This window comes from Lathamus discolor, chromosome 1, assembly GCF_037157495.1.
Source record: "Lathamus discolor isolate bLatDis1 chromosome 1, bLatDis1.hap1, whole genome shotgun sequence".
Lineage (NCBI taxonomy): Eukaryota > Metazoa > Chordata > Aves > Psittaciformes > Psittacidae > Lathamus > Lathamus discolor.
The window spans coordinates 145,193,709-145,265,797 of record NC_088884.1 but is presented as its reverse complement, the minus strand read 5'-3'; the positions used below and the strand labels follow the sequence as shown (position 1 = coordinate 145,265,797).

General features: G+C 38.6%; 1 long non-coding RNA gene across 1 annotated transcript; it reads right to left on the bottom strand.

Moving 5' to 3' along the window:
* Window positions 1–14,608: 14,608 nt before the first annotated feature.
* LOC136007403 (uncharacterized) lies at window positions 14,609–63,112 on the bottom strand. The gene is made up of 4 exons (XR_010609685.1): window positions 63,067–63,112; window positions 31,382–31,478; window positions 16,468–16,641; window positions 14,609–14,890 (listed from the first exon to the last, which is right to left on the bottom strand). It is a non-coding gene; the product is annotated as an uncharacterized LOC136007403 (long non-coding RNA).
* Between the last annotated feature and the right edge of the window lie 8,977 nt (window positions 63,113–72,089).

Below are 72,089 nucleotides of genomic sequence, written 5' to 3'. Positions count from 1 at the left end.
CTTAGCTTGGAAACATCGCACATACAAATATATAATAATAAGTACTTGTCAGTTATTAACATTTAAATGGAAGATTTTAAAAAACAGTCACAAATTGGTGATGCCCTTATAGAAAGGAAAATGTAACTTTTGGATAATTTTGACAACAATATCATGTAACATACAGAGATTTATTATTGAGACCTACCATGCTACTGTGATAACAGTAAGCACAGGGAGCCTCATTTTGACCAGCAAACTACAGGAAGCATTAAGTCAAACCAGACAAAAGACAAAGCACAGTAATAGGATGATTAAAGTTTTATAAAAATGACCTAGCCATGAAAACTGTAAGAAAAAGGTTTTCTTTGTATAGAAAAAAGAAGACTGAAAGGGAGAATTTCCAATGCATGTGTCATGGAGCTAAAGGAACACCAGGACAGTGTGACACCATTAAGCTCAATTTATGTGTGAGCTAGCACTCCATTACAGAACACTGTTTTTTTGTTAATGGTGTCCTATAATTCTTTGTTTGCAGCTTATGGATTTTTGTGATGGCTACTTTACACTATGCCGGCACATAAACTCGTAGTATTTATTTCCTCACTGAGCACACATTTAATGCCCATAATAAAGGCCAATAAAATTCAAATGAAAAATTCCATACATATTACAAAGCATCTAATTACTGTAACATTTTGTCAGTTGCTCATTCATGCACACTTTGCTAATCTAACCATTTATCATGCCAATAACATCCAAGTTAGAATACTGAAAAACTAAAAGTATATGCTAAAGATACAAATTCAACAACTCCCCTCCTCCCAGAAAAATTCTTAGCATTTGAACAAATTTACAAATTAAAAAAAAACAACAACAAAAAAAAAAAACACAATAAAACAAAACAACAAACTGCTTGGGCCATTCAAGATACACCATGTCCCCATGTCCTACAGATTGCTGTTCAGTGCATCTCATGCTCTTTTTCAAACATATCGTCCATTTTCACGATCTACTCTTTTACTGGTTACACCTGAAATAACCCCTGTCCTTTAATTAACTTAAAAAATGTTCCAGAAAGTTTTGTTACAACTGTTTCTCTTGAACAATTGAAAGACTTAGGTTTTTTTTCAGCTAAGGCATGTAATATTTCTCAGTTTCCTGTTTTTGCTAGCTCCCTCCCCTACCCCTCCCCACTCCCCTTAAAATTTTGTAACCTCAAGATTGTATGGAAAACAAAAACTGGGACAAATTTTAGAGAATTTTTCTCACTTTATCTTCACAGCCTTTTTCCTCTTTTATGATATCTACTTAATTTTCAATCAGCCACTGTTTACCTTACCCATGGTGGTTTTGTCCAACAAGTATAGTTTCTCACATAAATGAAGAAGTAAGAGGGAAAAGAGATGAGAAAAGCTAAAAATAACATTTTCTAATCTAGTCTCTTTTTCAGTTACAAGATATACAAGTAATTAATGTCAGCTGGCATGTAATTACATCAGGCAGGCATAGTCCCCAGTCTATCTGAGGCTGAGTTGCAAGCAAGCTCTGTTAAAGGAAGTTTTTTCCTCTCTTCCTCAGGTAGGAATTAACTTACAGAAGCAGATGTTACTGCTTGTTTTGTTCTCTGATTTGGAGAAAAGCACTGACTTTATGCACTCTTGGAGATGATCAAAGGGACCAAAGATAATTTTGTAAAATTTAAAATAAGCTGAAGACCAAATTCCTCAAGATTAAAAAATTTCATATTGCAAATTTGTGTCATGATGGTCAGTTGTTGTTTCTCATACTCAATATATCAAGTTGAGAAAAAAACCACAAACTAATTAGGGTCTTTCTGTATTTAAGGTAGTTAAGTTTTCCAGATAACAAAACAATTAAAAGACTGGGTAACAACCTGTATATCACCAGCACCATGAAAGGTTTCAGAACAAGCTACTGTCAGAGAATCAGCTAGGTTGGAAAAGACCTTTAACATCACCAAGCCCAGCCATTTAGCCCAGGACCGTCAAGGCCACCACTAAACTATATCATTGAGGCCCTCATCTACACAGGTTTTGAACACTTCCAGGGACAGTGATTCCACCACTTTCCTGGGAAGCCTGTTCCAATGCCTGACCACCCTCTCTGTGAAGAAATTTTTCCTAATATCCAATCTAAACCCCCCCTGGTGCAGCTTGTGGCTGTTACCTCTTGTCCTATTGCTTGTTACCTGGCAGAGCAGATCAAACCCCACCTCACTACAACCTCCTTTCAGGTAGTTGTAGAGAGTGATAAGGTCCCTCCTGAGCCTTCTCCAGACTAAACAACCCCAGTTCCCTCAACTGTTTCTCATAAAACTTATTCTCCAGACCCTTCACCAGCTTTGTTGCTGTTTTCTGGACCTGCTCCGGCATCAATGTCTTTATTTTAGTGAGGAGCCCAGAACTGAACACAAGATTCAAGGTTCAGCCTCACCAGGCCCAGTACAGGAGAACGATTACTGCCCTGGCCCTGCTGGCTATACTGTTTCTGACACGGGCCAGGATGCAGTCGGTCTTCTTGGCTGCCCAGGCCCAAGCTGGCTCATGTTCAGCTCCATCAGTCAGCACCCCCAGGTTCTTCTCTGCCAAGCAGCTTTCCAGCCACTCTTCCCCAAGCCTGTAGTGTCGCACTGAGTTGTTGTGGCCCAAGTGCAAGACCCAGCACTTAGCTTTCTTAAACCTCATACCATTGGCCACAACCCAACAATCCAGCCTGTCCAGATTCCTCTGAAGAACCTTCCTGTTCTTCAGCAGATCAACACTCCAAGCCAACTTAGTGTCGTCTGCAAATTTACTGAGGGTGCACTTGATCCAATCATCCAGACCATCAGCGAAGATGTTAAATAACACCAAACCCTGAGAGACACTACTACTAACCAGTCACCAAGCAGATGTGATGCCATTTACCAACACTCTTTGGGCTCAGCCATCCAGCCAGTTTCCTACCCAGAGAAGAATCCACCTACCCAGGCCATGAGCAGATAATTTCTCCAGGAGAATGTTGTGAGAGACAGTGTAAAATGCTTTTCTAAGTCCAAAGAGACAATGTCCACAGCCTTCCCCTCATCAACCAGGCAGGCCACGTAATCATAGAAAGAGGTCTGGTTGGTTTGGCAGAATCTGCCCTTAATCAACCCATGCTGACTTGGCCTGATCCTTCCAGTTTCCACACATGCTTTATGATCTCACTTAGGATCATCTGCTCCATGACCTTCCCCAGCACTGAGCTCTAGGCCTGTCCTTTCCAGGGTCTTCTTTCCTGCCTTTTTTGTAGAGAGGTGTCACTTCAGTCAACCTCCAACCCTCTGTGAACTGCCCACTAGACCAGGACCTGCTGACAGATGATGCAGGGTGGCTTAGCAAGCTCCTCTGCCAGCTCCTTCGGCACTCTTGGGTGTAACCCATCCAGCCCCATAGACTTTTGTACATCTAAGTGGAGCAGAGGGTCACTAACTTCAGTCAGCTCCCCATCTCTGCCATCCAACTCAGGGAGCTGAGTATCTCGAGGATTGCTGGTGTGACTGTTAAAGACTGAGGCAAAGGCAGTATTAGGTACCTCAGCTTTTCCCTCATCCTCAGTCACTAGGTATCCCCTCATAGCCAGTAGAGGATGTAGGTTCTCCTTGGCCCTTCTTTTATTGCTAGTGTATTTGTAAAAGTACTTCTTCTTATCTTTTTTGGCAGTGGCCAGATTTGGTTCTATCTGTGCTTTCTCCTTTCTAACTTTCTGTCTACGTAACCTAACGACATCCTTGTATTTTTCACATTCTTCCACAGGTGACAAACAGATGATTTTTTTCCTGAGTTCAAGCAATATCTCCCTGTTGGGCCAGGCTGGCCTCTTCCCCGCTGATTTGATTTTTTGGCATATAGGGACTGCCTGCTACTGTGCCTTAAGGATTTCATTTCTGAAGAGCATCCAGTCTTCCTGGAGCACTTTGTCCAGTAATGTTTCCCAACGAATTCTGTTAATCAGCATCCTAAATAAGCCAAAGTCAGCCCTTCCAGTCTAAGGTGACGGTTTTGTTGACCTTCTTCCTGACTTCTCCAAAGACTGAAAATTCAGCCAGCCATTTCATGGTTGCTTTGCCCAAAATGGCCTCCAACCATCACATCATATCACCCACCAGTGCTCCTCTCTCTGTGAACAGCAAATCTAGCCTAGTTGGCTCACTAACCAGCTGTGTTAGGAAGTTATCTTCCACAGCCTCTAAGAACCTGCTTGATTGTTTCTCCTCTTCTGTGTTGTACTTCCAGCAGACATCATCTGGTAGGTTGAAACCCCACAAGAGAACAAGGCAAGCAATCATGTAACTTCTCCCAGTTGTTTGAAGAGCATTCCATCTGTAGCTTCATCCTGGCTAGGTGATTTATAACAGACTCCTACCAGGGTATCAGCTTGGTTAACCTTCCCTCTGATCTTCATCCACAAACATTCAGCTTTCTCACTCACAACACTGAGTTCAAGGCAGTCACTGCACTCCCTGACATGCAACACAAGCCCACCACCATTTTTTCCTTCCAAATCCTTTCTGAAGAGCTTGTAAGCCATCCACTGCAGCCCTCCAATCATTCAAATCATTCCACCATGTTTCTGTGATGGCGATTATGTCATGATTTCCCTTCTGCACAACGGCTTCCAGCTCTTCCTGCTTGTTGCTCATGCTGTAGGCATTGGCATAAATGCATTTAAGCTGCCCTGTGGATCTGGACTCCAAAACCAGCTTGCTACCTAGTAGCTCATTTTTAGAGAGGCTGGCATTATTCTTTTCTCCCTTCCAACTTAGTTTAAACCCCTCTCTATAAGCCTTGCTAGCTCCTGGGTTAGAATGCTTTCCCCATTTTGGGACCGGTGTAACCCATCATTAGCAGACCTGGTGCCGTATAAATCAACCCATGGTCAAAAATTCCAAAATTCTGTCACTGATACCAGTCACAGAGCCAGTGAGATTTTTCTGATATAAACCTTGTCATTGTTTGTTGCTGGCGGGAGGGAAGAGAATGCTGCTCGGGCTTCCAAACCCTGAACCAGTTGCCCCAAAGACCTGAAGTCCTTCTAGAGGCTTCTTGAAGATATTTCCTCATTGCTCACCTGAAAAACTCATAAAGGACAGTAGTCACAGGGCTGTACCAGAGGAGTGAGTTTTCTGGGGATGTCCCTCACCCTGGCCCCAGGGAGACAGCAGTCTGCCCTGTGAGTCAGGTCAGATGGACACACGGGGCACTCTGTTCCCCTTAGGGTGGAGTCACCAACGTCAGTCAGTCTTTTTTTTTCTATCTGAAAGAATCAAGCACTCAAACCCGGAGAAACACACAATTACTGGGCTTGTGCCTGCCATCTCATCTCATATCCTCATCTCTGATAAAGCCTGAGACAATGCAGTGTCCTTGGGTTTATCCCACAATATCAGCTCTGCTTTTCCTGCTGCCCAGGGATCGGCTTCACTAGCTACCTCCTGATTCTGAAGCACAAAGCAGGCTGGCATCATTCACTGATAGTGATATCAGCAGCTGCCCAGAACAGCACATAATCTTCACTAGTCATTTTGGAATTACCATAATTTGATTAGTCAAAACAACAATATTTTGCTATATGGCCCAACCCTTTACAGTTTTGTATGCTGTGCACTGGACTGTGGGGAGTCTCCTGACCTGGATGATAGAATCATAGAATAGTTAGGGTTGGAAAGGACCTCAAGATCATCTAGTTCCAACCCCCTGCCATGAGCAGGAACACCTCACACTAAACCATGTCACCCAGGGCACTGTCCAACCTGGCCTTGAACACCACCAGGGATGGAGCATTCACAACTTCCCTGGACAGCCCATTCCAGTGCCTCACCACCCTCACAGTAAAGAACTTCTTCCTTATATCCAGTCTAAACTTCCCCTGTTTAAGTTTTAACCCATTACCCCTTGTCCTATCACTACAGTCCCTAATGAAGAGTCCCTCCCCAGCAACCCTGTAGCCCCCCTTCAGATAATGGAAGGCTGCTATGAGGTCTCCACATAGCCTTCTCTTCTCCAGGATGAACAGCCCCAACTTCCTCAGCCTGTCTTCATATGGGAGGTGCTCCAGTCCCCTCATCATCCTCGTGGCCCTCCTCTGGACTTGTTCCAACAGTTTCATGTCCTTTTTATGTTGAAGACACCAGAACCGTACACAACCCTCCAGTTGAGGTCTCATAAAGGCAGAGTAGAGGGGCAGGATCACCTCTTTCGAGCTGCTGGTCATGCTCCTTTTGATGCAGCCCAGGATACGGTTGGCTTTCTGGGCTGCGAGCGCACACCGAAGCCGGCTCATGTTCATTTTCTCATCGACCAGCACCCCCAAGTCCTTCTCTGCAGGGCTGCTCTGAATCTCTTTTCTGAATCTCTTACAACCTGTAGCTGTGCCTGGGATTGCTCCCACCCAGGTGTAGGACCTTGCACTTGTCATGGTTGAACTTCATAAGGTTGTCATCAGCCCACCTCACAAGCGTGTCAAGGTCCCTCTGGATGGCATCCCTTCCCTCCAGCATATCAACCGAACCACACAGCTTGGTGTCATCAAACTTGCTGAGGGCGCACTCAATCCCACTGTCCATGTGGCCGAGAACGATGTTGAATGAGACCAGTCCCAACACTGATCCCTGAGGGACACCACTCATTACTGGTCTCCAGCCGGACATTGAGCCATTCACCACCTGTCCTTGCTTCCACCTTTTATAAGCCTCTTTTTTCCTTTGAATTTTCCTAAGCAGCTCCTTATGACTTATCCTAATCTTGTTCCCTTTGCTGAAGTACCAGGGCCTCAAATCTGTTGTAAAGGGGTGCTTGGGAAGGTGCCATGAGCTGGGGGGTAATGCACCATCTACTCCAAAGGGTAATCCACTTCCAGCCTCCCCTGTCTTCTAGATCCCCTCCAGCTGCCTGATGTCAATAAGGTAGTGGATACTTAAGTTCTTTTGGTTCAGGTGGCTGGCTTGCTTCTTTCAGAGATGGTAGAATGCAGGTCCACCAATCTCCTCCTCAGATTCCCTTATGCTCCTTAGCCATTCCACATCTTCCTATAGCTCTACCACAACACAGAGCAAATCATCAACCTGCTGACATCTTACACAGCCACCATTTAACATCACTTACAGGCTCTGGCACTCACTACAGCCAGATGCCGTGACAGCTATGTGTTTATAAGGGACTTCTGTCTGGGTTGCCATGTCCTTCCTGGCCAGTAAAGAGGGCTTAGTTTGCTTTCAGCAGAGTGGATGCCATTGCATAGCACTGTCTCCATGACCACGGGCTGAGCTCACCTCTGCAGCCTGCCGAGATACTGGGCCCTGCCATGGGAACTGCTGTGTTCCCTCCTGCACTGCCTCTATGAGTCAGTGGCTCGGTCAGCAGCAGTGCTGGCCTCTGTGTCGGCCTCTGTGCCAGGCTTGGCAAGGCCTTGGGGCTCCATTGGTGGCTCTGGCAATTCGGGATCAAGAGGCCAGGACACTGCGATTTCCCCACGCTCCCGTGCTAGGGGGTCCTCTCTGGAGCTACTCACCTTGGCGACTGTCCATAGAGCAGGAATGAATACACCTGATCTGCGCAACATACCCTGGAGTTCAGCACAATCCCCCATTCATGAAGTGCGATTTTGGCTGAGACAGTGGTGCTTGGCCCTGCTGGAGCACAGACCCCATGTGGTCTTACAGGCCTGGCTGGTGAGCCCTGCCTTACTGCCCCTGGGAAGACACTAAAGCTCCCAGCCCCGGGAATCTGCTGGCCCCTGTTGTGACGTGAAGCGTGGAGAAGATAGTAATGATCAGAGTTCTCATGAGAACCATAGACCCAGAATGTGGAATGACTGACCAAGCAGTATAAGTGAAGCTAAAATCATCTGACTTTATTCTGGTGTGTTAGATAGGAAATGCAGTTATTATACTTACTGTGTTTGTCAGATACACAAATTTGAGGTGTGTTCTTGAGTGTCCATTTTTTCCTTTCTTCAAGGACTCCAGTGACACTACATGGCAGCAGACTTCTTTGCCCTAACAGTTCTTTATTGTCTCCCTGTCAGTCTGTATTGATTTAGACCTGAGACAATGGGACAAAGGAATCTCTGGTGATAGAAAACACATATGAATTATTTCCCTCTAAGTACAGAACTTTCCTATGTTGTGAAAAGGGTGATAAAGGAATCCATTAAAACACAATGGTGGAAGGTGAAGGAACTCCATGAGGGTGCAATTGTTGGGGTGGTTTATTAGAAACTGCTTGGTTTCAATATCAAGGAAGTCTCTGGAAATCACTTAAAAATAATAATATTGTGCAAAACAGAGATTCTCAAATCCTTTGAGGAGTTTGGGAAAATATTTCTTGATGATTTCAACTCAAGAGTAGCCATCGTCCTATATAGTCCTGAAGGTTATAATCTCTAAATTCTCTAACCCTATTAGCAAGCAAAGATAGTTCATTTGGTTGCCCAACGCATTCATACATACATGTGCATACATATGTGTGTGTATATGTGCGCGTGTGCGTGTGTGCATGAAAGTGTGTATCTATGAATATGTATATATAAAACCCATGTATTTTTGGTAAATACATACATATACACATATATGTATATGTAACCTATTTTTGTGGTAGTTAGGACTTAAAACATGGATGACACATCATGGTTGACTTGGATCAGCACATAATACCTTTGGCTGGAATAACAAAGGGAAAATGTTCTAAAGGATGTGACTTCAATTAGTTTTTGGGATCAGGCTTTTTGTTAAAAAATAATATTTATTTTAATATGTCTTCATCATTTCCTTCTTCTGTGCTTGATAAGAGAAAACAACAACACATTTTGTCATGTTTCTTTCTCTGTCATGCTTTCATTTGAAATGTTAAGTTCTTCAGGTACAAGCTGTAAGATACATTTAAGAATGTCAAAGAGATAGACACATCTTCCAAAATGCAAAAAAAAAGACAGGACTGCTGGTTTTTAACATTCGAAGAGTCAGAACATCTAAACCAATATGAGACAGAACATAGATAACCATCTTACAAGCAGCAGACCCACTAGGTGGAAAGTAAAAATGTACTTAGTATCTTTATAAAGCATTCTTTAGGCAACCCAGGACTGTGGGTTTTTTTAAGTTTTTGTTCCAGAGTCACATGAAATGTCTATTTTTGTATGACTGAAAATAAAATAAAGAAATACAGAGTTAAAATTTCAGTCGCCATTTAAGCTCACGTGGCAGCCATTTTGATAGTCTGAAGTCCCTTTAAAGTTCCAATTTGACAGAAATAAACTATATAAAATTCCTCTAAGTAATAGTTGGATTAGATGTTTCTTTGGCCTAATTGAATGAATTTAATTTAATTTTCAAGGACTTTTAACTTCTGTCCCAAATGAGAACTTAAAAAAACGCTGCTATAGTGGAACAGCCCGGAAAGAGATGAGACATATTTCAGTTTATCAGGAAAGCGGTACAAGTGGGGCATTTAAATATACAGCTTTATAGGCCTACTGGAACTAATTGGCTATAATGTTTCTTAGCTGTATTTGAAATTTAACTAATTGGTAAATTAGAGCTGCAAAGAGCCATACCCCAGAGATTTAAACTGCAGCACGAGCTTCCTTTTCTTTATCCATTAGGTTAATAGCTCACTTGCTTCACTCATGTCTGTCGCTTGTGTTTATCTATTTCCATGAAGAACTGGAGCGAAGAACTTTTGCTGTTCACTATCAAAATTAGACACTCTTCTGAATCCAAGGTGCAGCAGTCAGTTGAATTTGACTCAGAAGCAGCAGTGATGGACACTGAAAACTTGGTTTGTGATAAGAAATAGATGTAAAATATGATCCAAGCTTAGAGATTCAGAATTAGGAACTCTCTGAATTTTCACTGTAATATTTTCAGTTTTCATTTGCCATACATTTTTTAAATGTGTTTAAAATGAATGAATTTACTCCTTCTGTTTCCTTTTAGGAGTGTAAATTGTTCATAGTGAGACATGTGCTTCCTAAGAATTCCAGTCATTCTGGTCATAGATTTTAGGTCAAAAAATTCTGAAGAATAACATAATTAACTTGTAACAAGCAAGAGAAATGTTGCCCTTACTGAAAAAGTCTGATTTATTCTAAGATGTTAAGGACTTTTTCCGCTAACATTGTAAGGGAAGCGGTTTCTCCTTAAGTGTGAGTAATCTTACATGTCTGAAATCTCTGCCATAGATTTTTATGTCTTAAGTGGTGATGGTTTCTGTCCAAGTGACAAAGATTATGTTTCCTGATTACAGCAAAATTGTTATGAAAGGTAATTAAGAAACAGCTCTGCACTGAGAGGGCCAAAAGTATATGTCCGATTTTTCACCCTTAGATAAACTATTTTATAATGCTTTAATATATTAATGTTTCATCACTAACATTTCATTGTACAGAACTCAGATAATATAGCTGCAGGATTCTGAAAATCTGGCTTTCCTTGTTTTCATCTTGATGTTGCTACATCCCGTGTATACCTAGTGTACTCCAGATGTTTCCCTTTGGTTGTGCATCTACTAGTCTGTATGATAATCTCTGGGTTGGGTTTTTGGTTTGGGGTTTGGGTTGGTGGTTTTTTTCCTCCTACAAAAAAAAGGATTGACTTGAAGTGTTCACAATGAAGATGGCAACTTATGTAGCAAAGCAATAAAGTAAATCAATTCATTTGACAGACATATCAAATAGCACTACTACAGATTTTTTTTTTTTTTTTCTAAGGATGGTAATTGGACAGCTCACAGCCATAATTTAATTCTTCTGATCAAAGAAAATCTGTCAAATAAGAGTCAGAGTTAACAGCACTAAGCAGTATTCTGACTACTCATACAAATGACAATTAGCAGCTGAAACAGCAGCACAAGCAAATGATCAATAACTATAATTCCCCAGTTGCCCAGACTTACTGTAGAATACTGCTGCACTCACAGAAATCCATTACTGCTAGTGGAGTTATGCTAAGGATAGTAGAATCCTGAATATATTGCATTGCTCTGTATTGATGGAGGACAGATGGGAATTAGTATCTGTACCAGTAACCTTCTGTAGATTAAATGATATCTCAGTGATATGCTGAATTACTACTTCATTGTTAACCAAAGTGGAAGCTGAATTTACCTACTAGTTTCAATTGGAAGTTCTGTAGTCTTTTGAACATGTCATAGGACCTTTTTTGAGGTTGTGTGCCTTCTCAGGTTGAATCCTAGAAGAAAATGTGTTTTCAGCAACACGTACTATCTTCTATATTAGTGTAATATTATTATATTAATATTTTTACTATTATATCTTGTACACATTGAATAAAAATAACTTAAAAGTATTTTCATACAGTAAAGTCATATTAAAAAAGCACAGGATCGTATAATCGGTATCTCTGCTTAAAATTATACCAATATTCATGCAATGAGTTTAATTCTAGAATTTCATACTAAAAATATTAGCTGAAATGCTACTACATCATATTTTTCTACAAAAGCTGACTTTGAGATTAATTTAAGTAGCAGTAATACAATCTGAATTCATTGCATGTTAACACATCCATTGAAACCTTTGAAGAGACTGGTGTCACAACTTATCCGTTACACAAGTAAGTTTAGAAGCAAGCACTGTCGTGGATACTGAGTTTGTATTAAAGATTTTGTCTTAGAACTGGTATTATGTCTTCAGAACTATTTCAGCTTTGGAGGGAAAACAAACAATATTTACTCAAAATCAAGGTTGCCACTACATTTCAAGAAACAAGGAACCATAGTACAAGGCTCAAAAGTGAAACCAGCGCAACTCTGTGCCTTGATGTCATTATTTAGCCCTGAAGAAATCACCATCAAAAAGTTGAATGAATATGAAACAAGGAATACATGATGAAAGCAATTTCAACATGCACGTGAAATGCAACAGTTTTAAATCCAGATGAATTCTACTGAATATTCTACACTCTTAACTGCTAGAAAACATCTTTATTGATTAAAGGGGATGAACAGTATGAGTAAAGACACTGTACTGTCTGAACTACAGAAGTAGACCACATAGACTGGGACTTGAGGAAATGTAACAACTGGGACTTGATGTATTAAAGGTCAATGAGAATGATTAAAATACTGAAAAATATTCCTTATGATGCAGACTTCAAAACTTCAATGTATTTAGCTTGACAAGAAAATATCATGACTTTGGAGTTTAAGGCATTATTTTATTATTGTTTACAAGGTCTCAATTCTTTCCTTGAGATACCTGAGGATTTGCTAAAGATCTACACAATGCTGACAGATACATTAAAGGACTTTTCAGGTGACTGTGCCCTCTGAAATAACTCTGTGCCATGGACTGTACTCTATAGGGAATACATAAAGCATCTTGAAGGTAAGTAGAAGGCTATACCCAGGCAACTGAGTAATTTACTTACCGTCTAGGAGAATGAACTGGAATAATAGATTATTCAAAACCACTTACAATGGCACAGTGAGGTCCAATAGCTAGGAAAAAACAGGAACAGGGCACAAAACATTCAGAGATAACTTTAGAGGTAGCCAAGTGGTTGTGGGTTAATTTTACTATAAGAAACGTCTTAATAAGGCAGACTTTATGAAAGATATAATGTTAGTTCAAACCCAGCAACTACATTTGAAAAACAATGCTATGATACCAGAATGGAGGCTGTCAGATTATGTGACAGTAATCTCTACTGGATACAAAATGTACTGATTAGTCCAGCAAGGTCTGTGATCTGTGAGGGCTCCATTCTCAGTTCCTCCTGAAATGCCAATATGTTTTAAGTGAAAAGGCTGCATGCTAATGGATAACATGTATTTGATATGAAATGTAGACAAACTAAACATGAAACTCTGAGCTGCTCAGAAAACAAAATTATGATGTTAAAAAAACATCATAACAAACACTGATTCTGACTTAAAATTAAGAATACACATTATAACTTTTCCTGGATGTTTTTTTAAATAAAACATTTTTTTTCTTTTAAATGTTATATATTCCTCACATTGAGTGGCATCTTCTATTAAAACAGAATCCTGAATATGTTATATACATTAATCAAATTATTAAGAAGTATTATTGACTGTGTCTAACAGGACTTTTAATACAAAACATTATGTACCTGAGAAATTGCTTTGATCATTTTCAGACTTAAAATTTCAAAGGCTACAGCTAAAACTTGCAGCACTTAAACTCTATCTATCTAGTTCATTGCCAATCCTAGAGCCCCAGGCTTCAAATATTCCTGCCAGTAAAAGACAGAAGAGAGCTTGATATTTATCTGCAAATATGAGGTGTGAGTTTTAAGGATATCTAGGAATGGGAAAAAATAGCAATAAGGCTATTGTAATGGATAGTCTTGTCAAAATAATTAACAAGGCAAATCATCATCTATGAAACTTGGCAGTTTTCAAGGCACTAACATAAGTTCTTGGCACATCACATTTTCATATTCTCCTGTTTGTAAGGAAATTAATGTCTAAATAATATGGCATCTTGTCAGGAGATATTGTTGGAATGATTTAAAATGAAAGTGAGAAGTAGAAAATATGTTTGGCAAGTTAAGAATGAAGTTAAAACCAATTGGAAATCTCATGGGAGTGTTGAAGGTGAATATTCACCAGTGAGCAGAAAATGGCTAGAAAAAATTTTATAATGTTTGACAATTTTATAGGTAACCATTCTCTGCTAGTTCAGAAAAATCTAAAGGTAAACTTCCTGTACTTGCTGATGTAAATAAAGGACATCACATCAGGCAAATTAAAATGAGTTAAATTCAACAGGAGTTTCAAATCAAACTGACTTGAAATCAAAGTGAGTTTAAATCAAAATGTGTTATCAATGAACTGAAATTTTGTCATAGAAATAGAATGAAAACACTGGAGCAAACTGATGAAACTTGGCAAGTTTCATTGATATAAATGTTCTCTGCTAAGATCTGTGCTAAAGCTGACAATAACTCTTTGTATTGTGCTTTTGTTGTGAAAAGACAGTCATACCATATGAGCAGTAATAGGAATGATTGCCATCTATTTTGGTTGTAGTAGAAGTACAAAATGACTGTTAGATGTTTACTAGCAAATTAGTGTACTTTTATTAATGTATTATTTGGAGTGTATAAAACACCATTTATGTATACCAGAAAAGTGCAAAATTGCACGTGTACATGCTCCTAAAAGTCAGGAGCATTTTTATCCATGTGTAACTCGGGTAGGCTCTTTAGGCTTTTCTCAGATAAATATAACCACATGAGTGAAGTCCATATTTACTATATTATTTTCTTGACTGCCTGTGGAAAGGAATTAGAATTAATGAAATCATGAATTGTTGATTTCATCTTTTTCTGTGTGGTGAGGGAGGAGATACCATTAGTAGAAGCTGAAACATGAGCAAAATCAATGAACATTCTCAGTATCTCATACACTTGTGGGTTTTCCTAGTAATGTAGAGATTGTCTGCATAATGAGAAATCCAATTTGAGGCCCTCTAATTCAGTGTAGAAACTGGTTTAAGCCATGTCAGAGTCAAATCCCAGCTGTGACAAAGATATTTTATCACTACCAAAGAAGAACACAATAATTCGTACAAAACGGTGCTTTATTGTGCTCTGTGCAGCTTCCAGGTCTATTTCAGATCTTGTAAATTCCTACCTATACAGTCTATATCTCTCAGCTGTAAGTTATAGAAATCTTCTATGCTTCCTCTTGACATCCATCACTAATTGGCTCTGGTTTTATTATAGTATATGTGTACAAAAGAAACGTTGTTAGAAATACAGATCTGCGCTCCTGATAGGCCGGATTCAGCATTTATGCTAGAGATGATTTGATCTTCTTTGGTGATGAAATGCAGAACAATTTCCAGGCTAAGAAGCTGGCATTATACTTGCTTCCTACAAAGAGAAAAACAAAAAAAGAAACTGCACACTGAGTAATCCACTTCTGTATGTTTTCTACTTATTGAAGCTCTGGGCTCTAGATAAAAACAAAGTAATAACGTAACAAGCATCTCAATACTAGAAATTAGTACCTACAATTACAAGCATGATCCTGCATAACTGTAGACATACATGATCCTCATCTTTGGTGAATTAGCCACTAGAGATAGTGTTACAGAACCACGACAATGGAATTTGCTGCAAGTTTTATATTATGGCTTTAAAATACAGAAACTTGCTGAAACTTCACTGAAATATGGCTTGGAATTACTATCAAAGCTGTAGTGTCTGCCAAAAACTAATTAAAAAGCAATCTTGAGTAAACTGGATTTAAAAAGATGTAGACATGGAAGTCAAGTTAATTATCTCATCCATTTGTGATTTTAAAGGTACAGTAACATCTTACATAAAATATTATTTTGCAAAAACATTGATAACTGTAGAGTGTATATTGTATCAAGCCAGGTCAGAATGAGACCCACTGTGGTGAATGCACAATGAATGGGTGTCCTGGGTTTACCAGTAGCTATTTTGCTCCTTCTTAGTAACTGGTGCAAGCTCTGTGTTTTGACTTCCAGGCTGGGCAAAGAGCTGATAACACCGATTGTTTTTAATGGTTGTTAAATGATGCTTATTCTGGCCAAGGACTTTGTGAGTCTCATGCTCTGCTGGGGACGAGGGGAGGATGGGAAGAAGCAGTGACAGGACACCTGACCGAAACTAGCCAAAGAGGTATTCCATACCACAGCATGTCATGCCCAGGGAGGTAACTGGGAGTTACCTGGAAGGGCACGCTCTCTCTTCGGGACTCTCTCTCTTCGGTGGGGTCGAACTCGTTCGGCGGTGGTATCGTATTCTCTTCTCTTGTTATTTTCTCTTATCAATATTATCATTGGTGATAGCAGTAGTGATTTGTGTTATACCTTAGTTACTGGGCTGTTCTTAGCTCAACCCGTGGGAGTTACATTCTCTCGATTCTCCTCCCCATCCCTCTGGGAGCAGGGAGAGTAGGCGGGGGGGGGGGTTGGTGGTGGCTGAACGAGCTTTTGTGGTTGGGTTTAAACCACGACAATGGAGGAAAACTCACAGAATTTTTTTTTTTTTTATTTAGTACATCCTTGTGCCATACAACTTTTAAGGCTGCCTCTGTGTTCATTATTGTGTAGAGACTGTCCCCTTTCTGTGCCCTTATGCTCTCAGATAATATGGAAAATTGTCAGGGTGGAAATAGGGAGATGTGGAATATATAGAATAAGAAGCTTATATCTGAATCCAGTCTCAGATATGGTGACTTGTCTGTATCTCATAAAGGGGAAATCAGTATACAACTCTTTCTGTGCCTTAGGGTTTTGTATAGTGCAGTATGTTAGGAATTCTGCATTAGCCCCCCAAAGAGTTATTGGAAAATAATCTCCCTGACTTTATCTATTATTTACTTGTTCATGCATCAATTTTAAGTTGCTTCTTTGTTCTTCACCATTAGGCTGTATACCAGTGTCATTGGCAAAAAAAAAAAAAATTCTTCTAACTACCTTGAAGAAAGCTGTCCTCTTGGCTCAATTGGAAAATAAGAATTCTTCAGAATGTAAGGAAATTCTGCTGCTTCAGTCTGCAGGTCGGCTCCTTTTATGGAACACTACTTGATAGTGTAGCTGTAGGCTCAGTTTAGTGAACTAAACACATTCCTGTGTGTGGTTAATTTTCCCCTTGAAAGTAGAAATAGAGAGGAAAAAAGAGCATGTGACTGTAGCACCATTTTAGTTTAGTTTATTGCAAAATCACTGTACAGGTATTATACCTACTCATTGGATACTAAAGCTTTATAGTGAATTGTAAAGAGATAATTTTATCCTTTGAAAATATATTGCTTATTAAATTCAGTAAATTGTGAATTATATCATAGAAGAAACAAACATATCTACCAGCCCCTTGTATCATAAGGCTTCAGCAATTTTAATAATATAAATGCCATTAAAATTCAGTTTTACTTGTGAAATAAATACGTTATTTAAATTTTTGGAGCATATGATTCTAACTATTTTTATAGTAAGTGTTTATTTTAATATTTCTTGAGCAGACAGGATAATTAATTTTCGTTTCTCAGAGCTTTATGAATTTTGCGTAATGCTACTGAAGTCAAAACAGTGTAAAATTATGTTGGGTCAGAATCAAAGTATAATAGTCACATCGAAGCCAGCAAATAACTAAGCCAATATGACGGTTGTATGAACTTTTACACATGCTTTAGGGAATCTTTTTCGTCTCATTGTCTTCCTCAAAAATATGAGCATGCACAACAACCGTGGGAGTGCATGCACAACAAATACACAAGTGATTAAGAGAGCAAATAAGCAAGCAAGCTGTCAAACTAACCATTGTTCATTCTTGTGTTTTAAACTTATTTTAAAAAGAGTCAGATTCCTTAAAAAGACTCTAAAAAAGTTGCTCTTCCTTCTGCCCAGTGACATTTTATTATAGACACACTGCAGTAGAAAATGCAGCCTTTTCAGCAAAAGCTAGAACATTGTCAGCCACAGAGATAAAACATTAAATTTACTTTGACATCAATAATGAGCTTCTGGCAAAATTGTGTCTTCTCCTTGCGGCTGTCTTTGGAAATCACTCATCTCAAAAAGAGCAATGTGCATTATATCCAGATTCTGACCAGATTCTACAGATTAATAAATCAATTTTAAGTTTGTTGTGTTCTGTTTCCTGTCTGTAGCTGTGACTGAGAATTAAATTATACTGCCGTGGATTGCAGCGGAAGTGGGATTGCTCACTGGGACCATTTATTTCTTACATATGCAAGTGGTTTTACTTAATCTTTGAATTAATGGTCTCAGAAGATTGTTATAATTTTCAAAGAATGTGGATATTAATCCCACCTTATATTTTCATTTATAACTGTCAAACCTGATCCAGGACAAATGCTTTGACAAAGCACTGTTTTTATGAAACAAAGTAATAGCTAACCGAGATGCTCGTCTAGCCCAAATAAGATACTGTACCCAAATGCTTAACACTGCAAGAAAAAAATGAAAGAAACAAATCTGGAGGAGTCATGATGCTTCCCAGGTTTTCCTGTTAGTGCTGAGAAGTGTGTGACTGAATGTACTACACCCCCACCCTTGACAAGTATAGAATACTGTCATCTAGAAAACTTTTTTTCTTTTATTGTGTACTTGCAGTAATTGTACCTTTTTTTCTCCACCTCAAGACTGTTAGTAGGTTACATCTGAGGAAAATATCTTACCAATAACAGCAACTTTGACCTAAATAAGCCTTGCAGTTCTGGTTTTCTTTTACAGGCATTGAGCAAAGGCCTGAGGAAAGAGTTCTTGTGCCTGGCTGGTAAATGAAAGTGTTATTGAAACAAGGAGCATCTTCATATGAAGACCCCAAAAGCTGCAGGAACTTGAAGCAATATGCTTTACATGGTTATAAATTCTAGCCTGTTTATAGTATGAAATCCCACCACAAATGAATGTTCAGGTTCTGGTACAATCTACCTATCTATCCATCTGTCTGTGTCAAAATGAGATGTGCTCCACATCTTGGACAGAATGTACTATGTTGCTACAGGTATTTAAGCTATTTCCTAAAGTCACAAACATGACCTTAAGTATCTGCTCAACGTAGTATGGAAGAATAGGTCTGTCTTTAAAAAATGTGTAGCCTTGCATCATAAAGTAAATATACATGTTTATGATTAGGTATGTTAATATTCCTTAATAAATTAGGATTAGGAGAAAAGGAACAAATTACCTTTATTAGAAAATATAGGTATTTATGTTTCAGCTAAATCTTAAGGCTTCTGAAGTGGTAAAAACCAAGCCAAATTAAGCTACTTGTTTAGTTGCTGATGCTCTGCATGTGCTCTTCGTTTATTTAATTTCTACTTCATTATTTACGAAATTTGATTCCAAATTAGTTAGTTAGAAATAGTGTCTACATGAATGAGTTTGCCTGATAATATGCCACAGAAAAATATGCTTGAAATCAAACCACCTGAAGAAGAAACTGGTTATGCAGTCATAAATTTTGGTCTTGAAATTTTGGTCCCCTTTACCTGGGAGGATATACTATAGCGAACGTAACAGATACTTAACTATTTACCAGATACTTGGTAGGCCACAAAAGAAAACAATCCTTTTCTTCCCCCGAGGAACAAAGTCTTTAAAATATACACAGTGACATAAATGTGTGCAGTGACATTTTTAAAATACGTAGTCTATCGTTAAGAATACAGATGCTGAATCAAGCATTACAAAGTCCCGAATGCTTCTTTTCCACAATTAGCATTAGTGTTTGATTTTTATTTTTTTTTTGTCACCTAAATGATTCATGATGGAGAATGGTTTTAGGATATAAATAATAATTTTCTCTGATATTTTAGCATGGAGATGAGAATAAACTACCAAAAGTGTCTCTGAGATATAAAAGCTTCAGTCAAATAAAAATGTGCTGGTGTGGTATAGAATGTAGCACCTCCGCATGGGAATTAAGTAATCAGCTACCCAAGATGCTTGTGAAACCCCAAGTTAGTATCGTTTTCTTTTTTTTTTTTCCACTTCTGGTCCTACACATACCTCAAGTTAAAATCATAGCCATAGTTTCAGGTCACATAAGCATGGATGTTTTGGCTTAACTCTTAAAAACTGGAACTGAGTCTCATCATTATTGGGGTTTCTTTTTAATGCAAAGGTTCAGAAGCTTTAATCCTGCCCTCAGCGGGCCACAGTCAGGATTTCAATTGAGTGCACAGGATAAAATCTGTTAAGTGTCTAGAACATTTTTTCGACTTTCCATTTTTTTTTAGGATTGAGATAGCTTCTGCTTGTTGGAAGCCTCAGCTGAACCAACCCAAGGCTTGGGCACACTGGATTTTCTTATGTGTGTCTTTGTCAGACACTTACGCTATGTCACTGAACTTGTGTATTATTTTTGACCCTAATGTATTATTATGATGCTTTAGCCAACAATTTTCATGCTAACAAAGAGAAATGAGTAGCCTTAAATTGTTCTAAGTATTGATGTCATTTCATCAACCAGTCATACTAATGAGGTCTTTTTAAAATAAAAAGTCTTCTGAAAGGTCACCTATGTTTATATTTTAAAGTGGAAACTCAGAGCAATATTAAAGTGTTCAGAGTTCTCAGAATTGTATGACTAGTTTTACTACAGTGCATGACAAAAATGCTGACAGGGAACCCTCAGGCCACCTGCTAGGCATAGCAGAATTCACTATGTGCCATATTAAGGGCTGAATGACAAGGGTGACACTGAGTTGCTCAATAAAATAGATCTTTCACATCCTGCAAGAAATGAAACCTTAGTGTTTCAGGACAAGCATTTATAAACACCCAAGAGAGCTCTGCAATATTTATATTTTTTAAATGGGATTTCAGTATTCTATCTCCTTCAGCCCCCAGCTGGGAAAAAGAAGAGTAAGGAGAACTGAGTGAAATGCAAGAATTCAAGCAGCATTGAGGTATTTGGAGTTTTTTCATTCTACATTTATAGTCATGCTACATGTCATATATACGACATTTTGATATTATCTAAGCTCTGCATTTGAATGAAGCAGCAGCTGCTTGTTGGACTGCAATATTCCTATTGCAAAGAACTGTTGCTTCACATTAGGAAAAAAAAAGCATCTGCAAGCATCTTTTGATTTCATTTTAGATTGTACAAAAACTATGAAACTCACAAATCTGACCCTGAACTCTGATTTCTCAGCCTGACTACCAGGTCATTATTCTTTTGCCCTTGCAGAGAGACTGTTTTCACGAAGCTGAGGTTTGCAGACTGAACTAAGAGTTGACCTTTCTATCAAAGTTAATAGTGAGTAATTCAGAATCTAGCCCAAATTACACTAATGTATGTAGATCCATGAAGTAATGCTTATGTAATCATTGATGTAATAACACCAAATGATATTGTTAATATTCTTTTGAAAGTTGTGACTATTATCTAAAGCCAGTCAAATTAAATTAAACGTTAGAAACAATTGCTTTTTAACCCTAATACAAGTGGAAGAACATACAACATGATGGGATTATAGTGAGAGAAGGTGGCTACAAGAAAGAAGCTCTGATTCTTCAAGACTCATTTCTCCAGAGATGCTATTTAGCTAAATAATTACTGATTTCTTCTGTTATATTGTAATACAACAAATTGGCAGAAGAGTATGGAGCATTTTGCTACTTAATATCTTCATTTTCTGTTTAACCAAATCAATTTCTGGTGTGTCAGCAAATAAAACATGAAATAAAATTTACAGCTGGGAAAGAAGATGATATGCCACATGGTGGTGTCTGATGGACAATTAGAAAGCAAACTATCATGAGGGATAGGCAATACATATATACACAAGGTTCACCTTTCCTGAAACAGGAACATTTAACATTCATTGTCAACAGTATCCTTACCTAAGGGATATAGCTCAAAGTTCAAGTGTGTAAATTCTCATGGAAGAAAACATTTTCAATAGATAAAAGACACAAAATGATAATGCAAATGTTGTGTTTCCTCTAATGTATTCAAAATCAAACAGTCCATAGTATGATATGTTTTAGGTTAATTAGTTTAATCTATTTTTTAACTAAGCTGATGTTTCCATGCCAACAAATGGTTTTCAAATCATGGAAATCTCAGTGATGTAGTGTAAAAGTAAAAAAATAATTGCCTAAAACATTACTTTGTTTTAATTCTTTTAAAAAATATGTGAAATGCCACACTTGTAGCTCAAGTTCAGCTAATGGCCCCAGCTCCATTTCTGTGAGGTTATTATTTAGCTAAACTGTGCTCATACATCAAGATTGATTGTACCACAGTACCAACTTTTCTAAAATTCCATCTTTAAATAGGCATATGCTAGAAATTAGATACTCACTACCAGCAGGTACTGCTCATAGGTCTACAGCACTGCAGAAAACTTTTTTTTATTCAGGTTGATTACCACAAGATTTTTTCACAGATTAGGATCAAATGTTGTATTAGCAGTTATAAGCAAAGCTGCAGTGTGATAGAGAAGGCAGCCTGGGAGGAAAATACTGAAATCTTAAACAGATTATAGGGATATTCAGACTAATTCAGTTGTAAAATCTGGTATATGAGCTGTGCAAACAGTATGCAACTAACACGGCCAATATGAAATAGATTTAAGAGTATAAAAATAGTTTATCAGTTGAAATAAAGGACCCCTATGATTTCTTTGGGGAAAAATACTTCCACATAGGTAGAGACTGTGACACTGGTGGCTGCCACAACAACTTTCCATCCTGCTGACAAGTGGTATGTTCCTTCCTTTTCCCTTTCCCTTTCCTGTTCCCCTTTCCCACCCCCTTCCCATTCCCCTTCTCCTTCTTCTCCTTTTCCTCTGTGTTTATATTCATTACTTAAATTCTTTGTTGTTCCTGCTAAAAAAATGGTGCTGATATTTTTTATCTGACCTCCAAGCACTGTGAAAACTCTGTTATGTTTGGAAACTATCCATGAGAACAGAAGCTTCAGATAATGCAAATGACATTAAGCAGTTATTAAAGGAAATAATAAAACAGCCTTGACAGAGCTGGAGCCAGAGGATCCGTTCTGCCAGGCCTGTGTCTCAGATCTCTAGGCTTTTTTGTTCACTATTTTTTCTCTCCTCCTAATCCCTTAAGTCTTGAAATGTATCCCAGGATGGCACAATTCAGCAGAACGAGGGGGGAAGGCACCATGAGTAGACTAGTCTTCAAAGGTATGAGAAAAATGGGTTAAAATTCTCTAAAGCTGATGTTTGTACAGGATCCAGGTTTCTTACTTCTTGGTTTACTGGTCTAAACACTGAGCTGATAAATAAAAAGACAAAGGCACATCAACCAACAGTATTAAAAGAGAAACTCTTCTCATTTTACAAAAGGAAGGGGTTACACATCTAACCTGAGAAGAGGAATTCAGACTAGAAATCCAATTCTGACAGTAACCTCTTCTTATATTTCAGAATTAAGTTTATAGACCATGAAAGGTATAGGGTTTCAGGTCCATTCTGCTTTCTTATTTTCTACTGACTTATTCAAGATGGAGTTTGTTGCAAATCCCCACTGTGCCACTTCAAACTTCCATGTAATATATTGGGCTCTTCAGCATATCTTACACGATATTCTGCACAATTTCTAACACCGCCATGTCAACATCTTTGTAGATCTACTTCTGGAATTTAGAATTTCTTAATACCAACACAATCAATGCATCTAAATCTGGCCTTCTGTGTACAGAATAAGCACACCAAAAGTAACAGCTTTTCTATTTTCTGAATTAATTTATTAAGGCCTCTTAAATTATATATCAAATTAAATCTTTATGTTATAGAGACTTATTCCAGTTTTGGCAGCTTTTCTTTTTTATTTTTCCTTTTTTTATTCAGAAATTAATAAACACTTCTCCCGATGCCTGTGTCATACTCTGTTTCTGGCTGCTTCAATTAAGTAGACAATCATTACCATGTTTAAAGTCTGACTTCTCCAACAAATCTGATTAAAATGAGTATGACACTGAATATACCTCTTTTGCCACTGATTTAAAAGTTACAGCATAATTATGCCAGATTGCTAGAACTCAGCTATTTAAGAATAGAACATTAATGCTTACAGGGTGTGTTACAAATTGTCTTAATTTTTTGTTAGGTTCTTCCCATCAAACTACATCTTCCTAAGAAGATATAAAAACAGGATCTTCAAAAATAATTTAAAGAACTAAAGCATTCAAATTACTGACCCTTTCTACCAAGTAAACGCAAACTGCAAAATGGTGAGAGGTTCCAAGAATATTCTGTAGATGACAAATAATCCATATGTTGTTGTGGCGACCAGAATGAATAAAAACTTATTTTTATACTAGAAATTGAAATAATTCCTGTCAGTTAGTAAAACTAATTATTTTTAATTAGTAATACATCTTGAAAAATTGGAAATTTCCAAACATAAGCACTGTTAGATTTATACAAAAAATTAAGAATCAGGATAAATAGCAAATATGAATTCTTTGTATTCATAACAAGAATCAAAATTATAAGCAACTTATTTCTCATTAGAAAAAAAATTAGTCTGAGTTATCATATTTGCTATTTTAGCAAATCCCACACTAAAAACATAAGCTCAAAGCTTGAACTAGTACTGCAGGATGCTGGAATAAAAATAATAATTTGGGGGGGGGGGTTGTTAGGGGTGTTGCAAAATTTTTTAGAACTATTGGAAAAATAGTTCTTGGAATATTTATTGGAAAAATAATAACTTTTTGAGCAGGTGAGATTAGTTGGAAAATCTGTAACGATAACTAGTACACTAAATGGTTTCTGAAGTATTGAAGTAAGGACTTCATTAAGTGGCACCAAGATTGCAAATTCAACTTGCTATTTCCGCTTAGGAATGTAAGATTAGGATTTATTTCCGTCTGAAGGAAGAAGAATGTTAAAATTAGCATAAGATCCATTACAATGAAGAAGAAAAATTGTAATGGTCTAGTAGATGTTTTAATTAAAACTGGGCTAACCCTGGGAGACTGGAAATGTCAACTGCAGTTGGCCATGTCAAGCCACAAATGTGAGCAGTCCAGTGACAAAAAAGATGATAATTGAGGGAAGCAGAAAGGAAGAACTACAAATCACCACACATTAATGGCCATGAAACTTAGAAGAAATGGAAACAGCAGTTGTGCTGAACTGAGACAGCCACTTATATTGGCACTAAGCAGTAGCTTCTGTCAGTGCCGAACCACTTTAATGCAGGGTTTTCTGTAAAATATGATTGTGAAAGTAGTGCATATTTGCCAATGTGTAATTTGAACAGCCTCATCTCAGCTCCTATTTGTCTGTTTTTCTGTGCACACAATGAAAATACATATTAAATTTTTTCCCTTCACTCCCTTTTGTGGAGAGATTGGTGCCTGAAATTCAGCTTCACCAAGTTCATTTTCTGCAAGTAATACTATCAAATGTGTACCATTCTTCAGCAGAAAAAACGTTATTCAAAGTTCTCTGTAGGTTTATGAAACATATTATTTATGCCGTAACATTATTGTTTACACCATCTTCAGAGTAAAATATAAGGAAGGCAGCTGCTGAAAGCCAAAATGTTATCTTGTAAACACAGCATTTATCTACACTATCTTTTGAACACCACTTACTTACTGAAAAATGGAGTGTGTGGCAACTAAATATAATATATTACCTAGGAGTGTGCTAGAAGATAGACTGTTTCCCTGAAATTTTTAAGTTCTTTGCAAATACATTATTCCATTGTGTTGCTCTAGGTTTGACAAGTCCTCTTGTACATTAACTACACTTTGAAAAGTTTGTGGTTTGGCCAGAAACATAATCCTGACTCCAGGAGCACATCAAGTACTACATAAGAGTTAACAAAAACCCAAAGTCAGTGATAAGAAAATGTAAATAACTGTTTTCTGGCACTGCTTGAAGCATTGACTGAAATGCAACTCTAAATCTCCTGGAATAATATTGCGGAGTTTATTTAGTAAAAGTTTCATAGGTGGGTGCATAAAAGCAATGTAGTGCTGTGTAATTTGTTATGTGTGGAATATTCCTTTATTCCTCTGTATTTGAGCCAGTATGACAAAAAAATACTCCTAATCTCTCACCCCAAATTAAGATGGAGAAAAAAGTTTCCTGCTAAAATACACAGACAGACAGACATGTAGAATCTCTTATAAGTGACCCAAAGAATCATCTTCAGAATTAAATTTTCATTTAGTTTACTTGTTTTCTACTTAGCCTAATTTACTGTTAATCATTGAAGTATCTGAAAATCTTCCAGCAAAACACTGAGCCAGATGACTAATATAATCCACCTGTTGGTTTTTTTTTTCCTCATTTTAGCTTCTGAAGCACTATACAGAATTGACTGATTTAGTTTTAGGGGGCTTTAATTACTACTGTTAATTTAATAAGTATGCTAGAGGGGGACAGATAAGAGGCAAGTTCCTTGCCCTTGGAGTAAAAAATAGTGATAACTGTGCTAGCATTTAGTTTCTGGTGTTTCTTCTGCTGTGTTTTCCACAGGTTTGTCCCAGGAGTGTTTGACAAGTTTTCTGAAGTGTTTGAATGTGTAAACTAGGCATTTTACTGATGACTAAATATTTCCTTTATGTGTTCTGCCAGGTTATGAATAAGCCTCTTATATTCCTTTTACATCTATGTTCAATAAATACTTTGTGCAGATATTTCATTTACTGGGATTTATCAAAAGAGTTTATCCCAACTTTAGCTGCTGTTATATGTATATGTATATATACAGGTTATGGTTAACTGCACAGCTTTTTACTATTAAATGACAACTCACTATATTGTGCTTGATTTTCAAAACTTGTTGAAGTACTAATTCAATTGGAACAACAGTAATAGTAATGACCAGTTTTCTGCTCCACATCATTCTTTTCCTACAGAGGTCAGATATGCATCCCTTGTTTTTCAGACTTCGACGTCAGACATGCATTGCTACTGCATTTGATTTCCACCTCTGCAGTGGAACTACAATTTTCCACCCCACAGTCTAGCTATTTGGAAAATTAGCTTCCTCATTCCTCCTGAAAGTCGTCTTTGGGTAGATACAGAGTGATCCTTGCTGAATCACAAAATGTGTGTAGAAGTAGGTAGAAGGACAGGGCTGGAGCTGGCACTATCTGATGCATAAAACAAAAACTTAAGTGAGCACAACCAAGCATGCTGCACTCTAGGAGGATCAACTATTTTTCTCTATAAGGGAGTAAGATAAAAAAAAAAAAAAAAAAAAAAAAGCTTGGATTTTCATACTGGCCTTTGGAATAAATATACAATCTAATGCCTGAATAAGCCCAAATAACTCTCATGCAGGTGCAAGTTAGGTGCCTGAGACAAGATTTATCTTGTAGTGTTTCTGATAATCTTGACTTCTTCATATTGGAGGGTTAAAGTTATAATCCAGTTGTCTTATTTTTGCTATATGATTTTAACAGTAATTTTGCTTACAATTTAGGCTCACCACCACTATGTATGCACAGTGTGAAATAACTTCTAGACTGGTAGCAAGTATGTTCTCATTTATTACCAATCCTCTTTTACCTTCAACTCAGTTTAAAATCAACGTTTTAATTTTTTTTTCTCATTTTAATTCAAATTGCTTTTCCATGCTGCATTAAGTGACCAGAATTATATCACAGGACATGTTAGTTTGAATTGTAGATACTATATGAACATATTTAAATGACAGACTCTTAATGTTATGATGATATTTTACACCAAGTAAAGTGTGTTTAAATTTATTAAATTTAGAGCAAGTGCAAATCAGGCAACAACGGATAATCACTTTATTCTTGTAGTAGTAATTGCTTCAGGCAGACGGAATTATTTAAGTCACTGATGAAATGCAATGACAGAGGATCTCAGCACTGTACCTGCAGTGTCTAAGTGTCCTGGTTTGAGCAGCAGCAGTCAGTTTTCTCCTTCTTAGGAGCTAGTACAGTGCTGTGTTTTGATCTTTTGGCCTGGGAACAGTGCTGATAACGCCGATGTTTTCAGTTGCTGCTCGAATGTTTGGTCTGGCCAAGGACTTTCTGAGCCTCATGCTCTGCCAGGGAGGAGGGGAGGCCGGGAGGAAGCAGAGACAGGACACCTGACCCAAACTAGCCAAAGAGGTATTCCATACCACAGCACATCATGCCCAGGATGTAACTTGGAGGGACCCGGAAGGGTTGGGACTGCAGGGTTGGAGGAGGTATCGGTCGGTGCTTGGCTGGGGGGAGTGGGGTGAGTTATTGGTCGGCTGGTGTTGAGGTGTTGTATTCTTTCCTCTTGTTATTTCCTTTAGCACTATTATTATTGGTGGTAGCAGCAGTGATTTGTGTTATACCTTAGTTACTGGGCTGTTCTTATCTCAACCCGTGGGAGTTGCATTCTTTTTGATTCTCCTCTCCGTCCCTCCAGAAGCAGGGGGAGGGCAAGAAGGGGGGGAGTGAGTGGACGAGGTTTGTGGTTGGGTTTAAACCACGACACTAAGAAAACTCAAAGTGTAAGTGAAGAAATTTTAAAGGATTTTTATTCCAGCATACTCACAATAGCAGCACCTTGTGTTTTTTCTTTTTTTCCCCTTCAATAATAAAACCTAAATAAAATCTCTGGTCTGAATACTCAGAAGTTATTACTCATGATTTCCTACACCTCATTTTTGGGTCAGCTCAGGACAGTTGCCAAGCACCAGCTTTTCAAACCATCTGAGTGTGGCAGTTAGCTGCTTAAGCACAAGTAACTAGTGCAACTTGAGATGCTCAAGATCCATCAGGCCTTTGTTTGTCACCTTAGGAAGGTATGGTTATCCAGTAGGCCTGATGTCATAATTACTCGCCTCATTTCACATGCCCTAGAGCATATCAGGTAGTCTATAATTGGGTAGTTGAATTCCACACTGTGTCCACCAGTTGAAAGCTAGTCTCTTTTACCATGACCCAAATTGAGACCACAAAAATCAGGCCACAGAATGACAATTTAAAATCTTCCAAAATTAGTTCTGCTGTTGCTGTAATGGGGAAAATGATTTACAGGCAAAGCACACCCCAGGACTAATGGGCTAACTGTGTCTAAAATGAGGACAAAAAAACCCAGAACTGATTTGCTACCTAGAGAAAAGTAGAAACTGGGCAATTTCTAGTGTCATCTAAAGCCATTGTACTCCATAGAAGTACCATCAAGAAACTATAACCTGGATAGTGGTATATCTTCAAACTCAGGAAAAATTGGTAAGGGTTACAATCCATACCTGATGACACCTGCAGAAGAGAAAAGAAGAAACACCTGGTGTAAAGAGAAAGAAAAGGAAGTGAGAAAGAGAAATGAGACATACCTAATTTATATTGCTATTCTAGATATATACTAATATTGTGAGTAGTCCTTGTGTATTTCTAATGTGCAATAAGATCATAACCAAGGACGTGATGGTAGCTGACTTCTACTACTTCTTAAAAAATTAGAATCTGGATACTTACTACCTTTACAATGTTATTAGATTTATGCAATATTTTCATGAAACATTATTAATAAGAAATTTATTCTAAAGTCTTATGTAAAATTGGCAAAGCAATATGGGGTTTGTTTTTTCATTTTTTAATAATGTTTCTAAATGGAAGAAAGTAGGAAAGATGGTTTGGTCAAAATAAAATGGAAAGAATGGTATTTCTAATTGCATGGAAATGAACACCAGACAACAGCAGTACAACCATAGCCAGGACTATTCATAGAAACATGGAATCATAGAATGGTTTGGGCTGGAAAGGACCTTAAGACCATTTAGTTCCAGCCCACCCTGCCATGAGCAGGGTCACCTCACCCTAAACCATGTCACCCAAGACTCCATTGAACCTGGCCTTGAACACTGCCAGGGATGGAGCATTTGCTGCTTCTTTAGGCAACCTGTTCCAGTGCCTCACCAGTTTCACTAGAAAGAACTTCTTCCTTATATCTAGCCTAAATCACCTATGTTTAAGTTTAAACCCTGTCATAGTTTAAGCTCAGCCGGTAACTCAGGAGTACGCAGCCATTCACTCCCCCCAACTTTTCCCTCACCTTCCAGGCGGGATGGGGAGGAGAATAGAAAGAACGTAAACCCCATGGGTTGAGATAAGAACAGTCCAATAACTAAAGTATAATACAAAACTACTACTGCTAATAATAATGATAAGGAAAATAACAAGGGGAGAGAATAGAAAACTAAAAAGGGAAAGGCAGAAAACAATAAACACAAGCGATGCACAATATAATTGCTCACCACCAGCCAACCGATACCGAGCCCAGCCTGAGCACCTATCTGCCCTTACAAGTAACTCCTCCCAGTTTATATACTGGGCATGACGTGCTGTGCTGTGGAATACCCCTTCAGCTAGTTTGGGTCAGGTGTCCTGTTTCTGCTTCCTCCCAGCTTTTTGTTCCCCTCCTCACTGGCAGAGCATTGGTCAGGGTAAAGCACTACTTAGTAACAGCTAAAACGTTGGTGTGTTTTAGACTAAAGCACATCGGTATGGCAGACTAAAGCCACAGCACTCTACCAGCTACTAGGAAGAAGAAAAAAATAACTGTGGATCTTATCCCTTTCCTCCAGCGTAACAACCAAACCACACACTTAGTGTCATTGGCAAACTTGCTGAGGGCACACTCAATCCCACAAGATGTTGAACAGGATCAGTCCCAACAGTGATCCCTGAGGGACACCACTCATTACTGTTTTCCAACTGGACACTGAGCCATTGACCACAACTCTCTCCAGCCGGACATCCAGCCAATTATTTATCCTCTGAGTGATCCGTTCAGCAAATTGATGTCTCTACAGTTTAGAGGCAAGGATGCTGTGCAGGACAGTGTTGAATGCTTTGCACAAGTCCAGGTAGATGTCATCAGCTGCTTTAACCCCATCCATCAGTTCTGTAGCCCCATCATAGAAGGCCACCAAATTGGTCAGGCAGGATTTCCCCTTAGTGAAGCCATGCTGGATGTCACCAAGCACCTTGTTGTTTTTCATGTGCCTTAGCATGACTTCCAGGAGAATCAGCTCCACAATCCTTCGAGGCACAGAGGTGAGACTGACTATGGTATAAAGATCGGTTCAGTTTCTTTCCACTTTTGATTGTACCTTTGTTAGATTATTTGTCATACAGCAATACCTTCCTGAAATCATCAAGCAACAAAATGAGGCTAAAATCACATCTATCATTTTCTGACTTAAAAGGCACACTCTGGTATGACCTCAGAAAGCATAAAACTGCAGGATTTGAAATCTTTGTAGCACATTTGGGACTGGAAAACAGAAGGTCATAGTTATCTTGGAGAACAAACTATAGCTGGCTTTAGATACAAGAAAACCAAAGAAATTGGAGCTATAAGACTAGCAAGACCATTGTTGGCTTATACTGACAATCTAATTTTAAAAGAAAAATATTTTTGAGACAATATTCACCGAGAGGCGGGGAGGGAAGAGGTCTATGCATGGACATCCAGCCCCAGTGTGGGCAACACTTAGAAGCCAGGATACTAGCCTGAACTCAAAAATGTTAAGTACTAAGATGTTGTTTACCTGGGTCTATACCAAATGTCTAAATGGGACTGGAGTGACATGAGCCTTGTCAAATTACCTGTGAGTGCCATAGGATAGAAATCTTACACAAGAAACTTTATAATAGACATTGCTATCCACCCACTACACCCATCCTTTTTAGTAAATAGATTTCAGATTATGAGTGACGCGGTTCTTTTCTTGCTGTAACCCTAAACTAAGCCCCACCTGACATACCTATGCACTCACAGCCATTTTGCAGCTGTCTCATCTTCCTGTTAAGTCTAGTTTGCATGTCACAGTACCTGAGCTAACTCGTCTGTGCCTATATTAGGACTTTACATGTATATCACATTAGTCACAAAAAAAGACTTACGGATACATATAATCTTGACTGAAGCTCCAGATTTTCTTAGCAATAGGTTTCTGTACGTTCTTGCTTTGCAGAGTAGTGGCTGGTGAATCACTGTAAGCTGGGTAGATAAAAGAAATAAGAACAGTTTCCTGATTTCAGCAGCAGCAGAGAATGCAAACAATCTTCTAGAAAATGCTGAAAAAACCTCCCTGTAAACTGCAGACATGGATTAATAGACATCAATATATACTTAAAATATATTTTCAAATATGTAGCACATTAAAAAAAGGAAAAAACATAGCATGGGGAAAATTTATGTTTTTTATATAAATCAAAGTTTGAGAATTTCTTACCAAAGTGAAGAAAACCTTTGCGAGATCACAGTAGCTTTTTTCAGGCACAAGCAAAAATGTCAATAGAGTTTCAGAGATTCTTAGCCTCAGCATTCTGCAGTGTGCCCACCAGTGTCTTTTGAATTTTGAAAACTTAGTCTCCTCTGTGCTTTCAGTTTTGTCACTGTCTTCTACCACAGCAGCTTATTTGATGAAGGAAACACTTACTGACTTTTACATATATGCTTTCACACCTAAATATATACTTACATTTTTGTTTAAGTTTTTCTGTTCTGCAATAAATTAAGAAGGGCAACAATTCCACAGTTTGTTTAAGTCTGATAAAAGTTGTTTATGATTTTAGAACCTGACTAAAAATATTTAAATATAATGTCTATTTACTTAACTCTTATAACTGTTAAAAAAAGACCAGATCATTTGCCTGTTGAATTAGTATGACACTAATAACAATGCAAACTATTGTGCCTGATGTGTTCAAATTGGGGTGTGCATATCTGATGTGTTCAGATTGGGTTTGCATTTCATTTTAGAGGCAAAAGTTTAGACTGATGAACAATGTAATTGCATCACTCTTGGGCCTTGGCACTGGAGTCTCTTATAATTGTAGCATAATGAAATAATGAAGAGACTTTTTTTTTCTTATTTTTAATTTAGAAAGGCTTGGGGATAGGAATAGTTGAAAACAGAGAATACCAATTAGCTTCTCCATTCCCCTCTGCTCTTCTGCCCTGTCTTCCCGAGTCCCTTTCCGTTTTAGAACTACCTACTTGAGAATTACAGTCAATGTATTTTTGTGATAATAGGAGTCTTTGAATAAGAAACAAAATGCATCACATGTGGGACATTCATTTGATCATGCTATACACAAAGATGGAATTGAAGAGAGAAATTCATTCCAGATTTCAGTATTTTGAAATTTTTCATTTTAAATTTCAAAAGCAGCAATTACATGATGCTGTTTGATGTAGTCCAAAACTGCTGTTTCATATGTAGCACATCTGATAGTTATTGAAAATTCTAGAAAAAAAATTCTAACCATCATAATTTAAATATTGTCTTATTCCTACTTTCTCAAGAGATTTTAAAACAGGTCTAGAAGGGTCTATTAAAATGCATTTAAGCCCAGTACACTTTGCAGGTGTCCAGTATAATGAACATTTTAAATGGGTATGCTCTAAGGTTAATTTGTTCTGTAAAATTGCCCAGACCCCTCTAGAGTATTCATTAGTAGAATAAAACAGAGACCTAATCCAGATAGATGCTAAAGGATTATCATTATTGCTGTAAGAATGACTTTGATAAAATTCTAATTGGTATTGCCGCATGGGGACTGAACAAATGAAGCAGATTATGATAAATACTAGGTTTCAGACCTATCTTAACTAAATTCTGAGACTGGGATAAAATAAAGTGATCAAATTCATCTGAAAACAGATAAGCACTTCAATTTATTCCAGAATTTCTTTGGGTGGCATGAAAGATAAAATTATACTCAACTGCAGATAATTACATCAAATGTCAGCACAATACAATTAGAGCTAAAAGACCATTGCAGCAGTTATTTTGCTCTTAACAGCATCTTCATAGCAAACAGTCTTTTGTCTCATTAGTGCAGGACTGACAGATTTAAACCTGTAGTTATACACATTAATCCATAATAATATCAAATATGATCATTATATTTTCTCTCTGCATTATATATAAAAGATAAATTTTCTGCTGGACCACTTAAATACAAGAGAGAATCTACATTATCTAAATAAAATTAAAATAAACCATCTTATTTTGAATTTAGAACTGTAACTGCAAAAATTCCTGTGTCATGACACCACACTTCCTATGCCAATAAAACATACTGTGAGTTAAGTAGTCATTGTATAGGTCCATCAAACTGAAATTTTAATTCTTTGGTTGCCATTATAGTTCCTGCCCGTATCAAAAATTCTGAATTGGTATGTTTTCATGTGAGTGAATATAAAATTATCATCCATACTTGGTCTTCTTTCAACTATACCACTGGAAGAATAGTTCTATTCGACACAAGTTATGGTAGCAGAACTTTTATTTTGATTACTACAGGTCAGTGGTCACTGCAAAAAGATGACTTCTTTCTATGCTGTGGTAGAATGCCATTATTCTGGATATATTCATGTGCAAAGTCAAATTATTACTTAGATTGTTTATGACACCTTAAAGATTTTTTTAATTATAAGTACATATATTAAAGCTATCTACATAAAGTTAGATGTCATATATAGTTGTGCTGAATGTGTATCTGTGTAATTTTACCCTTTTTCAAATAATCTAAAGTAAGTAAATGACATATGCATGTGGACACATTTGTAGTACCTGTGTTTATATCTGCAGTATATATGTATATTAGTAAATATGACAAAAAAATCACACATAAAGAAATTTAAGAAATCTTTCATTAACTAATTTTTTAAAAATCCCTGAATCAGTATTTCTTACTGAACTGGGGTTTTCTCAGTCTAAGATTTAAATTTGCATCCATCTATACCCACGAAAAGTTATTCAGAATGCCAGTGGAACATAAGAATAACAGTCAGGAAGTAACCATACAAACTATGTAGACTTTAAAGTTAATAAGAGCCTACAATTCAGGAAAAAGAAAGAATTAAAAGTCTGTCTTTATATTACTTTTTAAAAAAATGTTGAGGCTGGTTAGTGAAAATATCTTTATGCATTTTCAGCAGTCTTTGAGCAAATGTGATATCTATATTCTTTCATTACATTGTTTACTTAGAATCACTGAAGGTTATTGCTGAGCATAGGCTGAATAAAAGGATGTCATATAATTCAGAAATTATTTTGTTATGGATCTGATTTGTTTCTTTAAGCAAGTTCTCAGATTTAATTATTTTAAAATAAGTGTTCCTATGACTTCATTTTATTACTCACATTCATCTGTTCCTTTACACTGTATTGGAAAATATTGACAATATGATCTATTCAGGAGTTTTTTCTCATGAGTATTTCCTAATGATGTCAATAAGGTTTTATCCTATAATATATGTCATCAGTAGACAGCATTGAGACCACAACCACTTTTACCACAGCCTCCTGCAACATGTTTATAAGAGACAGTTCTAGTTTACATTTTTAGTCAATGATGAATTATATAGATTTCATGTATATATATTTCTTGCTCCTTTCTACTCTATCACACTTTTAAATGCAGACTTATACAGCTTGAGTGTTTTTTTTTATCATGAGGTATGCTGTTAAGGAGAGCTGCTGCTATTGTAAATTATCCATGTGTGTCATAAGAGTATTTCAAATAGCTCTATTGTACCTGTCTGATCAAGTGTGCACAACCAATATATTATAGCACCAGTCACAAACAAGACTGAGATGTTCTGTATCATCTGTTGACCAGGTCAGAAACAAGTAATGAACAAAACCTCCATATATCCTTTGAAAGAAAAGTTTTAGGGAGAGTGGTACTATTTTAATTTTGTATAGCAGAAGTTTTTCTATTTTTTCAATTATATCAACTTGTGCAATAAAAAAGTCTCCCTTCCTCACTCCTCTCCTCATTTTCTCTTAAGGCTACCATTATATACATGCCTATGTCTATTAATTTTTCTAAATCTACTTTTATAGTTTCCAAGACCTGTAGTAACCCACTTCTGAAGAACGTGGAAGCCTCAGAAACATATTGGTTTTGCTTTCAGTTCTGGAACAGAACAGCTACAGGTTATGCAGAGAAGTGATTCAGAGCAGCCCTGCCAAGAGTGCTTGTTGATAAGAAACTGAACATGAGCTGGCAGTGTGCGCTCACAGCCCAGAAAGCCAACCGTATCCTGGGCCGCATCAAAAGGAGCGTGACCAGCAGGTTGAAGGAGGTGATCCTGCCCCTCTACTCCATTCTCGTGAGACCTCACTTGGAGTATTGTGTGCAGTTCTGGTGTCCTCAACATAAAAAAGTACATGCAGCTGATGGAACAGGTCCAGAAGAGGGCCACGAGATGCTGAAGCACCTCCCATATGAAGACAGGCTGAGAAAATTCGGGCTGTTCAGTCTGGAGAAGAGAAGGCTGCGTGTAGACCTCATAGCAGCTTTCCAAAATCTGAAGAGGGCCTAAAGGATGCCAGAGAGGGACTCTTTATCAGGACTGTAATGACAGTACAAGGAGTAATGGGTTCAAACTTAAACAGGTTAGATATAATGAAGAAATTCTTCACTATAAGGGTGGTGAAGCACTGGAATGGGCTGCCCAGGGAAGTTGTGAATGCTCCATCCCTGGCAGTGTTCAAGGCCAGGGTGGACAGAGCCTTGGGTGACATGGTCTAGTTCCAGCTCCATGGCAAGAGGTTGAAACTAGATGATCTTAAACTGACTATTAGTAAACTAAATATTCTATGATTCTATGATTAAAATAACATACTGGTGTATTTAACAGAATACGTTTCTTTCTTACTGGATAAGTCCCAGTTGTGGAACAAAGAAAAAAGCATTTCCAGAATTCTTGATTAAACAGGAACTTGTTCAGCTTAACTGGAAGCTTTTCAAACTATTTTAGATTATATTTAACTGATTAATTGAAATTGACCTAAATGTATTAGCAAAAATTAGAAGCTAAACAATCTTGTTACTGGAACACAGATAAGTGAAAAGCAATATACAGTTTGATTTTATCAGTCGTTTGAATGAGTTCAGTCAGTGTGCTGGTGATTTAAATTAATTCTTTTTGAACAGTTACACAAAGTTTTCTGTTGTAAAAAAAAAAAAAATCAGTGAAAGAATAACGTAACATAGTGGAACTGAGACTGCTGAAATACAATTCTCAAGCTGATTTCTGTCAGTTTAGGATGATACAGAATGAGAGATAGAGGAGTGAAAAATGAAGGACTTCTGATTGAAACAAAAAGCAGACCTCTGTAATTTTGCAATTTATTTTCTTACTAGAAAAACATTCCTAAGACCCTATAGATAAGACATTTTGAATGCTCTCATTATAGTGCTGTTACCTACCATGGAAGATTCATCTCAATTTGCTGTTACAATGTCTTAAGTTACTCTACTGTTAAGCGCTACAGATGTCTCTTGTTCCACATCCTTGCAATTTCATCCATGCTGCATTCTTGTAGCACAAATGTTCACTGGAAAATTGCTAGCTCCTGTCTTACCACACAATCTGATTTAAACTAGTGTCTACTCTTTTACTTCCTCTAATCACAAATCATCATAGATTTTCACAAACTCTATCTTTTCAGCTCCCATATCCTTCCAAACATTTTTCCAGTCTTATCTACCTACCTTCATACTTTTTGTTGTTTTCTGTTGTCTCCTATACCCAGAGCTATAATTGAGTTAGATGCTTTAATCAATGTATTAAATAATGTTTCTATCAAATTTAGGTTCAACATTAAAGACATGATTAGGTCTGAGCAGTCAAACATTTTTTACTGACACAGCTAGTAACTAAATATTAGTATATTTATGGTAACTAAATAGTAACTAAAAATTTTGTTCCCAAGAGAGACTTTCAAATTAAATCCCATTTAAGTCCATATTTGAATTACTGGACATTAAAAGTTTGTTGATTTAAGATTATTTAGTTTGCACTCACAAACACTAAGAGCAAAGAAAATACAGGAAAAAGGAGAATAGCAAACTGTTGGAAAAATACAGGCAGAAACGTTTGTTAATTAATTTTCCCATTCAGCACCATACTGGTGCTGAATATACACTATGCTGGTATACACTAATGGTAGTGCCTAAGGGCATTATCATACAGATTTTGTATAGAAAGTGTATGTACACTAGGGCATGTTTGTTATCCACCAGGTAACTGCAAATATACATGTTGCATCAATATGCCCTATAAGTCAACATTTAGTTCAGCACATTAGTACATCATACTGTTACAAAGCCATTTGCATTAGCTGAGTATTTACTACAGGATAAAGTTCAAATAATTGATTTTGACATAGACAGCACTAAGTGATCTGTGAACTTCAGGGCTGAAATACTTTTATTTCTACTACCATTTTGTGACCATTAATATGAGTAATGCATTTTCTTTTATTTTGCATAAATATTTCCTTTTTTGGATCATTGTATGTACTCAGTCTGGGAGTTCTTTCAAACAAACTGCTAACCTATCCGGTTTTAACTGTTTAAAGGAATAACTTTGAAAATGAAATAATTTCTGAAATTACCTGTACTAAGAAAAACATATTCAAGGCCAGGTGCAGCCCAAGTGTGATTTAGAAGAGGGGAGCCTTCTCATTGTGGGGATTACTGTCTATACTGACTGTCAAAACCAGACTTGGATGAAATGGAGGGCTGCTGTAACAGAGGAGCAGCATGGCTGTTGAGCAGAGTTGCAGCCAAAATCTCACTTCCATTTCTCACATAATCCAGCGACAACAGCAAGAAAATGGGAGAGGAGCTAATGGTAAACCTAAAGGCCTCTTTATTCTTTTATCCCCTGAGTGCATCCAGATTATCTATCCTAATTTGATTTGTTAACGCTACACATCCAATATGAAACCTCTGAATTCTCAGTCTTCAGAATATTCATTCATGAATAATGTACGTAAGAGGGAAATACACAATCATATATGGGATGTGTGGATAGACAAAGTTAGATGAACAGGAGAAAAAAAACCCTTAGTGAGTACCTATGAACAGATTAAATATTAGGGTATTGCATAAATGGTAATGAGGACAATGGATCTAAGTCTTACACTTCAGAGCAGCTGGAAAAGAATAAGGGAAGGGAAGTGAAAACCAGAAAATACTAAACTGTGTCTCATGCTTTTCAGGACCACCAGGCAGCTGAATTTTCAAGTTTATCAGTGGAAGCAGGAAAATAGGTACACTGATAAGAGAATCTTTCTGAACATTCTCTATTTGGGCAACTATTCTTCAATGATATGCAGAGTTTACCCAATTATTTCTGATCATGGCTGCACACAAAATTTTCCTGCTTCCTCTCAAAATGCCTAACATTTACTAAGTATTGCAAAGGTTTTAGAAAAATAAAAATATTAAAAATCATGTGACAGAACAGTGCCCATAGTGCCAGGAGCCATTTAGATTCTACAGTATGTCACTCAGGTCCTACCAGAGTACTCTGGTGAGGCATAAAATTAATTCACATTCAGTATAATCTGTAATGTGTAATATGAAAACTATTTGCAAAATCCCTTGTTTTCATTTATTCAAGGATTATCAGTGCAACAAAGGTTCTTTTAAAGTTCTTTACTGATAAACAGCTAATGTGTTCAGATGTTAATTACTCTGTTTCTACTTGAGATTAAATGCCAAAAAGATGACCATTAACCACTGAAAATATTTGATTGGCAATTACTCCTTACTTTATGAAGGCTATTGCAGCAAACCAATGTATGGTTCACCAGTGAAATAGGTTATGAACCAAAGTCAGACTGGAAATCTTAAATGTAACTGCAGCCCTTGAAGAAGTAATAAACTGCATATGAAACCCAGGCATCCAACACGAACGAAGGCCCTCTGAAAAGTCAGGTCAAAGCCTGGTCAGTATCAAACTTAAAGGTTAATTTTCAAAATGCACAACTAACAATTTTAATCTTTCCCCACCCTCTTTCTTACACATTAGAAGTATTGTTTCAGATAGATATTCAGCTGATTTTTTAAAGTATATCAATTTCTGGGGCAAATGAGAAATTTGAAGTTGAGTTTTATCTCACAGTCTGTGTATTTGCAATGGTGCAGATCTGTTTATTATTGTCAGTATAAGTCTCAGTTTAGTAACCTTTGGTATGTGTTGCAAATATGTAGTGTAATTTGCAGACAGCTACAACATTGTGTAATGTGCCATAAAGAAACAAAAATATACAATTAATGATTTACTATGTATTTCAACATGAGAAAATGCAGAAAACATCCATCTTTTTCTCATTGAAGCCAAAGAAATATTTCTATTCCCTGATTTTTTTGCAGTCTTTTGCTTTTTGGTTCAGAAAATACATTTTTAGTCTGCATGATATAACTATCAGTTAGGTGTATGCAATCCAAATTGCAAGAAATGGAGAAAGTATGAGAAGTTTTTCCCACTTTCTCTGAAAGAATAAAGTTGTCTATTTACAGTAACTATTAGTTGAATGTGGACAAGTTAACCGGAAACTAGTTTAAATAATGTACTTAAAAATAATGTACTTAAAAGTCTAAAAAAGTTTAGTTACCCTCTCAAAGTTCTGATAAATTTCAACATTTTTATTGTATCAATAAGGAATTATTTCCTCCCTTCCAAATAGGGAATCCTATTCTCATAAAGGCTGATGACACACTCAAGTCTCAGCTCACCAAACCCATGAAAACTTATTCACTACTGAAAGGAAGATAGAAGTTTTTAGTCCTTATTTACAATAGCATAAGAGAGATTTCCAAAACAAGGATATTAATCTGATGATCTTAACACAGTTCCACTGTTAAATATGGAAGCGCTACGCAATTTCACGTATTTTTGAATGCTTTAGCTATACCTATTAAACAAGAGAGGCTAATTTTGTTGTTTTGCTTCAGCAAAAGCTTGCTTTATTTTTGTTTCTGCATTGTATCCTGCTCAAGCACAATTGCATAGGCGGACGGGAAGAATATAAATTCCTGAAACCGTGAAACAAACAGGACCAAGGGACTTTTATGATCGGACACAGGATATGTGGCTGTCATGTTTGACCAAGCCAACATCTAATCTGGAAGTAACAGAACAAGTTATATTATAAGAGCTTTAGGCACATGCATGGGGTTAAGTAAGTCAAAAGTTCATATCAAAGAAGACTACTAGCCTTTATTAACTAGCTCTTAAAAGACCCTCCTGAATACGTGCAGAAGAAAGAATGAAGATTGCATCAGCCATCGGGGGGCGGGATTCGTCTTCCTGAAAGTCCTATGAGTATGTAAAAGGCTTGACTATAAGAAATTTTGACTCTGTACTCACAAGTGTGCATACGGGATGTGAAGGCATGCACCCAGAGCTGTAAATAAACCTTTCTTCTGTTGACTTTGTCCCCAGTTAATTTTTTTGAAAGGTGAGTGTGTTTCTCACACTGTAGAATGGCATAAACAACATTCTCAGACTTACACCTCTTCTTCCTTCTACCACTGTCTCAAACAACATGCACTACCGACTAAAATAACAGCTTTCAAAGAATCTCATTTTTATCATGCAAGGAGTACCAGAAAGAGATAAATACTAAACAGTTTGGTGGAGAGTGTTAATTGAAGCCAAAAGCAAATAGAGATTATTGTTTGGGGTTTTTTTAAAGTCTGAAAGAGAAATGTGTTTAGTGGAAAAAGGTTGTAAATCAGTTTCTTTTCACATGCTGACAGGAAATACCAGAAGAAATGGTGACTAGATTGATGAGTATTTGGGAACTTCAGACAGTAAGTTCCTTACTTTTGCCCAACCGTCATCATAATCTAACCTTTTTCAAAGGTGTGTTTCCTTGGAGCAGAAATTCTTAATCATATCGCTTTAAAAGAAATAAAATTAGACCAGATCAAATGATAGCAAACACACTGTTCTGAATAGTAAGTATAAACTCTCATACAATGGAAGGAAAGCGAAGTATCCGGATGGATGATATCTCTTTGTCTTGAATTCATTCACTAGCTATCTTCCTGGCATTACTTGCCCTTACATGGTTTTATTCAACTAATTAATCTTGCTATGAATCTTATGTTGCCCATATCATCATACGATCATCACAGAATGGTTTATGTTGGAAGGGACCTTCAAGATCATCTAGTTCCAATCCCCCTGCCATTGCCAGGGTCATTTTCCACTAGACCAGGTTGCCCAAAGCCCCATTCAACCTGTCCCTGAACACTTCTAGGGATGGGGCATCCACAACTTCTTGGAGAAACATGTTCCAGTGTCTCACCACTGTCACAGTTGAGAGAGACTGATCTGAAATCAGACTCCACTGTTCATTGTCTCAGAGATTGGTATGAGAAGCTGAGATGGGACTCCACTGACCATTGTCTCAGAGATGGGTGTGAAGAGCTGAGATAAGACTCTTCCATCCACTGCTGGGAGTAAGGAGTAAGAAGCTGAAATGCGACTCCACCTTCCATTACCTCAAGGATTGGTGTGAGGAATTACTACCCACTATCCCAAGAATTGCTGCAGACACCTGTGTGTGTGCAGACACACACATGCAAGTGAAGAGCTGGCTGCAAGACCAGGAAAACTGGTCCAGCAGGAACATCTAATACATGACATGAAGAGCAGAGGCACTCCCCCCAACTCATTATAAAGTGGGCAAAGGCAATCACCAAGGCACATCACCAGGGAGCCATTGCCATGAAGATGACTACAGAATGACACCTCCGTGAGGACACTGTCCACTGATAACTACTACGGACCCTGAGGGACACCCTCCATGAGACATCGCCATGAGGGCAACTCCACGAGGCACACTCCATGGGGTACCTTCAAGGCGACTCCATAAGGAAACCTCCACGAGGACACCCACAGCTGACAGACTCTTGGGGAACACTCTGTTCTGATACTACAAGACAACGAACCCTGAAGATCTCCCAACAACAATGACAACGGATCCACGGGACACCGCTGGATCCAAGGTGGTGACTATCTCTCTCTCTCTGCACCTGAATCCTTGCTTTTCTATCTTTTTTCCAATCTGTCCTATCTCTACCTCCTTTATTACGATAATTTCCCTTTTTTATAATAGTTGTCCTTTCCTAATAAACCTACTGATCAACTACAGTACTTGACCTCATTTCTGTCTTAATTTCAATCTTGGGATCACAAACTGAAACAGGGTTTGGCACTGTGGTATTCTCTAATCAGATCCTGACACACAGTAAAGACCTTGTTCCTTACATTTAATCTAAATCTACCCTCTTTCAATTTAAAGATATTACCCCTTGTCCTTTTCCTACATGCCCTTGTAAAAAGTCCCTCTCCAGCTTTCTTGTAGGCCCCCTTTAGGTACTGGAAGGCTGCTCTAAGGTTTTTATCTGCTCCACAATCTTTCCAGGCAGAGAGATTAGACTGAATCATCAGGTCCAATGTATTTGTGCCACCTTTAGATTCCTTAGGTGGTTTCAGACCTGATCTTCTCCTACAACAAGTGATTCTTCAGTCTCTTAGTCCCCGCCCTTGCCTTCTGCCACCTGGGTGGTGTGGCTTAAGCACTTACTGGTGAAGACCGAGGCAAAGAAGTCAGTGAGTACTTCAGCCTTTTCCATATCCCATGTAACCAAGTCTCCCCTTATCTTCCAGAGAGGGCCCACATTTTCCCTAGTCTTCCTTTTATTACCAGTGTACCTACAGAAGCCTTTCTTGTTGCCCTTGACATCGCTGGCCAGATATAATCCCACCAGGTCTTTAGCTTTCCTAATATGATCTTTCAATATGCAAGCAATTTCTCTATATTAATCCCAGGCTACCTGTCCGTGCTTCAATTCTCTGTAGGACAAAGTCTGCTCTCCTGAAGTCCAGGGTTGCAAGCTTGCTGCCTCTCTGCCCTAAGTATCCTGAACTCCACCATTTCACAGTCACTGCAGCTAAGGCTTCCCTTCAGTTTTACATTCCCCACCAGCCCCCCCCTGTTGGTGAGAACAAGGTCCAGCGTATCCTCCCTCTTCAGTTGGTTCCTTTATCACTTGGAGAAGGAAGTTATCATCAAGCATTCCAGAAACCTCAAATTCCTCAAATGTGTTACAGTGCAAGTCAGAAACCAGAGTATAATCATTACAGAGGTTGATTTTTTTTGGCAGTGAAATGGTTAACAGCAATGGCAACTAAAAGCTCATAATAAATAAGAAATTAAATTAAACTAAAATAGGATAAATTTTTAAACACTATTCTGTTTCTAATAATCTGTAATAATAAATTCAGAAAATGAGAAATTTTATTAGAATATTTACTGCTCATCTAGACTAACTCATGGGATATAATAACTTGTTATTAATTTCTTGTTCTTACATGAGTTCTAATGCAAATTTGATTTACTTTTCTTCTCTCTTACTCTTCCAGTTACTATGCCTCACATTTAAGAATTAAGACTATACAAACAACCCTAAAATATATAAATATACACATTTATTAACATAATGTGACTGCAAATACAGATAACTTAAATGGTACTTAAATTGTAAATAGCAATTTTTAAAACCTAACCTTATGTATTCCAGGAATTTTGTGCATAATAGTTGCACATATTTTCCATCAAAGCAAGCCAAATGCCTGTTAGAGGTAGGAAGGTCTGACTATATAAATCAGTAATTAGTTTGATCCAGAACATTGTTGCCTCAATTTTGGACTTGATTTTTCTGGATCAAGGGGATTGGCTATGTTTTTCTCTGTGTTTTTCTGCATTGCAGTGAGCATCAACAAGTGAAATTATTATTACAAATTATTGTTATTATTTTTATTTATGTATGTTTGAAAAGACTTACTTTATAAAGTATTGTCATCAAGACTGATCTTTAGTTCATAATGTAGGTAATGTATGATCAGTAAAAGCTTCAAGTTATAGTTCAGTTGCTTTCTTAATACAGAAATTGTACAACAGAATAACAAATGATAGTCTGAATGATAATTTATTACTGATGCTAATTAATCCTTTTATAGTTACTCCTAAATTTTATAGCTTTCCATGTTCCTACAATTAAAAAAATACCATTTTGTAACCAAAATAAAAGAAAAATTATGTGAACCAGGACCACATCAAAATATCCTCAAACTACTAATTAGGACTAAAAATTGCAGCAGGTTTATTTCTCAGAGTTTGAAATTTTTAAGAAGAATATGATCTGGACAGATGTTATTATTCAGGAAACCCGAAGGAAAATAGTTAAGCTCTGTCCTTATTTCCCAGCAAGAGCTTTAATGAGACTCAATCCCTGTTTTCCTATAGGCATCTATTGCACATACTGATTCACAGAAAAATACTAAGAGAATTCAGTAATGAGATTTTCTGCTAGTGAAAAGGACTGTTCTAATTCATACACTGGACATGGAACTGCTGGAACAAGTCCAGAGGAGGGCCACAAGGATTATCAGGGGACTGGAGCACCTCCCATATGAAGACAGGCTGAGGAAGTTGGGGCTGTTTAGCCTGGAGAAGAGAAGGCTGCGTGGGGACCTAATAGCAGCCTTCCAGCACCTGAAGGGGGCCTATAGGGATGCTGGGGAGGGACTCTTTGTCAGGGACTGTAGTGACAGGACAAGGGGTAACGGGTTAAAACTTAAACAGGGGAAGTTTAAATTGGATATAAGGAGGAAATTCTTTCCTGTTAGGGTGGTGAGATACTGGAATGGGTTGCCCAGGGAGGTTGTGAGTGCTCCATCCCTGGCGGTGTTCAAGGCCAGGTTGGATGAAGCCTTGTGTGGGATGGTTTAGTGAGAGGTGTCCCTGTCCGTGGCAGGGGGGTTGGAACTAGATGATCTTGAGGTCCTTTCCAACCCTAACTATTCTATGATTCTATGATTCTATACACTTAAAGCCTGAACAAAATAAGTGCTTTCTAATCTGTCAGTTATTTCGGTGGAAAAAAAAAACCAGTTTTATACACTGTTTGCAAATACAGCATTGAAGTAAATTAATGTATCAGATAAAACACATCTGTGGAAAACTGCATGGATGCAAATATAGAAACTGAACAGGAAATTATCTGTTAATGGTCTGAAACTGTGGAAATAAGAGATAGAAATAAAATTGATTAAAAGATGGTGCAAATTTTGTTGAAAATTGTTGTCAACATTTCCTCATTATGTCAGCTGAGTGCTTCAGAGAGGCTACTTTGGAGGCTCTGTGCAAAACTGGTGGATTACACTAAGCTAGCTTTCTCCTTACCAAGGAAAAAGGTAAGGATCAAAATGCACAATGACCATAACAAACTAAAAAGATGGTCTAAAATTAAGACAAAATGCCATAACTACTAAAAAGAACAATATTTCAAGTAAAATAAAATCAAAAGTATGAGATGGAGAAGAAGAGGCCTGAAAAGGACCAAGAACCAACTATAAAACAGCAATTCATACCATGCAGGTGCCTGTACATCCTCCTGTCTTGGTAAAACAGCCTATGTAACAACAGACGATGGAACTGGAATGCAAGTCTTCACAGTGTTTGTATACAGTGCCCAAAATTTTATGTTCTGATGGTATTTGTTAAAACTGGAGGATGCTAAAAGAGAAGCTACAGAGAATGCAGTAAGGAGTTTTTAAACAAAGAAGGAATCAGCTTTAAAAAAAAAAAAGTGTTTCATGTCAGGACATAGGAAAGGAAACAGTGCAGCAGTGACAACTTACCTTGATGCTGTCAGAGTCTCCCTGGGGCATAATGGCCTCAGCCATCTGTCAACCAACACACCAACACCCCCAGGTGCTTTTCTGCCAAGCAGCTTTTCAGCCACTCTTCCCCAAGGTTGTAGCATTACATTGGGTTACTGTGGCCCATGTGCAGGACCTGGCATTTAGCCTCATACCATTGGCCTCAGCCCATCAATATAGCCTGTCCAGATCCTTCTGCAAAGCCTTCCTACCATTAAGCACATTAACACTCCTGCTCAACTTGGGGTCATTTGTAAACTTTCTGAGGATGAACTTGATCCCCATGTCCAGATAATTTGATAAAGATAATAAACAGAACTGGCCCCACACCTGAGCTGTGGGGAACACCACTTGTGACCAGCCATTGACTGCATTTAACTCCATACACCACAATTCCTTGGGCCAAAATTCATCCAGCCAGTTTTTTACCCAGGGAAAAGTGTACTCATCCAAGCCATGAGCAACCAGTTTCTCCAGGAAAATGCTGTGGAACGTGGTGTCAAAGGCTTTACTTAAGTGTAGCTAGACAACATCCATAGCATTTCCCTCATCCACTAAGCAGGTTACCTTGTCACAGAAGGAGATCAGGTTCTTTCAGAACCCCATGTTGAGCAGGCCTGATCACAAGGCTGTCCTGTACAAACTTTGTGATGGCAAAATGATCAAAATGATTTGTTCCAAAATCTCCCCTGGCACAGAGGTCAGACTGACAGGGCTGTAGTTCCCCAGATCCTCCTTCTGGCTCTTGTAGAAGGGCATCACAATTGCTAAATTCCACCGAAGTGGGATCTCCCTGGTTAGACAAGACTACTTTTATATGATGGAAAGTGGCTTGTTGAACACTCCATCAGTACCCTTGGGGTGTATCCCATCTAGCCCCATATACTTGTGTGTGTCTAAATGGTGTAGCATATATAGCTACAGATTATGGGCACTCCACTCTGCTCTCCTTCTCCATCTTTCACCTCAGGGGGCTGTCTGGTTAACTCCATGAAAAACTCTGAATTTTTACTCTTCCCACTCTTTCCAACACTGGCAGTAAAGCTGCCATAACATACTCTGGTCTCCCAGGTAATATTTTATGACTTTTTCCTTCTCCAGCTATTCTCATCTTCCTTTTTTAGACAAGCCATCATGTGGTTTTACCATTGGATGGATGCTGGTAAGGATACAACATACTGAAGGCAGTCACTTCTAATCTGGTGTAACTTGATTGTTTTTGCAGGCTTACTATGATTATACCTTACCCTGATTTGCGCTGGATTAGTGGAATTTCCCTGTCTCTAATGAAAGGGAACATATGGCACATAGCTTTACTAGTGTGCTACCAAACATAATGAATGTTGGATTGACCCTGTTACACCCATAGACTTTGCTGATAAACCCAAATATTTATACACTATGACATTCTTTCTGCAAATTGCTACCCCTGCTCAATGTATAATTCATGAGAAAAAAGATCATATAGAACAGACTTGGCAAATGGGCAGAAATAGAAATAGAGTAGAACAACATTCTGTGTTACAGAATAGAGGACCATATTGCCATTGCTAGAAAGAGACCATAAACGTTTTACTGATTTTTGAGGTCTTCAGGACCGAGGCTTGTCAGGCTTCCTCTGTTTCAATTTTTTTTTTACATGCTTGCAGCTTTGTTTTGCTTGATTTAACTGATTTACTTGATTACTTGAGCAACCTGGTGTAGTGGAAGGTGTCCCTCTCCACAGCAGGGGGATTGGAACTAAATGATCTTTAAGGTCCCTTCCAACCCAAACCATTCCATGGCTCTATGAGCATGAACCAGATTTCTCTGTGAAAGCAAATTCTCTAATTGAAAAAGTGTCCATAGGTAATTTGGTTTACTTTTATTTCTCTTTGTATGGTCTAAGTATAGTTTTATATAGATAAAGCAGTTATTCTATGTAGAATGAGATACTTATTACTCTAAAATAATTAAGTACTACAGGGAAACACAGACCTGGTATCACAGCAGAAACCTTGAGAAGCAGAGTCACAGCATGAGGCATAGAAGAGCACAGACCTGGAGCAATAAGGGATGAGTCTCAAGAAAATTAACAAGAATTCCAGCGGGTTTTTGTTAACCCCATGATAAAACCCCTATCCTTCCATGTTCTCCATGACACTTAAGAGCTCCTAACCTATGAAAGCCATGCCAGTTTCTTCTCTGTGGCTCCTTTTATTTTAGAGTTGGGATATGTAATGTATAATAATCACTTAATTATTTCATTGATTTATTCTATATTGTGGAAAAATAGCCACTTATATAATGCTAAGTATGCTATTTTTATGTATTGTTCTAAGAATATATGGCAACATATTCTTCCTGTTACCAGAAGCCTATCTTTTCCTTCCTCTTGGAAACTGAAGCACATTTCCTCCATTTCCCCTTATTTTATGTGTTTTCTTTGGCAGCCATTTCGTACGGCAGTTGGACAAATTCACGTGTGCCTCACACTGAATATAAATAATGTGCGTGGCAGCGCCTGGCTTCCCACATTATACTGACACTTCTGTTTGTCTTCAGCTTTGTTTTTAAACATCTGTAAACTTGCAGTTCAGCTAACATAATTTCTCACATTGCATATATTCTTGATCTCAGATCTCTGTTGAATAGGATATCAGTAGATGTCAATCAGTGAGTCTTTGGTGCTCTTACTACAAGGTAATAACAGTAAATATCTTACTATTTCACCCTGCAGGCTTTCTTTTTATTATTTTGACACTGATTTCTAGTAGCCCATACTATGTAGAGTTTATATGTCTAAGCCCAGAATTCATGGCATATTATTTGAAGTTGTGTTGTGCAATCTACAGCTTATTTCCAGACATTACTATATTAAAACTATCATATCCTGCAAAACCAGTTTTGACTTGCAGGCAGTCACCTTTTTTGCTTTCATGTCTTCCAGTAAAGCTAACTTAGGTGAATGATGGTAATAGAATTATAAAAAAGTAGACCTGGAGGGTACTTTAGGGGTTAGTACATGCCTGTAGTTTTTAAACTGTTGTTTACCGATTTAAAAAATCCAGTCTATTTGGTAAGACTCTGTAGAAGTCTAATAAAAATATAGCTATCTGAAATGTGCTCAAATTGTAGATGTTTTATAGTTCAGCTGCTCAATCACGTCTTAGTTGGTACGCACATATCCTGCAATTTAAAAAAATGACCCTTAGTGTGCCTCCAGGGTCAGAAGACATGTTTGAGATGTTACTTAATTACATTTGGTTCAAAAACCAGAAAACAAATGGGACAAATGACGTTGTAGTGGCTTAAACTGAACACAGGACAGAGGGGAAGCTACAATCCAGTGGAACAGCTTAATTCCAATAGAGATAAGAAAAGCAGTTTTTCCTTATTTTGTCATACAGTTGTCACAGCTTTGAGTTGAGACCATTATTACGTTCCAGCTTTGTGGTACAGTTACAAAGTTAAGATCAAGTAGCCCACAGACACGATTTTCTACATCTTCAGCTATTTACCGCTTTATTTGTCTGGCAATAATGACATCATGGCAGTAGACATAATTCCTTGTATTCCGATATATAATTATGTATTTCCTATATATATGTATTTCCAGTAGATCAGCTATGAGAAACTGTGCTTGCATATCTTACAACTAACAGTGAGCCAGTGGCTAAAAGAAACAGCCAAGAAAAAAATTTTACTTTTACTGTCTGTGAAATAAATGCTTAGCTGTGAGTACTGTTTGGAAAAAACCTGAAATAATCTCTCAATTTCTATTACTGTTAAAAGAAAATGGATGAATGGTTTGAGAACCCTAAAAGAAAAACTAGTTCATCTAGTAACTGGACATCTGTAAATCGATGGGTCCGGATGGAATGCACCCACGGGTGCTGAGGGAGCTGGCGGAGGTCATTGCTAGGCCACTTTCCATCATCTTTGGTAAGTCGTGGGAAACGGGCGAGGTGCCTGAGGATTGGCGGATGGCAAAGGTCACACCAATCTATAAGAAGGGCAAGAAGGAGGACCCGGGTAATTATAGACCGGTCAGCCTTACCTCCATCCCTGGAACAACTTATTCTTGACTCCATCACTAGGCATATCAAGGATGAGGGGGTCATTAAGAACAGCCAACATGGTTTTATGAGGGGGAAGTCATGTATGACCAACCTTATAGCCTTCTATGAGGAAGTGACTAGGTGGAGGGATGATGGTAGAGCGGTAGATGTGGTTTTTCTTGATTTCAGTAAGGCATTTGATACTGTCTCCCACAGCATCCTCATAGATAAGCTGAGGAAGTGTGGGCTTGACGATCAAGTAGTGAGGTGGATCGAGAACTGGTTGAAAGGAAGAAGGCAGAGAGTTGTGGTCAATGGCGCAGAATCTAGCTGGAGGTCTGTGACTAGTGGAGTTCCTCAGGGGTCAGTGCTGGGACCGGTGCTGTTTAATATTTTCATCAATGACCTGGATGAGGGAACTGAGTGCACCCTCAGCAAGTTTGCTGATGACACAAAACTGGGAGGAGTGGCTGACACACCAGAGGACTGTGCTGCCATTCAGCGAGACCTGGACAGGCTGGAGAGTTGGGCGGGGAGAAACTTGATGAAATTTAACAAGGGCAAGTGTAGAGTCTTGCATCTGGGGAAGAACAACCCCATGTACCAGTACAGGTTGGGGGTTGACCTGCTGGAAAGTAGTGAAGGGGAAAGGGACCTGGGGGTCCTGGTGGATAGGAGGATGACCATGAGCCAGCAATGTGCTCTTGTGGCCAAGAAGGCAAATGGCATCTTAGGGTGCATTAGAAAGGGAGTGGTTAGTAGGTCAAGAGAGGTTCTCCTCCCCCTCTACTCAGCCTTGGTGAGGCCGCATCTGGAATATTGCGTCCAGTTCTGGGCCCCTCTGTTCAAGAAGGACAGGGAATTGCTTGAAGGAGTCCAGCGCAGAGCCACAAAGATGATTAAGGGAGTGGAACATCTCCCTTATGAGGAGAGGCTGAGGGAGCTGGGTCTCTTTAGCTTGGAGAAGAGGAGACTGAGGGGTGACCTCATCAATGTTTACAAATATGTAAAGGGTAGGTGTCAGGATGATGGAGCTAGGCTTTTTTCAGTGATATCCAGTGATAGGACAAGGGGCAATGGGTGTAAACTGGAGCATAGGAAGTTCCACGTTAACATCAGGAAGAACTTCTTTACTGTAAGAGTGACAGAGCACTGGAACAGGTTGCCCAGGGGGGTTGTGGAGTCTCCTACACTGGAGATATTCAAGGCCCGCCTGGACAAGTTCCTGTGTGATGTACTGTAGGTTACCCTGCTCTTGCAGGGGGGTTGGACTAGATGATCTTTTTAGGTCCCTTCCAACCCTTGGGATTCTGTGATTCTGTGATTCTGTGATCTAGACCAAATTATGTTTAAATGGGCTCTACTTAGACTGTGTCAACTGAGGAAAAATAAGTTCAAAGCTGTTTTACGAAGTATTAGCTTATGAAACAATGAAACCATTTAATCTCTGATACCACCTTTAAAGAAGGCATTTTTATTTCAAAGACAATAGGGAGAATTCTTTGGAGCATAAATTGAATGAACTGGAAGAAAATGACAACAGGAGACAAAATTTTCTGTTTAGCTGCTCCTGTGAATACAGAAGTGCTCAAATAAGCTCTTTATATTAGCTACCAAATTATGAATATTAGAAAAGATCACAAAATCACAGTAACTACTGTGCAGCAGAAAAGAGGAAATTCCTATGGCAGATGAAAAGTTGCATTCAAGCAAGCTAATTTAGTAGCTCTTGCAAATAATAAACGGTATTTTCAAGACATGGCCAAAAATGTAACGATTTAAGTTACTGTTACATTAATCTTTGCTCTACTTTGCAGCTAGCTGAGACTAGGGAGGGTTTACTGACAATGAATTTCTTTATTATTTTCAATAAGAATTAGAAGGTATACTTTGACCTCCATTGGGAGGTATGTTTGCTTTGTCACCTTATTCCTACTTCAGTGTAAGTATGTAACATATATACTTACAATATATTATAAGTATATACAATACACACGATATACAGTGTTGTGGTGGTTTGATTCCAGCTGGCAGATAAGCACCACTCAACCAGTTGCTCACCTCTCCTACTTTGAAATGGGGGGAACAATCAGAAGGGTAAAAGTGAGAAAATATGTGGACTGAGATAAAAGACAGTTTCATAGGTAAACCAAAAGCTGCTCACTCAAAGTAACACAAGGAATTCATACACCACTTCCCATTGGCAGGAAGGTGTTCTGACACCTCCAGGAAAGCAGGGCTCCAGCACACATAATGGTTACTTAGGAAGACAAATGCCCAAATGCCATCACTCCCAGTGTCTTACCCTTCTTTGTTCTTCCCCCAGTTTTCTATGCTGAGCATGACACCATATGGTAGGGGGTATCCCTATGGTCAGTTGGGGACAGCTGTCCTGGCTGTGTCGCCTCCGAGCTCCTTGCGCAGCCCCAGCCTACTCACTGGTGGGCTGGTGTGAGGAGCAGAAAATGCCTTGACTCTATGTAAGCACTGCTCAGCAAAAACTAAAACATCCTTGTATTATCAACACTGTTTCCAACACAAATCCAAACCATAGCCCCAGCGACTATGAAGAAAATTAACTCCATCCCAGCCAAAACCTGCACAAATGTGGACAACAGCTTTGTATAAGAAAATCGTATGGACTGGGGCCAGTACATCAGAACTTCACAGCCCGTGCATGTTCAGTGATGACAGGTCTTGCTGTGCTGGTCTTGATGAATTCAAAAAATGGTCACTGGTATTCTGTAAGACCTTTGTGTATTCACAAAAAACTCCACCCACTGGAAGCAAGAAAATGCCAGGCTATATGAGAAGTGCTTTGGTGCCACAATGAAAAGAACTGGCCCAGTCAAAGCTTGACCAATGAAGTTACATGCATTTTCAACTTTCTGTAATGATATGGATTATGAACATGGTGGTTTGCCTTGCACTCTAATATGAGGTAGCTATCAAAAATACTTGCTGTTTTTTCCAAAGTGTTCAGAAATGCACGTCTTTTTCCCTCAGTATTCATCTGATCTACCATACGACCATGAAATTGAAACGTTGCTTAACAGGTTTACTTGCATCTCTGGTGTTTTCCTGTGACTTAATGACCTTGATCCAGTAGATCAAGAAAAAAAGTGTAATGGTTTTTAATATAGCTGAAAAAAGATAGGATTTTATCCAGAAGCTTCAACTCCAGGTTGAAAGAGAAAACTGCATTGAAACTGCTTTGACACACTAAAAACCTTTCACACACTGTGGATGAAAAAGTTTGGACTTCAGTAATTATATAAAAAGCTGAGAAAATATTTCACTGTCACTTTCATTAGTGTAATGAATGACTGGATGTGAAAATCATTTGCAAAATCTTAGAACTGTGGTTACAATTTAGCAGCAAAGGAAGAAGTTTTAGAGTGTTGTGATAGGGAATAGAAAGGAATCACTTGCTTTATTAAGATAAAAATAAAGGAAAGCACTCTTGCCATACATTAGCAGGTAAGACCAGAGTAGTTTCCATGCCAGTATTACTGTATAGTCATACAAGTTCACTATTTCAGCTTTACAAGTAATGGAAGTGAAATACTGATAACAGCCTTGAAGGGTACTGTTGGAAAAGAACGTTGATCCTTTTGAGCCTTCACTCACTTCCAATTTCAACCGTCTCATTAGAACTGACATATATAACTGTAGACATGCAGAATCACAACTTTTTTATTGTCCTATCAAACATTTTATCAATAGACCTAAACTTTTTCAGTCATATATATGGGAAAAACACCTTGTTGCCATTTAGGCCTTCTATTTTCTGTGTACTTTGTGCACAGAGAATATACTCTCTTCAAAATATCTGAGGGCTGCTATCTGTTTTTTTCTCAGCCTTCTCAAGACCAAACCAAGCCATTTTTATGGCTTAAGTCTATTTTTATTTTGTGGGGAATTTTTAAAGCTTCTAAACATTTTTGTTACCGTACTCTGGATTACAATTTTGTCCACATCTTTCTATAGTTCAGTGGCCAAAAATACAACATTCCAACTGAAACTCTACCAGTGCCAAGTAGAGCAGAATAATTACCATCTGTGTCTTACATTTTACACCTCTGTCAAATCCCACTAAAATGACTTTTGCCCTGACTCACTATATAGGTGACTCAGATTCTAATAGCGGTTTTCCACAGTCTGTTTCCAGTACAGCTGTCAAGAGGAATATTTCATCTTTTTTAACATTGTATGTGATTTTTCTCCTGAAGTGTGCTAATAGTTTTGCTTTTATCGTCATTTTGCTTCATTTTATTGATTTCATGAGTTTCTGAAGAACATTTCAAATTATATTTCTTTTGCTTAATAGAAGAGAAAGATAAAGCTAAATACAGGCCATTAAGTACATGCTTTTTAATTGGATTCAATCTTCTTAAAAGTCACATTAAAATTATTGAAGGAAATATTGCAAGCTTACACTGTAAAAACAACAAGATTGATGTTAAGCACTCCATATTACTAAACTTCTGCAATGATTCCTATGGAAATATCTAATGATTTATAAGCACATTCACAGTCCCTTTGGCTTAGGCTTGCTGAGTATACTCAAAGCATAACCTATATTCATAATTCATGCTTCATACACTAAGGATTTGCAAACTATTGCAAGATTGTAGAATCCACTGCATTTCTTCCATCTTTTGTCAATACACTGTGTTGGCAACCACTGTGAACACAAGTTTTCTTGCTGCTCTGTTTTAACTCTGACCTGTAATGCTGAAAATCTTTTGTTTCAGGATAGCTTTTTCTTCACATTTTCAGACTCATGTTCACTCTCATGGCCTGATTCCAGACTTACTGAGTCACGAACACATTTTCACTGATAATCCTCATCTTCCTGACTCTTTTTTCTTGGCCTTTGCCCCCAGTTCCCTTAGTAACCTGACATCTCAGTGAATAGGTTATCAGGTCTGGTGTTGTAAGATATACCTATATATCATTCTCTAATTATTCGGGAGATGTTCTATACATTATCTTTCCTTCTCAACTGGATAAACATGCCTGTTTCATGCATTTTGGGGTTGGATTACAAAAATGTAATCCTTTGGATTTCAAGAATGTCCTATGCATTTGTCACTATTATCATCTATGTAAGTTTATCAAAAATAAGCAGAAAGATAGTGCTACAGAAACAACCATTCCCAAAACTAAAGCTATATATTGCAAGTTTTTTTATTTCTATTGCCATTTGTTGCTTCTAGTTAGAGAGATTTCAGAGATTTAGTTCTACAGAGCTCCACTGTTTACCTCACCCTTTCACATCTAATTATGAACCTAAAATAAATAATTTCCTTTATTCCTGGCCATACACAGTGTAGCAAATAGTCATTACTCTGGGATTTGGTGCTTGACAGAGGGATTTTTAATTCAGCATATTATTACCTACACTTCATGTGAACCTTTTCCTAAGCTAACATGAGATTCCTAGAGATGTTATTTTAAAAAATGTTGACACTAATAGTTTGTTTTATTTATATGTATATATGCATATATACATATACCCAAACTTAAAGACTCAAACTGTTGCAACTTTGTCGCCTGCTTTTTATGCAGGTCCCCTTACTTTTTGGAATATGTATAGTCATCAGATGTTTGGAATAATACTTTGATGATACTGTCCTAATATAACACACCTTATAACCTATTTAAGTTAATGATTTGATTTTGTTTCTCTAGGTGTGACATTTTGCTTTAGTTTAGAGTAGTACTGTAAGTAATAGTTCCTAGTTTGGGGTATACCCAGGAGATTTTATCTTATAGTGGTTTATAAATGGATATGGAATCACATATGTTTGAATGACCAGATTTTCAGAACTGGCATGGACACCAGCAGGGTAGTCGAAATGCCTGACAAGTTCCTCCATTAAACTTTGCCTAGTAAAGCCTAAAGCACACAGTAAGTGTGTTAGGATGGAGATTTCCAGAACATGATGCTGAGTGCAAAATTCCCTAATGTTCAGGAACACCAGTCACAGGTAAAAATTTTGGTCCTCTGTACATCTTGCTATGGTATGCATACAAAATCATACTGAAGTGTTCAGGAGTATTTATCGGTACTACAGGGAGTGAATATAGTGCCTTGTTCACGTTGCATAGTCACCTTACATGGTCCTTCATATCTTCCTTGCTGGGATTCCACAACTTCTTCTTAAGTGCTAAGTTTCAAGGTAAGTGGACATAGTGATTCAGTTCTTGAAATGGAGGAGGAATTTTCTTTTACTGTGCAACTGTTAAAAACTTATCACATTAAAATTAGAAATCTTGTTGAGGTACAGAAAGTTGTTACTCACAGACTATCATTACAACTGTCACCCTAATCCCCTGCTGAGCCAAGTAGTTCTTAAGAGTTAAACCAAGGTCTTGAGGTAAGCCAAAACCATCTTGATTTGTGTAGATGGGTTACAATTTTTTTTACTATTTCTTGACTTTTACTCTCAGCAGATAGAAGAAATAGAAGGCTCCACATTTTTATCAGATACTTTTCCTTCCTGTTCTATTGGATTTAAACAGCTTTATCTGGCACACTTCCTGCTCAATGTTTTCTTCATAATGTTTTTTCCTGTGGATGTCTCTCACGTCTGTATTAAAACTATAGTTACACACATTATGCATATCTAAGTCTTTCAGATAAGAAAAGATTTCCTTGAAAGCTGATGTTGCAGATAATGAATTGCTGTTCTCCACTTCAAGTAATAGGGCCGGATTATGTCTTCTTTGTCTGTGCTACTTATTATTTACATAGTCAGATGACAACCAACATAAATGGTAAAGATCTTCTAAAAATCAAATCTCCCTGGGCATTCAAAAAGAAAACAAACAGTAAGTAATATAAAACTTGCCTTATTTTTTTCCTTTCATATGTAAATTACACCATCTTTGGGATCATAGTAATAAAGCTTATTTTTTCTGATGCTGTATGTTTTATTGTCTCACACTGTACTTCTACCTACCTATCAAGTAGGCTGGAGTCTGTGCTGATCAAAGATGAGACATGAAAACTCAGTAAAAGTTTGAATCAAAAAAAGATTTGAATGGCATTAGGCTACACTTTTACATACTAAAATATGAAACCAAAGCAGAAGAAGACTGCATTTCTGTTTTTCTTAAAACTTCGTCTTCTGGTTTCCTAAACACAATTCAGAAATGGCTTTTTGACCTTTACAGCTTTCAGTTCATTTCACTTACACATGTAAGCACAGCTGTAGCTGAAATACTCCTTTACTTTTTCTCCACAGGCATGAATTTCAGACTTGTGCATTTTGGCTTTGTTTCTACTGATTACTTTTTTGTAAATCTTGATTTTGTTGAAACCTAGTACAAAATAATCTTTAAGAGAATGTTTCAGGCTACACAACCACCTCAAAGTTGCCACACTGCAGACTAAATATTCTTGTGATATACCTCATTTCCAGGACAATGCAGCTTTCAAGTTCTTGAATCTCATGAATGTGTTCATAGAATCAAAGAATCATAGAATATTTAGGGTTGGAAAGGACCTCAAGATCATCTAGTTACAACCCCCCTGCCATAGGCAGGGACACCTCACACTAAACCATCCCACCCAAGGCTTCATTCATCATGTGATGCCATGTGTCAAATCCCACACTAGGACTTCCACTGTGTGATATTCTGCAAAAAGGCTCATGTCAAGAATTTAGAAGCTAAAGAAACTAAAATATCAGAAAAAAAGGGAAACCCAACTTTGTCAAGATCATAGTTCTATTGCATACAAAGATTAAAAAGAATGCCATTGCACAGTTACAGGACTCCTAAGAGAAAATTACTTAAACCCAATATATTATATGTTAAGTAGCCTTTCTTTTAATGAGTATTATAATCACTGCTAATTGGAATGGCAATTGTGAATATGGAATAAAACACACTAACTGGATCATATACAGGCGAATAGGAGAAAGGTTAAGATAACTATGCAGAGAAATAACATAAAAACCTTTTAAATGACACATAAAACTTAATTCAAATGCATGATTCTATTGCTGAGTCCTCTCCATAGAGGTAAATTTGAACACTTAAAGAATTAAAATTATAGCACCATTAACATGTTCTGGAGAAAAAGTGCAGGTTACAAGGACAAAAAGCAAATTTAAATTTATCACCTTGAACTCTAATGACCTTAAACTTAAATCAAGTTCCTAGTCATCTTTAGAATCATAGAATCATCGAATAGTTAGGGTTGGAAAGGACCTCAAGATCATCTAGTTCCAACCCCCCTGCCATGGACAGGGACACCTCTCACTAAACCATCCCACACAAGGCTTCATCCAACCTGGCCTTGAACACCGCCAGGGATGGAGCACTCACAGCCTCCCTGGGCAACCAATTCCAGTGTCTCACCACCCTAACAGGAAAGAATTTCCTCCTTATATACAATTTAAACTTCCCCTGTTTAAGTTTTAACCCATTACCCCTTGTCCTGTCACTACAGTCCCTGACAAAGAGTCCCTCCCCAGCATCCCTATAGGCCCCCTTCAGGTACTGGAAGGCTGCTATGAGGTCTCCACGTAGCCTTCTCTTCTCCAGGCTGAACAGCCCCAAATCCCTCAGCCTGTCTTCATACAGGAGGTGCTCCAGTCCCCTGATCATCCTCGTAGCCCTCTTCTGGACTTGTTCCAAGAGTTCCATGTCCTTTTTATGTTGAGGACACCAGAACTGCACACAATACTCCAGGTGAGGTCTCACAAGAGCACAGTAGAGGGGCAGGATCACCTCCTTCGACCTGTTGGTCATGCTCCTTTTGATGCAGCCCAGGATACGGTTGGCTTTCTGGGCTGCGAGCGCACACTGCCAGCTCAGGTTCATTTTCTCATTGACCAGCATCCCCAAGTCCTTCTCAGCAGGGCTGCTCTGAATCTCTTCTTTGCCCAGTCTGTAGCTGTGCCTGGGATTGCTTCGACCCAGGTGTAGGACCTTGCACTTATCTTTGAAGGCCATATCAACACTAACTGGTGAGAAAATTCCCTTGCAAAGGCTGTGCTACATATTCGTGATACACTTGAATTTATCTTTGACAAATTTAGACATTTGGTATTGTGCCAAAAGATGTAGGACAGATGCATTGGACACGAATGATACTTTTAAAAGAGATATTAATTAAAAAAATTGGAAGATTAATATTTCATTAAAAATTCTGTATTATCTGCAGGTAGATAGTTTTGAGTAAAATTCCTTTGTGTGTGTGTGTGTTTCATCACAGTCCATGCTTTCACTGGAAGTCTGTAAGCCAGTACAAAAGTTCTTGGGGGAATTTTTCAGTTCCTCCTTACTCCTAAGCCAGATGTTTTCACCACATGGTTTTCTTATTTCATCTTTCTACAGCAGCTTGTTCAGTATTTCAAAAACCTGTGTGTTAGAAGCTCGTCCCCAAACATTTTCTAAACTCTGTATATTTTGCAACTTCTACAGCCTCCCAATACCAGTGTACATATATGAAAGCGCTCAAGGAGTTGTTATTATTTTAAGAAACATATTTTCTGAGTAATTCTGAAAAAAATAGTTGAGCACCTTTAACAAATGTCCCAAATGTACATTTTCCTATTAATTTTTATAAATTAACTATAATTATTTCTCATAAATGTGCTCAAATTTTGGAGTTTAAATATAAAAAAATCTATTAAAGTATTAGTTTATTAGTTAAAATAAGATATACCAGTAAATATTTAGAGAACAAAAACTATCTAGAGGTCAGTTTTTAATAGAAGTGGTAAAAATCCCAGTAGAAAAAGCATTGCAGGTTAGCAAAAAGGACCATTTGGTCCCGGGCTTATTTAACAGAAGCCAGAATTGAAGGCTCAGGAAAGAGGCCAAGAGCAGCTTAAGCAGTAAGTGTTTCTTTCCCAAATATTTTATTAACATAAAATTATTAAAAAAAAAAACAAAGAAAAGAAGACTGTGAGACTGTGCCTGAAATATTTAGTGACTTTGTCCTAGTGTTGTCCACCATGATCTCCGAACACCTAAAAAGCCAGTCAACAGGGATGAGGAGTGGATACCCAGTGTAGAATTAGTTTCATTGGGAGCTGCAGATTAAGCATAGACTTCCTTTTTATCTTCCTGGACTGCTCTAGACAGCTTTCTTGGAAAGCATTTACAGGTTCAGACTATATAGAAAACAAAATAGAAGACTGTTGTTGCTCCAATCTTATCTTTCCAGCTTCCCAGTATTTAGGACGTTCTCACTGGATGTAGGAGTCACTGATTCAACTCCAATTCAAGGTTCCAACCTCCATTTCTTAGCATTTTTGAGGAAAGGCTCCTCCAATCTTTTCTTATTGAAGTCTTTCTCACAAAGTCTATCAGCCCCTAATGGGACCTTCAGAACCAATTAAGTATATCAGATACATAAACAAATAATTGCTTCTGAAGAACTATGAATAGAAGCAAAGTTTTGCAAAGAAACTACTAATCCTTGGAGACATGTAAAAGTTCTGATAGTACACCATGCTAACAGAGTACTTTAAGGCAAAACTCAAAGTGTGACCTTCATGTTTTCTGTGTCCTCTTTCTGAAGCTTGGCTGAAGACTGACATTTCTAAAAACAACTGGAAGCATATGTATGTCTTCCCATGGTGTTCATGATGTTGATTCTTTTCTGCGGTGTCAATGACTATAGTTCAAACTATGCTCTTCTGTATTTGATTTGAATGTGTCAGTCAAAGGTCACTTCCAGGACTAAGCTGTTGACAGGCAAGATAGCGAACACTTCTGAGGTTGAAGACGACATTTTTCTTAGCTCTGATCTAGTGTGCAATCTTTTAAAATGAAGTAATAAAAATGTGTATCAAATTTATTTTCTCATTTCTCTGCTAGTTAATTTTTTACTTCCAATTACGTTTTCATGGCACTCTACACTTCTTTCCTCCCTCCCTCCTTATCCCCTTTTTCTCCCCTTCCTTCCCCCTCTCTCCCTCCCTACTTCCCTCTTTCCCAAAGTGCAATACACCAATTATTTAAATTAATGCACAATTCAGTGAATGATGGTAGAGGATAATAAACATTAATTTAGGAAGATAACAAAATGAGGATAGAACATACAATAATTATGTTTTGTAAGTCATACAATCAAACTTCTCAATGATATAGTCTTGCATCCAAAATTTTTTTTTTTTTAATTGCTGGATAAACTTATACATAATTATCTATGGAACTTGTATCAATTGACTGGAAAAAAAAAAAATGCTTTAAAAGTGCTGTTTCCACAGGAAGTTCCAGCATGATATAGTTCAATCTTAGTTAGCTAGTTGTAGACATTGTATATGACAAAATGCAGCTCAGCAGTTTGCTGCCACATTTCTAATTTCGAGTTTTCAGAACTGTATCTTTTAAGTACTTTGCTTTTCTCCACATACATTTACATGACCTTTTCAGGACATCCTGGACTACTGATTACATGAAGTAAGTGAGAGTGCTGCGTACTCTCTTATATAATGTATACTGTGCAGTACATCAGACTGCTGTCCTGCCTGTCATCTTCACTTTAAGCATGAATGAATGCTCAGTTTTGAGTGTGGTCCAAAAATGAAGTACATTGTGTTGAAAACTGAAATGATCTGCTGAATTTTAGTGTAGAAAATTGTTTTCCTATACAAAGTGACTGTCCTTCAAAAACCACTTTTCTAGGCCAGATTTTTTTTCTAGTAGATAAAGTTCATAGAATTAGTTTATATGAAACTGTGTTAATCTGGAAACTACAGGAGAAATCTCCCTGAAAATCCTGTTTATTACCTTCTTCCTTGTGTCAAAACATTCAGATCCATAACATAGTTTTAGTGGATCTATCTCATTCCTCTTAGCTCTTCCATGTACAGGCATCTTGAACCCAGTATGAAATTAACAGCTATGTTATTTTATACAAACAAACCCAAAACAAACCCCGAAAAAATCTTCCCATCCCATTTGCTCCAATCTCTTTAATTGCCTACGACAGTGCTGGGTTGTGCATACAAAAACGTCTAGGAATTGACCATGCCTCGTATTTCAGGGTCAAACACTCAACATATGAGGAGGATTCATAACGAAGGAGTTGCCTTTACTTTCTTAAATGGGACCACAGACCATCTTTATAGCATACCTGTGCCACCATAAGACTGAGGCCAGCGTCTGACTCCTACACCTAACACCCCTATGGCAGACACAATTTCATATGTTGTACTCAGAAAAAAACCCTAGCTTTTCAGGCTTTACATACAAACTCCTCTTTTGCTCCTTTTATTCACTTGCCTAAGCCTTGGTTTGTTGTTTATTCAGAGGTATAATCTCTGTTTTGAATACAATCCTTAAATAGTAAACTTCCAGGTAAATTGATAGCTGACAAGCTGCAGAGTTACTTCACCATTGGGCAAGGTGATAGCCTTATGCTGAGTGGCTTAAATAAGTAATTCCTAACAACTGCATACAATGTATGAGAAAGAAAATACTAATCCAGTGTGTGCAAGCAGTCATTCACAGCTGTAAATGATGAATAAATGGTGTCATGGAAATACATGCCTCTTACTAAACAAGGACATATAAATCTGCTTCTTCTGTTCCTATGGATCTCTGTTTCCTACTCATCAGCTTGTTAGCAACATTCAGCATATCTCAGCCATTCATCATGCTAGTATTTCCAAGGCTTTTTTTGTCTTGCATTCCCTTCCTTTCCCTCTCCAATATGCTGTTACCTTTTAATTTCAGTGTGCGTGCTGCACTGTGGGAACCTCTGTTTTGCATGTCTAATATTTCTATGCGTAAGTGTTTCTAGATATGTGTCGTAGTTTAAACCAATCCACACAGGTTGTCCACTCACCCCCTCCGACCCTCCCCACTCCCGGAGGGATGGGGAGGAAAATCAGGAGAATGTAACTCCCACGGGTTGAGATAAGAACAGCCCAGTAACTAAGGTATAACACAAACCACTACTGCTACCGCAAATGATAATATTGATAAGAGAAAATAACAAGAGAATACGATACCACTGCCGAACGAATTCGACCCCCCCGAAGAGCGAGAGCCTGCCCCTTCCGGGTAACTCCCAGTTCCCCCTCCGGGCATGACGTGCTATGGTATGGAATACCTCTTTGGCTAGTTTGGGTCAGGTGTCCTGTCTCCGCTTCCTCCCGGCCTCCCTCGTCCCCAGCAGAGCATGAGACTCACAGAGTCCTTGGCCAGAACAAACATCACTCAGCAACAACTAAAAACAATCGGTATTATCAGCTCTCTGCCCAGGCTGGAAGTCAAAACACAGAGCTTGCACCAGTCACTAAGAAGGAGCAAAACGGCTCCTGGTAAACCCAGGACAATATGTAACTCACGGTTCTCACTTGTGCTAGGTGGCAAGTTGAATTTAAAAATAGCAGAGGCATGATCAACCACGCAATGAATTATGTGACATTGTTTTACTGATTTTAATTGGCTTTATATTAGGCTTTCTTTAACATATTTTCCTTTTCTGATTTCAGCAAATAGAAAGTGTCCTTCAATTCTTGGGAAGAAGGAAGAATCAATTCTTCTAGATTGCAAGCGTTTCAGATCTGAAAACAAAAAATATATAATGATTATGATACATGTATAAAAATAAACAAGTTAGAATTTTGGACATGAAAAATATTGTGATTATATACTTTGTTATGGGAATTATTGATGCTAAGAAGAAGTGTTTTAATGATTATTAAAACCTCTAGGATTAAAGTAAATTGAAATATCATAACAATTATTGTCAATTTACAATAAATACGTATGAAAATTATTATACTTAATCTGCATAAGTACAAATACTCTGTTAGGTATCAGAGAACAGCCATTACCTTAAAATTATTGCCTAGAAATAGCTACATGCCTGGATGCAGGCATTCACTAAACTCCACTAAAAAAGAGAAATAAATACCTGCTGAGCAAAGCAGCATCTGTTTAAACTAGTTTTCATGCCACACCTACATTTTCAGTGAAAATAGAACTGTCACCACGAAGCTTGTCTTCAATGTCTTTTAGGAGTTTATGGAACTGTCGCTAAAGTTTACAAAGATCTGCAAGGATAAATATTTGTGAAAAAATGTAAAACTAGGGTTAAAGATATTAATGTTGATAAAAACTGGCTTTGGTAATCATCTTCCCTTTCACAGTCTAATTATTTAATTATTATGAAAGAATGCCTACCTAGATATTGAAATGTTTGATTAGCTGAAAATATGCATGATAACTTCATAATAATTGGACATCTTGTCACTTTTTAATTACTTACATGATGGCAACTGCAGGTGTAAGCGATCTGTTACAGTCAGAGGCTGTTACTGCTGCTCTAGATAGGTTCAAGACCCCAGGAGGCAATTGTAACATCCTTTGTGAATGTTTTTCACAAGAAAATCTTAAAAGTCTTTTCCAACCTAGTCTATTCTACGATTCTATATTGCCCTAGGTTATGAATGAGTAGGCAGTGATATTTAACCCAGAAATTAGGAACTGCTACATTAAAAGTATCTAGTGTGTGGGAAAGTGTGATCTATTGAAAGCACGCACTGACATTCCAATGAACTGCACCCAGTGCATGTTTGTATGTGTTTGCGTTTACATGGATTTTAAAAAAAATATAAAAATCATGCTTTAATTGGTTATTTTCCTTGAGAGCAAAAAACTTGTGCAAAATTTCAGTTGCAATTTGCACATTAATGAAAAGAAACATTCATGCATCATGCATAATTTAAAACACCAAATCATGAAGCATCTGTTCAATGCAGTTAGCTTGTCTCATGTCCTCCACACGCGTATTTCTTACTTGTAGAACTGAAGAATATTGAGATAAATTGAGTTTTCTTTAATAAAATGAGCATGTGCTGGAGTTTATTATGTTCTTTATCAGTTTTAGAAAAGCATAATGACTTTGTCTTAAGGGCTGCTTTTTATAAAATACAAAAATTCCTTGCCATTTTTTCAGTCCTCTGTATAACTGCCACAGCATTCTATAAATAAAACATGTCCATAAATACTTCATAAGGACGATATTTCCACATAAGCTTGTGAATACAATAAGAGTTTTCTTTAAAAAAAGAACAAAAAAAAAATCCTTGCCATTTTATTTCATTACTTTTGTTGTTGTGTGCATAAGACTCTGCTTGGCTATCTGGTTTCTTTTAAAAAATGAAACCAAAAGATTTTAAAAATGTAGACGCAGAATAGATGACAGAATACTGAAAATGTCTAATTCCATGCTTCCCTTCCACTTTTGCATTCATTTCTGTATGTATATATGATATGGAAATATCAGTGGGCTAGTATTATTCAATTCTAGAGTAAACAACATCTCCATTGACTGTCAGTATATTTCAAAATGAAAGCCTTCAGAACTGAGAAAGCATACAGAATCACAGAATCACAGAATCCCAAGGGTTGGAAGGGACCTAAAAAGATCATCTAGTCCAACCCCCCTGCAAGAGCAGGGTAACCTACAGTACATCACACAGGAACTTGTCCAGGCGGGCCTTGAATATCTCCAGTGTAGGAGACTCCACAACCCCCCTGGGCAACCTGTTCCAGTGCTCTGTCACTCTTACAGTAAAGAAGTTCTTCCTGATGTTAACGTGGAACTTCCTATGCTCCAGTTTACACCCATTGCCCCTTGTCCTATCACTGGATATCACTGAAAAAAGCCTAGCTCCATCATCCTGACACCTACCCTTTACATATTTGTAAACATTGATGAGGTCACCCCTCAGTCTCCTCTTCTCCAAGCTAAAGAGACCCAGCTCCCTCAGCCTCTCCTCATAAGGGAGATGTTCCACTCCCTTAATCATCTTTGTGGCTCTGCGCTGGACTCCTTCAAGCAATTCCCTGTCCTTCTTGAATTGAGGGGCCCAGAACTGGACACAATATTCCAGATGCGGCCTCACCAAGGCTGAGTAGAGGGGGAGGAGAACCTCTCTTGACCTACTAACCACTCCCTTTCTAATGCACCCTAAGATGCCATTTGCCTTCTTGGCCACAAGAGCACATTGCTGGCTCATGGTCATCCTCCTATCCACCAGGACCCCCAGGTCCCTTTCCCCTTCACTACTTTCCAGCAGGTCAACCCCCAACCTGTACTGGTACATGGGGTTGTTCTTCCCCAGATGCAAGACTCTACACTTGCCCTTGTTAAATTTCATCAAGTTTCTCCCCGCCCAACTCTCCAGCCTGTCCAGGTCTCGCTGAATGGCAGCACAGTCCTCTGGTGTGTCAGCCACTCCTCCCAGTTTTGTGTCATCAGCAAACTTGCTGAGGGTGCACTCAGTTCCCTCATCCAGGTCATTGATGAAAATATTAAACAGCACCGGTCCCAGCACCGACCCCTGAGGAACTCCACTAGTCACAGACCTCCAGCTAGATTCTGCGCCATTGACCACAACTCTCTGCCTTCTTCCTTTCAACCAGTTCTCGATCCACCTCACTACTTGATCGTCAAGCCCACACTTCCTTAGCTTATCTATGAGGATGCTGTGGGAGACAGTATCAAATGCCTTACTGAAATCAAGAAAAACTACATCTACCGCTCTACCATCATCCCTCCACCTAGTCACTTCCTCATAGAAGGCTATAAGGTTGGTCATACATGACTTCCCCCTCATAAAACCATGTTGGCTGTTCTTAATGACCCCCTCATCCTTGATATGCCTAGTGATGGAGTCAAGAATAAGTTGTTCCATCACCTTTCCAGGGATGGAGGTAAGGCTGACCGGTCTATAATTACCCGGGTCCTCCTTCTTGCCCTTCTTATAGATTGGTGTGACCTTTGCCATCCGCCAATCCTCAGGCACCTCGCCCGTTTCCCACGACTTACCAAAGATGATGGAAAGTGGCCTAGCAATGACCTCCGCCAGCTCCCTCAGCACCCGTGGGTGCATTCCATCCGGACCCATCGATTTACAGATGTCCAGATTGCATAGCTGATCCCTAACCCAATCCTCATCTACCAAAGCAAACTCCTCCTTTGTCCTGACTCCTTCTGGGGCTATAGAAATCCGGGGCCCTCGGGGAGAGTCTGCAGGAGTAAAGACAGAGGCAAAGAAGGCATTCAGCACCTCTGCCTTCTTTATATCCTCTGTCTCCAGGGTACCCACTTCGTTCAGCAGTGGGCCTATATTGCCTCTTGTGTTAGTTTTATTTGCTATGTATTTGAAGAAGCCCTTTCTATTGTTTTTAACCCGACTAGCAAGATTGAGTTCCAAGGAGGCCTTAGCTGTCCTAATTGCCTCCCTACATCCTCTAACAACTGTCCTATATTCCTCCCAAGCGGCCAGCCCCTCCTTCCATAATCCATAGATTCTCCTTTTCCACTTGAGTTTGCCCAGCAGCTCCTTGTTTAACCACGCCGGTCTCCTAGATCCCTTACTTGACTTCCTACTTATTGGGACGCTCCGATCCTGAGCTTGGAAGAAGCGGTCCTTGAATGCTAACCAACTATCTTGAGCCCCTTTACCGCCTAGTACACTTTCCCATGAGACTTCCCTTAGCAGTTGACTGAAGAGGCCAAAGTTGGCCCTTCGGAAATCCAGAACTGTGGCTTTGCTAGGTATTCTATTCCTCCCACACAGGATCCTAAACTCCACCATCTCATGGTCACTGCAGCCAAGGCTGCCATTGACCGTCACCACTTCGACCAAACCCTCCTTGTTGGCGAGTACTAAATCTAGCAGCGCTGCTCCCCTAGTTGGTACGTCCACCATTTGCATTAAGAAATTATCATCAATGCACTCGAGGAACCTCCTAGACTGTGAATGACTGGCTGTGTGAGTCTTCCAGCAAATATCGGGGTAATTAAAGTCCCCCACGACGACTAAGGCATGTAGTCGCGAGGCTACTTCCAGTTGCCTGTAGAAAGCCTCATCAACTCCTTCGTCCTGATCAGGAGGTCTGTAATAGACCCCCACAACTGTATCACCCGTGCCAGTCAGCCCCTTGATTCGTACCCACAGACATTCCACTTGCTCCTCATCCGACCCCGGACAGAACTCAATACATTCTAGTTGCTCTCTCACGTAAAGAGCCACTCCACCACCTCGCTTTGCTGACCTATCTTTCCTAAAAAGGACATAGCCATCCATGACCACATTCCAGTCATGTGAACTGTCCCACCATGTCTCTGTAATCGCCACTAGATCATAACCTTTAGCCCGCACACAGACTTCTAACTCCTCCTGTTTATTCCCCATGCTGCGTGCATTGGTGTACAGACATTTCAGGGAGCCAGTCCTAGTACCCTTTTTCCCCTGCGGGACAGGGTCTAAAAAGCTATCCTTTCCCACAAGTGAAACAAGAGATTGATAGTCCTCCTTAGCCCGCCATCCTTCAATCCCTAGCATGTTCCTCTTGGGCTTGTCCCCAACAGGCCCTGTTAAATCCCCTCCCCCCTTCCTAACTAGTTTAAAGCCCTGTCAATAAGCCCTGCTAACTCCTGCCCCAAAACCCTTTTTCTTCTCTGGGACTGGTGTATCCCGCCTGTCACCAGCAAACCAGGTGTCCCATACAGCAGCCCGTGACTGAAAAACCCAAACCCCTGCCTTTGGCACCAGTCACGTAGCCATACATTAACCTGCAGAGTCTTCTTATATATCCCTTCACCCTCGCTTGCAACAGGTACGGAGGCAAACACCACTTGCGCTCCAGACCCTTTAACCAGCCGTCCCAGGGCCCTGTAGTCTCTCTTCATTGCCCTTACGTTCCTCGTAATAATTTCGTCACTGCCAACCTGAAAAACCAGCAGTGGGTAGTAGTCAGATGGCTGCACCAGTTCAGAGAGCTTCTTTTTAACATCTCTAATCCGAGCCCCAGGCAGGCAGCAGACCTCCCTGTGGGGTGGATCCGGTCGACAAATGGGCCCTTCTGTTCCCCTCAGAAGGGAGTCACCCACCACAATTACTCTTCTTTTCTTCTTGGTTGGAGAAGTTCTGAGGTATGTGGGTGAGTGACTAGCCCTGGGTGACTCACTAGATAGATTTGCCTCACCATCTCCATTCACCTGGCCCTGAAGTTCCAAGACCTCGTACCTGTTATTCAAGGGCAACTGGGAGGGAGGAAGGGATTGTGAGGGTTTTCGCTTACCTCTCCGAGGAGGAACCTCCCTCCATCCATCCTTGTCCATTAAGCTCTCTCCTTCTGTCTGATGGTAGGAGGGAAGGGGATCCATATCTTGTTGAACCACTTCCCTCTGCCCTTGCCTTAGGGTGTGGTTCCACCAATCTATTTCACTTTCACACTCTCTAATGGCTCTCAACCTTTCTACCTCCTCCCTCAGTTCAGCCACCTGCCTGAGCAGGTCATTTATTTGCTCACAGCGAACACAAGCAGTATCACTGGCTCCCTCCAATACAAGTGCCAGGCTCAGGCATTCGCTGCAGCCAGAGACCTGCACAGCTGCATGTCTGCAGGAAGGCTCAGTCTGGATACCCACATTAGTACTCACTGCAGCTTTCGATCGTGTTGTAACCATGATCTATCTGGTCAATCAATCCGTCTACGTCCCTCAGCACTCCTTCCCCCTCCTGTACTCCAGGCGAGTCCTCTCGATGAGGCGGTTGGAACGCTTCCCTGCCCGCTCCCCTGCCCGCTCGCCTGCCAGCGCGAACTGCCGCGCAAACTGCCTCGACCCTCTGCCTCAACGCTCTCTGTTTGCCGGCTCTGTTCGCCGCGCTCCTGGTCGCCGCGCTCCCTGGGAAAGATTTTTAGCCACTCCCAGCTGGTGCCACTCCTCCTGGCTCCGCCCCCTGTGAGTCAGCCCCTCGCGGGAGCTGAGCTTCCGAGTCCTGGGCAAGTCCTGTTGAGGACTTGAGGCTCCCTCCTCAGTGGCTCTTGTCGCTCTGAGGTGAGGCTCCTGGACGCTGATCTCTCCCCTCTCCGCTCCGGTGTTGCAGGCGTCCTCTCTCAAGCTACTCACCTCAGCAACTGATCGAGAGTGGCTGTTGGTGGCCGGTTTGAATCTGCCACCGAGCCTCCTGGCTCCGCCCCCTGTGAGTCATACACAGTTCCTCTGTCTTAAGTAGTAACTGAATTACCAGTGGACTAAACAAATTGTTTATCTCATTACCGAGTTAATAACAAATTGAGGCAAACAAAATACAAACAGGTCAATCATTAATGACTAATGGAACAATCAGCACCATTCAATAAACTGAAATAATTGAAAACAAGACAAAATGCTGCTAAGATTAAAAAAGAAAAAAAGAATAAATGATGGTAAACTGTATCCAGGAGAGCAGTAACTGGATCATGGACATGAGTTCTCATTGCAATACCATAATGAAAATGGCATGTGAGATATTATAAAATCTGAACAGGAAAAGAGTGAATAAAAGCAGAGAACTAGTAACACCTATGCTGATGTTAAGTAGTAAAACATCTTTTTTGTTAATACTAGTGAAGCCCTAATGGAATAGCATGCTTCCCAGAATTTATAGAGAGTGTGGGAAACTGGGGGATTTGGAAAAAAGGAACTTTCCAAACACATGAATTCTGGGAAGCTTGTCTTATTTTAAGATGTTTGATCAAGTTAATCACATCTAATCACAGTCCATTCATACTATGGTGCTCCATATGTGTAGTTTAGGAACTATAACTAGACAGATTCACCAAATAAAGTTCAACTTCATAGTTCACATAATGAGACACTATATAACGGGATTGATCTTATTCAAAATCTTCAAATCAAAGTATGTGTCTTTTTTAAAAGGTAATGTTGAAGTGTTTGAAGTCAAACCCTAAATCTCAGAATTACCACATTAATCACTACATGAAATTTTCTGTCTCACAAAGTTCAACTAATGTTCTGGCCTTCAGAATACTGAAAACCTGCAGCTAATTTTTGGTTTCCTCCTTACACTATTGTTATATATTATTTCTACTGCTTCAAAAAGTATCAAACCTATCTAAAATCACATACGCACAATAAAATAGTCATCAATTATTTGAAAAATAATGCTGCAGAACAGGTAGGAAAGAAAACAGAATCAATAAACTATTTGCTTATATTCCTGTGACTTGTAACTTTCCTCTTCCCAGAAAGGAGAATGAAGCCAGATAGGTTTTTGCTCCTCTTACTTAAAAAAGTATCAATTTTAGCTGGATTCTGAATAGCTGAAAGATGAAAATCTAAATTTGCTTACCAATGAAGATTAAAAAATGTTAAATAAGCTGAAATAAAAATTTGCAGTTTTACTGAACTATTATTTTCATAGAATCATAGAGTATCTCAAGTTGGAAGGGATCCATGATGATTGAGTCCAACTCTCTGTTCCTCACAGGACCACCTAAAACTAAATCATATGACTAAGAGCATTGTCCAGATGCTCCTTGAACTCTGACAGGCTTGGTGCTGTGACCACTTCCCTGGGGATCTTGTTCCAGTGACCAACCACTAGCTCAGGGAAGAACCTATTTTGTTACTCTCTATCTTGCTCTGTTCTGTGTTTAACCTAGTACATATGATTTTGACTTGCTAATAAAAGGACATAGACTTCATTGATGTGGTAGTGCTTGCTTGGTTTACTTTTAGCCTGAGTTGATTTTAGTTTATTCCAGCTGTTATGACTGTGCAGCAGTCAGGTAACTGTTGCCCAAATTTCCTTTAGATCTGTGCAATTATGTGGCATGACACCTATTGTTAAATAACAGATACTGAAGTTAAGCAGACATTCTATGAAGAGTGAACTACCTATGACCCTAACTAAAACTGTATTGTGGCAATGTACTCACATACATACACATAATTATACCAGAGTGCTCAGACTGTTAACTGAAATCCCAGACAACTGAAGGAGTGGAGCCTTGTAAGCCAGATAAAAATGTTTTCAGAGAAACAAAGAGAACAGAAAAACAATACCACCTGACAAAGAACTCATCAGGACTTTGATAACTCACCGTGAATACCACTCACCTACTACTTTTGAGGACAAGTGGTACACTGACAACAGGACCCAAAGGAAGGTGAACAGATAAACCTAACAGAAGACAGAGGGTCAGATACTAGGAAAGTTTT